We start from the raw sequence: 71,871 nt of genomic DNA on the forward strand, positions 1-71,871 counted from the left end.
TATGTATATACATGGTATCTCATGCTTTAATGTTCAAACTTTATCAGTATATGGCACTAAATAAGAAAAAATATGATGTATTATTTCTTTTATTTATTATGTTTAATATATTATATTATATATTACTATGAACACATTGATTCGAATAGATTAGCAATATTTACATTCCCTGTTCTAATATAAGATATGTTTACTACTTTTTCTGAGGCCACCTAAGATTGAAAAGAATTTCCGCCAGTAATAGCTATTAGTAAGTTGGAGTTCATATTACTTTATCAACATTTAAGTTGGTACTCCAGTATTATAATTTTTTAATAAAGCTCTATGTGATCTATGTTTACATAATATTTATTTTTTATTTAGTGCTATAGTTTGAATATTAAAACCTGAGATACCTTATATGTGCATATATCGCGTATTATTTTCTAAATTATAACAAATGAAATACTTTTCTAGTGATTGCCTTCATACTTACTGATGTTTGTTCGAAATGTTTTCGGATATTCTTAACAATATTAATAACGTAAATATTTTGAAGAACACATTACTTAAGATAAAAAGTATGTGATAAAATAATAGCGTGTTATTTGATAATACTCATAATGTGTATTATAATTATATTTCACTATCTATGTTAGAGCTTAATAATAAAATTTCTAAATTTGCTAGAGTACAACATGTAAAATATCGTCCGATCAACGGTCACCAATTTCTCTTTAAACACCGAAATTTAATATTAACTAATGTAGATAATTGTATTTGTTTAATCAATTTTTGAATGAAAGAATATTTCATTGAATTTTCAATTAAACATACAATTTTTATAACTAAGCATTTATAATTCTTATTTTTCATATTATGTCTATGTCCTTTGCTTTTTTTTTATTATTCTTGATAGAATTTCTTTGTACGTAAAGTACAAAAATAATAATTGATGTAAGCTTTTACATTGAGTTTAAATAATATAATAAAAAATAATATAAAAAAAAGTCTAACAAAAATTGAACAATATTTAATAATTATGAAGATAAACATTTTCGATCGTTTCGAAATTGTTAGGCTGACTGAGTTCTATTTTACATTTCCTATTTGGTATGCGTGTATTTATGAATACTTGTAAAACTTTTAGGAATAAATTTTATGAATGACACACGTATTAGTTTCGTTTGAACATTTTATTCTCACAAAAAAATATACTTTTTTACATATATATTACTTTGTTATTTCTATGTGTTCTACATCAATTGCATAGACAAATATTTGCAGATATATTCTATTATATAATAATTAATAATTGTGTAGGTATATTACAACAACGACGAGCAGGTTCATAGAAGTAGCATTGTTACTAATCGACGTATCAATGTGGAATTATTCACCGTAATACTAATTTAGTAATACGTTCCATCAGATTACTGCAAAATAAAGAAAAAAAAACAATTAGAAATATTTAAATATATATTTTAATATGATCATACAATTTATATCTCGCATATATTTATCTTAACTTACCCCGTAAAAAGTTTGTTATTTTTGGTCATCGATGATCCATATAAGATACAAATGATGATCAAGAAAAGTTGTCGTATTATTCCGAAAGACACATTATAGTCCAAGAGAACGTTTGTTTTCAGCAAGTTCGATATCATCCCTATTTTTCCTCCATATTCTTCACTCCTGAATTCATTGAAGATTTTCGAATTGGAATTTTCTCGTCGAGTAAGTGAATCAATATACCGAATTGGTAAATCATTATGTCCTTTTTTCAAATTCAATCGAATATCTCTATGATGATCTCGGGATCGTAATACCATTAAACGTTCTCCTTTACCGATTAAGCGTGAATCACTGGATCTAAGTTTCTTATTCATCATTCTTTCGACTCTTCCATTATTTCTTTCTTGAATTCTTGTATTTAAACGTCGTTGTTCTTTAGAGTTATTAGTAAGAACCGAAATGGAAGTTCGTGGAAGGTTTTCTCGTTGTTGTTGAATATCTCGTCGTTCGGTCGACAAACTATGATCGTTGTTAGTTCTAAAGCGTCTATTTTCGGTCGAGTCGCGTCTTTCGTTGGAATTCAATCGATTAATATTATCGAGTGAACGACTCAATCTTTCTGCTCGTTTGGAAACATGGAATTTTCGGATAATAAATGATTTACGATTTGAAATTTCAGGTGTAAATATTCTTGCAATGCGATGTTGTCTGTTTCGAGTCAACCTTTTTTGCGGAAGTGAAATTTCGTCATCAATTTGTCCTCGCGTAGATCTTTCATTCAATCGTTCGTTAGACAAATTATTGCGTTCGATTCTAGTATGATCTAATTGTAGAGATGAATCAAAAGAGTTACGTGCAGTATGAAGAGTATTTCGAAGATTTTTAGCATTGAGGGACTGAATTATACGCTTTAACGCGGTAAACTCATGACGATTTTGTTTCGGTGTTCGTATAAATTCGCGGTTTGAAAAGATTTTCCGTTGTTTGTATCGATCTAGAGATTCTGACGATCTATCAGCTTTAAAATGTACAGTTTCTCCTCGTGAATCCTTTTCAGTGAATAGAGATCGCGATAAACGGTTAATAAGATCACGTTTAATATCATCACGGTGATTTCTATGTTCGGAATTTCTAACAACTGAAAATCTACGTTTTAAGCCAAGGTATGTGCTATCACGATTTAATGCATTTATATTTCGTTGTTCGACAGAACGAGAACGTCGATCGAAGGATTTGCGATCTTCGAGATCAAGCATTCTTCGTCCGAATCGTTGATCTTCTAGCCTATTTCCAGATTGCTTTTGTTCAATTAAGTTAAATTTCATGTTTCTAATTTGAGATCGAATATTTTCTCGTCGAATATCTTGTTGAGAGGTAGATTTGGTTCTTAAAGAGTTTAAATTAAATGATTCAGAGTCACGTCGATTTTCACGGGTTATTCGAGTGCTCGTTCGATCGGCCATGCTTGACAATCGACGTTCATGATTAGTAGTATCAAGTCGCGAATTTCTACGTACTATATTTACACTCAATCGACGTTCGCGATTTGAAATATCAAGTCGAGAATTTCTACGTTCTGCATCTTCGTTTAATCTACGTTGGCGATTTAAAGTATCTAGTCGGGTATTTCTATGTTCTACGTCTTCATTAGATTGGCGTTCACGGTTAACAGTATAAAGTCGAGAATTTCTAGGTTCTGTTTTTGAGCTTGATCTAAGTTGGCGATTATGGTTCTCTAATCGAGAATTTCTACGTTCTGTGTCTACGCTCAATTGACGGTCGCGATTTGAAGTATCAAGTCGAGAATTTCTACGTTCTGCATCTACGCTCAATCGACGTTCGCGATTTAAAACATTTAGTCGGGAATTTCTACGTTCTGCATCTTCGTTTAATCTACGTTGGCGATTTAAAGTATCTAGTCGGGTATTTCTATGTTCTACGTCTTCATTAGTTTTGCGTTCACGGTTAACAGTATCGAGTCGAGAATTTCTACGCTCTGTGCTTAAGTTTGATCTACGTTGGCGATTAAGATTATCTAGTCGAGAACTTCTACGTTCTACATCTACGCTCAATCGTCGTTCGCGATTTAAAGTATCGAGTCGAGAATCTCTACGCTCTGTGCTTAGGCTTGATCTACGTTGGCGATTAAAAGTATCAAGTCGAGAATTTCTACGTTCTCCATTTTCGTTCAATCGTCGTTCGCGATTTAAAATATCAAGTCGAACATTTCTACGTTCTGCATTTTCATTCGCTTGACGTTCGCGATTTAAAGCATTTAGTCGGGAATTTCTACGTTCTACGTCTTCATTTGATTGGCGTTCACGGTTAACAGTATAAAGTTGAGAATTTCTACGATCTGTGCTTAGGCTTGATCTACGTTGACGATTAAAATTATCTAGTCGAGAATTTCTACGTTCTGTGCTTAAGTTTGATCTACGTTGGCGATTAAGATTATCTAGTCGAGAACTTCTACGTTCTACATCTACGCTCAATCGACGTTCGCGTTTTGAAGTATCGAGTCGAGAATCTCTACGCTCTGTGCTTAAGTTTGATCTACGTTGGCGATTAAGATTATCTAGTCGAGAACTTCTACGTTCTACATCTACGCTCAATCGTCGTTCGCGATTTAAAGTATCGAGTCGAGAATCTCTACGCTCTGTGCTTAGGCTTGATCTACGTTGGCGATTTAAAGTATCAAGTCGAGAATTTGTACGTTCAGCATCTTCACTCAATCGTCGTTCGCGATTTAAAGTATCAAGTCGGGTATATTTACGTTCTTCTATGTCTGCACTTCTCACTGGACGTTTATGATTAAAAATATTCGAACGGAAATTTCTACGCTCTGCGACTGAATTTAAGTGCTGTTCGCGATTAACAGGATTGCGTTGAGAATTTCTAAGTTCGGAATTTACGTTTAATCGGCGTTCGCGATTGAAAGTATCAAATCGAGAATTTCTACGTTCTGCATTTTCGTTTAACTGATGTTCGTGAGTTAAAGCATTTAGTCGGGAATTTCTACGTTCTATGTCTTCATTAGTTTTGCGTTCACGGTTAACAGTATAAAGTCGAGAATTTCTACGTTCTGTACTTAAGCTTGATCTAAGTTCGCGATTATGGTTCTCTAGTCGAGAACTTCTACGTTCTGCGTCTACGCTCAATCGACGTTCGCGTTTTGAAGTGTCAAGTCGAGAATTTCTACGTTCTGCATCTTCGCTTAATTGACGTTCGCGATTTAATGCATTTAGTCGGGAATTTCTACGTTCTATGTCTTCATTAGTTTTGCGTTCACGGTTAACAGTATAAAGTCGAGAATTTCTACGTTCTGTACTTAAGCTTGATCTAAGTTCGCGATTATGGTTCTCTAGTCGAGAACTTCTACGTTCTGCGTCTACGCTCAATCGACGTTCGCGTTTTGAAGTGTCAAGTCGAGAACTTCTACGTTCTGCATCTACGCTCAATCGACGTTCGCGTTTTGAAGTGTCAAGTCGAGAATTTCTACGTTCTGCATCTTCGCTTGATCGACGTTCGCGATTTAAAACATTTAGTCGGGAATTTCTACGTTCTATGTCTTCATTAGTTTTGCGTTCACGGTTAACAGTATCGAGTCGAGAATCTCTACGCTCTATGCTTAAGTTTGATCTACGTTGGCGATTAAGATTATCTAGTCGAGAACTTCTACGTTCTACATCTACGCTCAATCGTCGTTCGCGATTTAAAGTATCGAGTCGAGAATCTCTACGCTCTGTGCTTAGGCTTGATCTACGTTGGCGATTTAAAGTATCAAGTTGAGAATTTCTACGTTCTGTATTTTCGCTCATTCGTCGTTCACGATTTAAAGTATCTAGTCGGAAATTTCTGCGTTCTACATCTACATTTAATTGACGTCCACGCTTAAGAGTTTCAAGTTCTTTTCCAAGTTTCGATTGTCGATTCGAAATATTGATTCGAGAATTTCTATGTTCGTTAGTGCGTCGTACTTTCATTAATTGTCTTTCTGAATCTTCAATTTTGAATTCTCGTCGTTCTACAGATTTCGATCTTCGATCTTGAATTTCTTCTCGAATATTATTTCGATTTTCTCTCATTGTCCTTACTTCCCTTTTTTCTCGAATTTGTCCTCTAGTTTCTTTTCTTTTGATACTTTGAGAATCAACCATTCTACGTGTGTCTTTTCCAAATCGATGTCTTCGTTCTTTTAATTCACGATTTTCAAAATTTCTTTGTTCAGTCTTTGGTTCGCTTCCATGTTCCTCGTGACGTTCTGTGGATCGAGATCTATCGTTGGAGTATCTTCTCGATGAATACCTTCTACGATTGATAAGATTTCCAATTATTTCTGAATTAGGTGAATTTCGATAAAATAATCTAACGTTGTCGATTTTTGAGTTCATTCGATCCAAAGAACGCGAGAATTTTTTCATTGGATTGGAAGAACGTTCCGAAATTCGTCGTTCGTTTATCGTTCTGTGTCTTTTTTCAGAAAGTTCATTTTTGTTGATATCCAATTCTGTCGATCTTTTATCGATTCGAACGACATCCGATTTGTCATACTTCTCTTCATTAGTTTCCAAGTCAAAATTTTGTTTTTCTGGAAGATCAAGAGAGACCGAGGATTTCGCGAAGGGATTCAAATTTGGGCAAACGTCCACGCTGAAAATTACATAGAATTTAAAAATTACGTTAATGGAAATGATAAAGTACTTCTTATTTGTATTGTGTTGTAAAACTGTTTTGTTATAAGGAAAAAGAAAAAATTAGCAAATAGATTTAGTAGAATAATTAAATGAAAATATAGATGAATTATCAAATTAAATATAATTTCATAGTAACGAATTGATTATATACCCATGAGGAGCACGATGAAGGAGTTCAGGACCGGTCAAGCTTCCGGCTTGCCCTTCTCTATCCCTTGCTACTAAACCAAAAGTGACACATGCCAGTGATACCAGCAGTAAACCAATGTACTGCCAGGACCGCACGGGTAAGACCACGTGCCTTGTACGCCTCATTCTAAGATAACAAATATTAATTTTTTGAAAATATATGAATACCAGAAGCGAAGATGAATATTATATTTATTATGCTAATAATAAAATGTGTTCAACCAAAAAGAAAGTATAACATTTATTCTATTTTTTTCAATAAATATTTTATCAAATTCTATTAGATATTACAAAGTAGAATAGTAGAATAAAAAATAGATGGTATTATATGAAAAACTGTTATTTATTTGTACGATTAGAACTTTTATTTTTAATTGTAAGTGAAACAGTAAAATAAAAAATAGACAGCAGTCAAAAAATTTATATTTACCTGGGTAAGATTAGAAATTTTACGATGACCAAGATTCTTGTTCTTGTTTCTTTGGAGAAGAAAATGTGGTAACTTGGAAGATGTTCTTCCTCTGAGTTCCGAAGAACTGCTGATGCTGGTACTCTCGGGGGTTCTCCTTTTATACAGACAGGATACGCACTGTAAATTCAATGAAAATACAATTTCGTGCTTATCAGCTCTAGCCACATGGGACCCTGTGCAACAGGGTGCAAATAATTGTGAGGGTGGCTAATGTTACGAATGGAGAGATTGAGAAACTCGTCCAGTATTGGTTAACCAGGTAGAAAATTACTAACCGTTATCTACACTCTTTCGATATTGCAAACTTGCTGAGATTTTTCTCTGCGTGGGTGTTTTTACGTCAATCTACGTGTAAGATATTTTTTTTCAAAAGATTTCGATTATCGAATGCAAGTGAGGATTATTATTTTCTTTTGCTTTTCTAATTTTCTTTTCTTTTTCTCGATGTTTCACTTTGTGATTTTGATGGTTATCAGAGGAATAATTTAAACTCAGCTTTCATTTTGTTTTATGTTTAGAAATCTAAGAACTATGATACCTGTGTACCGATTATTCGAATTAATTGGGAGACAAATTCTTATTTCGATAATCAGTTTTTCATTATCGGTTTGAAATAATAGAATTTCTAATTATATCATAAAAAAATTCAATTGAAAATTAATCATATTTTAATCTGAATGACTTATAAGTAAATGAATATATATTTAATAATAACGAAAATATAATATCAAAAGTTAGACGTTTCTATATATTGCTAAATTGTGAATTTCCTATGACATAAACCTTTTTAAAGTATCTATTTATTTTAATGTTTTGCCTTTAATGTTTCATCTTTGGTATCAAAATTTTTTGATTTAAAATTCTCAAACCAGCTTTACGCAACATGTATTGGTACTGCATTTATTTCCATAAGTATAACAAATTTGTTCATTTGTTCATCATAAGTCGCATTCTTTTCTTTTTTGTAATAACATTTCAGAATGTATTGAATTTTTCCTAAATTTTTCAAGACACAATAACTTTTAACTGAATAAACAAATATCATAACTTTTTTTTAATTTAGAGTTAAGCAATCCTAAAGCCCTAATTAGGAAAAAAACGAAAAGACTTTTTATTCAAGCCAATAATTAATTACTAAATGAATATACGAGTGCAGATGAATTAGGAAAATAAATTCAAACGGTTTTTTTGTTCGTATTTATTATCTTTTTATACAAAACACGCACTAAAGTATAAAATAGGATTGTACTGCGTACAACTTATCATAAATACATTATAAATCGTGTATTTACATTATTTTATATTATTTTATATTATATTATATTATAATATATTATATTATATTATATTATATTATATTATATTATATTATATTATATTATATTTTATATTCGCGTATATATATATATATATATATATATATATATATATATATATATATATATATATATATATATACCTAAACATATTTAGTTCAATGGACGAAGATTTATCTCATAAAAACTTCATCGACTCAATTAAGAAATATGCTAACAAACATGGAACTCAATGTTCCTCGCGTAACATCGTGTACAAGATACTAATTTACAAGCTTGTACTCATTTTCATGTAATATAGTAATAAATTTGTGGACAGTAGTCAGTGCATAATCTAAGAAATTACCTTTGGCCTCTACAATTACAAGAGATACTGAAAGTTGTGGCCATTAACTTCTAGATATGAAAATGTTTATATATAATATTAGAATATTTATAAAAATTTGTGTTTCTTCTGTACATTGTCGTATCATTTATTATGTAGCGACCATAATAATTGTTATCATTTAGTAATGTTAAACCTGATTATTTTAGGCTTTAATTATTTAAATATAATATATCAGGTAAATGAGATAATTTAACAATAATTATTCGTCCTACTTATTCCTTGTTCTTTCATTATTTGGGTATCGGTTTACTTCCTTTCAATATTCCAGCTTTAACAAAATACTATTATACGTTGTCAAATAAACCATAAGTAACATATTTTCAATAATTTGTAACATAATGACTATGAAGCAACGGCAAAAATATGAATAAATTCTCAGCTGGATTAAATGTATCCCAAATATTAGGTTTAATTGTTCTTTTACTACATGTAGGAACATGCGTTAACAATTACGAAACGATATATAATCGTTAGTACTTTTCGCCAGTGTAACAAACGTTGTTCGACATTAAATGAGTTGAATATAAAAAGTTTAGTATTGATCAAATACTTTGATAGTAAAATTTTAAAAAACTCCTTAAAATAAAGTTAATCGCTTTGACCAATGAACAGCTCATGTATTAAAAAGGGTAGGCAACTTATTTGCACGTCCGTCATCTACGCTGCTAATAAATTGGACAAAATATTGCTGTTTTTATCTTTATCCCTCTCTTTCTCTTTCTTTCTTTCTCTATTTTCCTCTGTCATGTTAAGGAGGAAATATTCGTTATCGTTGTCAACATAATATTCGATAATCTTCGACCTGTTTCGGATAGTCTAGACTAACGGAGACCGAATATTACGTATATAGATTTATTCGCAATAAATAATAAATTTCCACTGATGTACAAATTTATACGGTTATATAAATCTTTGTCAATGTTTTCAGTAAACGAAAATCCTAATACTTATAACTGTAAGTAACATGATGACGAAACTGGAATTAGTTTTGGATGATTTATTATTAGATGAAGACATTTTGAGCTCGCTACAAACAGTTTCGTTTTGTTCCAATAATGCCGTAAAATTTGGGAACGTTTGAATATTTGCTGGCTGAAAAATACAATTAATTTTTGTTAAAAATAAACCTTAACGTATTATCTAAAATATTCTTATATTAAATATACTTCGAGTTCTTACCAATGCTAATTTATCGTCCCTTTTTCTACAAAATGTCATATGTCTACCATAATAAAGACTTCTCTCCATCGATCTGGCAATCAATTCGTCAGTCAAGGGTAAAGCAAGTAAATGTTCTGCTAAAGTTCGACCTAAAAAGTAAAATATAAAATAAAAATACATATAATATTAACAAATTAGTTTTCGAGAAAAAAGAAATTATGTTTATTCTTGCAGTATTTGTTTTTTCTAAATAGATCATGCATTAAAACTGGAGTTTAAAACACATTTTAAAACAATGTATTATAATTCTATTAAAACAAGCCAACATAAATTTTTGTTTTTTTATGTATGGGTGTTTCCAAAGATAGTAAAAAATAATTTGTTTATGTATAACATATAATATTCTACTACTATATAATATACTATACTTAGCATGTAGATAATTTATATAAAATTTAGAAAGACATTTTTCAATAGAACCTAATATTGCTTAAGGAGTCTCAATTTGCTTACTTTTACTATATTAATTTACCTCTAAATTCTTCAGGTTCTTCGATAATAAGATGGGAAAAGACGTTATAATTTTCTTGTCCCTCTGAATACTCTCTCATTGCTTTCAATGCTGACTGTGCTACTCTGATAATTTCCTCGTCGATCTGTTCGCTAGGTTTCGTTGCAGGATAAACTGGAAGCTGTTGTCTAACCGTAGGAGGTAAACTCACTGGATCGGCACTATAAATAAAATATAATAAGAAATATAATAAGATAAAAATTATTATAAAATATAATAAAATTAATGATATTAATTTACCCAGCAGTGAGAAAAAGTTTTTCTACATGATCCATGGTGATACCTCTGAAGCTACTTACAGCAAGCGCTTTGAAAAAATCTTTCACGGGTGTCATACTATAACAAGCTGCTAATGGTGTTCTCGGATAATGTATCACGAATGCTAAACACATTTCTTGCGAAGCAGCATAACCTCCTATTGTTGGTTTTGTTCTGTCCAATGTTCTATAAACACATTCAGCTACCAATTCGTCACCCGGTAAAATTTTCACTTCTTTCTCTAAGGTGTGCGATTGTTGGTAATCGAAATCAAAGTGATTGTCCTGCACAATTCTAGGAAGTTCTTTTCCATTACGAATATGTTTTAAACTCAAACGACGACCAGCTAAATGCGAATGTAGTACTACCGAAACAACGTTTACACCGTCTTCGGGAAACATCTGTGTGAAAAGAATTTAATAAAATTAGTACATGTACCAACATTTCAATGATTTTGTTCAATGATAATTCGACCATGTTATTAATGTTTTACCGTGTTTGTGCAATGTGGTGTACAATATCCAGCTGTAGCAAATTCTTTTTGTTTCGGAGGTACCAAATGAAGTGGACTAACTGCTACACCAGCTACGAGAATGCCTGCTTCTTGAGCACGGAGGTTTGGTGTTAAATGAATTCGTACTCCACTGCTATCTATCACTTTTTTTAACTTAGGATTATTATAATGTACTTCTAACATATAATAGGAACCCTCTTGATGTTCAGCTATGGGAATTCCCACGTGTTCTGGAAGCCATTCTCCTAAAACGATATACAATTTTGATTTTATCATTCTATCTTACCATTATTTAGTATTACATTTAAATGTAACTTGAAATTAATGAGTTTTCTACCTTTGCTACCACGAGCCCAAGCCAAGACAGGCTGCAAACAGGATTCCCATTCACGTGGCATCGTGGGACTATAACAAGGTGCACCTACGATTCTAGCATACTGACCGAGAATTGGTAAAGTTGAAGCACACTCGTACACTATTATGTGATGTACCAAGTCTTCGTTTGCTTTTTCCACCAGAGGCGTATACTATATACAGTACAGATAATATCAATTAATATTATATATATGATATATGTGCCGATAATTATGACACTAGATTAATCGTAAGGCAAATAATTAGAATAAATGATTTTTTTTTATTTATTTTATATTATATAAATATATAAATATTTCTATTATAAGATAAATCAGAAAATTAATTTTTCCAATTATTCGACACAATCCATTGTCATAATAACTTATATATTTATGAAGAAGAAAAAATATATAAAATACCGAAAAACACTTGAAAATTATTCTACTATCGATCTTAATAATCAAGACACGTTTTATAGAAAAAAATTAATTGAATTCTTCTATTTTCGAAAAAGTATCGATGCAAGTCAATGAGCATTTTGGACAACGCAGTGACATCATCTATTCTTTTTTTTATTCTGAGCAACGACTATAGACATGCGACGTCCGACACGAATGACCGTGATTCGTGAAAGACATACGTAATGAAGCCCAACCTTTTGCATTCCTTCGCAGGTTTTCATCATTGACATTCGAATTTACTCAGAAAAAATACGGTATCCATTTCTTTGGATAAAAAGTTCGATAGCAGTGAAACGTTATTGTATAAACTTTGTATATAAAATCTTACGAAGTGTACTATGTATGTGTGTAATATTTATAATTAGAATATAGTAAAAATAAATATTTTTATCTAAAAAAGGGATTTTTAGGTATTCATCATGTACTTACCCCAATCATATGATGCTTTTTAGTCAGAGATGGTGCTTTAAAGATTTTACACCAATATACGGTGTCCATTGAGTCGGTTACCATAAACTATAATAAGCAAAAACACAAATAAGTATTCATTTAAAAACTTAGAAAAGATCAATCAAACATTAATATTGTTATATTATTACCTGATTTAATTTTACATCCCAATGTCTGGTATCTTGCATTTCTTGAGGTGGACCATGTGGAGATGGAGTTCTGAGTCTTAACGCTCTTCCACCACGTTTGTCGCCGTGCCAACTTGCCGTGTTCAATTCCGGGTCGTTCTCGTGTAAAGCCCATAAGACTCTTACAGTATCGCCCTGTAATATTTTAGTGTTGATATTAAGTTTCTTGATTCGTTATTGTAAACAAATATAATATTAATGTAATATGTTCCTGATAAATTTTATTAATCAAATGCTTATTGGTAAAGTTCTAAATTATACTTATATAATTACAGTATAATAATTGATATTTGTATATGTTTATAATATAATTATCAATTATAGCAATATAATTATATTATAATGATTTAAAATTTATATTTGTAAAATATTAATAAATATCGGAAATAAAATAATAATTAATATATATATTAAACACGTATTTCATTGATTCATGAAATAATTATACTGCTCAATTAAAGTGTATGAAATAAAGCAGAATTATATACTTTAAAAAGGTAATATTTGAATTCATGAAAGACGAGTAATTAAAGTATAAAATTGAAATTGAATCCATAGATTAGATCCTACTAAAGTATTTAATACACACCGTAAGCTGATGATCTTGAGGATCGCAAGTTTGCCAATTCCTGACGAAAGTGACGCTTGTGTGAGTGTCATTTTGGTAACCCTCGAGAACACGAACGTCTTGAGAAGTGTCCGTAATAGGTGCTCCATTAGATTCTTCCATACCATGCGAATCCTAAATGAAAATGAGTAAAGATCAATTTATTTCCAAATATCTTAATTCGTGATACATGTTGAACTAATTAAAAAATGTTTAAATCGAATTGGTCAAACGCCAGATGTTCTTACGTTTCTGCAGCGTATTATTTTTGTTTACTTTACCCAGCATACACTTTCTCTTTTGATACTACCAGAACTAGATAGCAATGTACCTACTTTTAATTTCAATTTTTATTTTTAAACTGTTATTAATTTTATTAAAATTGTTATTAAACAAATAATGTATATAGTAATGTAATAGTTAAGAATATAACAATAAATTTATGTGTATAATATACTTATTTTTAACTGAATATTATTAAAGATATGTATTAAAGATATACAAGAACAGTAAGAGAAAAAAGGGGGCCTCAAGGCGTTTGGGTCCGTTGGATTCTTAAATAGTATAGATGCTTGTCGAGTTAGGATAAGAGAAGGGAGACGCTATAGTACGCAGAACCGTAGCGAAGGGTCCGAAGGGAAATCCTCTTCCTGTTCGTAATGAATCCAAATAATTGCTTTACCGTCGTCATGCCCAACGAGTACAGTAGTAGTTTTTAACAAGCACGTGCAAGAAGGAAACAGTCTTGAAAGTCATCGGAGGAAAACGATGGAATATGCGAACATCGTCAATTTGTATACGACAACACATTTAAAGTTATTTATGCTGAAAAATATCCTGCTCACGTTTAAATAGGAAAATTTCTGAATTATTAGATTCAATTTTTTCCCTTTTGTATCTAAAAATATATTACACTTCTAATTAACTTACTTCCTTACTACTGTATATTTTTTTATTAAGACGTCATAATTATGGTGAAATTACTAACACAGAAAGATCTTGAATCTTATATATATATATATATATATATATATATTAATTATATAAAAGTCTTAATCTGTGTATTTATAATTTCTTATTATTTTTATTTAATGTAGATAAAATGTTGTCTCTCACTTTTACTTATTTAATATTTTGAAGAATGTTTTACAGTAAATATTTCCATAAAAAAATGAAAACTTTTGTTGGATCATAAAGAGCAATTATACAAAATGTAATTATATATTAAAATGTACCTATTTAACAAAAATATGAGTTTTTGAAAAATTATAAACACACTGGTTAATAATGTGAAATAATCAATAACCTTTTTATATAATTAATATGATATTATATTACTATAATATTTATTGCAATATAATTATAATATAATAATTGCTCTTTATATATGTATCTGTAATATAATAGACTTATAATCTGCAAATAATAAAAAAAAAATTGTGAACGTCAGCTTGTCTATATCACAGTGAAAACAAAATAAATAGAATTTATGTTTTGACGATCTTTCTAATGTCTTTGGATTTTTTCCAATTTTAAATAAAAAAATAAGATACAAATTATTATTAACACGTGTTAAAGCATTGTGTGAAAAAATTTCTAGGTGTACGTAAAATAAAGAAAATAAAACAAGCAAAAAAAAGGGTGTGTATAAATATTTAATTATTATCGTTGGGAAAATAAATATTTATTTGTTCGTTATTTAACGTAGGATGAGTGACGAAAAAAATATAAATAAAAATATCATGTGGGCAGATCACACGTGTTAGAAGTGAAACCTTCGAAAAACTAAGTTTCGAGAGAAAGAGACGACTGCAGAATATCAGGAGTAGGATAATTGTTGGGTTTATTTATTATAATATTATTATTATATTATTGTTATCACATTCAAAAATTATTATACGTTTTATTGAAAACATATATAAATAGATAACATATTACACAGCAAGCAAGTTCTTAATTCAAAGAAATAAGACGAGTTGCTTCTGGTAACTAAAAAATGCATGGTAACTAAACACCTCTGCTAGTGTAGTAAACACCTGTATAGTAAGGTTTTTTCCGAAAAGTAGTGAGTTTTTTTCCGAAAAGTAGTGAGGTTTTTTCCGAAAAGTAGTGAGTTTTTTTCCGAAAAGTAGTGAGGTTTTTTCCGAAAAGTAGTGAGGTTTTTTCCGATAAATCCGTAGGGTCTCGTCCGATAAGTCCGTAGGGTCTTGTCCGATAAGTCCGTAGGGTCTCGTCTGATAAGTCCGTAGGGTCTCGTCCAATAAGTCCGTAGGGTCTCGTCCGATAAGTCTGTAGGGCGTGTTTAATTAGGCCTCGTAGAAGAGTCTCGTAATCGAGTTTCTTGTATTTACAAACTTTTCTATTTTATTGAAAAATTAGTATAAATTTCCTAAATACGCAAACATTATAATTAAAAAACATGTCTTTGGATATTTATAAAAAAATTATTCTACAATGTTGTCTAATTCTTTTTCTCTCATGTATCTTATAAACAATTTTTTTTTTCTTTTTTCTTACTCCTATTCTAAAGAAGTTTTCACTTCAAAAACATAAAACTCTCACGATAAATGAAAAAGAATCTTTCATTGCAATCGATCTCATTATTTCACGTAGTTCAAGTTCGTTCTCACGAGTAGTTATCTCAAGAATATTCTCATAGAGAGAGAACGCGGATATTCTCATAGTCTTGAAGGATAATTAGCAAAATACCGAGAATAAAAAAGAGACGTTTGACGATTAAGTCTGGGATATTTCCGGTGATAAGATAATACAAAAATCGTTATCTCCATCTCATCAAATAATTCTTTCATTTTGACGAATCTTTCATTTGGTTCACGTAATTTTTAATGTCTATTATGTTTTTTTTTTTAAGGATCGATTATTATCTTGAAATTTTACATAATTCTGACAACCTTTACTTTAAGGCACTTGGTAGTTATGCTTCGTATAATAATAAGGAGAAATAAAAAAGAATTTCTTTCTTGCTCATTAAAGCGTGACATGTTTTAAGTGACGATAATAATCACGAAGTTACCAAGAAAATGAAACGTGCCATAATCGTTTTCATAATAATTATTATTATTAGTTTAATATGTGTAGTATACATACATACTTAGAGACACTTTCATAAACCCAGTCAGGACAGATTTTTAAAATTTATACTCGAGCAATTAGGTTAAAGCATGTAACTGAGTGGTTTGTTGAACGTGAGAAATATTCTGTCGTTGATCATATCAATGAAATTTTCTATTCTTCACATATATACTTATGATAATACAGCTATTTCAACATATTTATAAGTTGCTCTAATTTTATCAATTTACTGAGCAAAAAAATGCTTAACATACAGTAATATTTATAAACCATTTCTTTGATATCGCAAGTTATATTAATTTTAAATCGAATAAAATATATAAAAATTGATTAGTACATATGTACAATATTAATTATCACGTTATCAAATTTGTATCAAAAAATATATATTTATATTTATACATTTAAATATACTTATAAATAAATTGTTCCAATTTTACAAATCTATGTATATTTAAAAATAAAAATCAATAATTACGAGAATATGTTTTCTTCCTAATTGTAAGTGAAGAATTATAAGATATACATTACTATATATACTTATAATTTATTTTTTCTTTTTGTATCACTAGCTTTACCAATTTTAAATCAATCAAAGTATATAAGAATATATAAGTATGAACGTATATTATTAATTATTTTATGTTATCAAATCTGTATCAAAATAAATCGTATTCGGATTATAGTTTGTCAATGTTCACGAAGGAAGCTTCCGTGGAGTTCCCGCAGGACAACAGGGAGGGCTTTTATTTCTCTCTAAGGACCTCCCTCCGTTACCAGCTGCTGTTCTGCCAGGTGGTAAAAAGAAGCGGCATTGCCAGGAAAAAGAGATTCCGAGATAGACGGAGATAGACGGAGATAAACGACGATGACGACGACGAGAGTAGAAAAAGAAAGAAAGAGAAAGATACAGAAACCGAGGCAGAGAGAGAGAGAGAGAGAGAGAAGGATAGAAGAAGATTGGTATATATATTTTCGTTGTGTGCAGTCTGCGATGGAAAGAGAGAGATTGAGGCAAGCGAGAAAAAGTAAACCGAAGAAGGAGGACGAAAAGACGAAGAAAAGAAAAAGAAAAAGAAGAAGAAGGTGCTTTGACGTGAGAGAAAGAGAGAGAGAGAGAGAGAGGAGAGAGAGAGAGAGAGAGAGAGAGAGAGTGAACTACGTTCAAAACACCTGGCAAGCATCGTCCTCTCAGTGGCGCCTCATGAGAGAAATTTCTTCTTTTTCTTCAGTATCTGGACCCATGGGAACCGCCTTGAATCTCACTGAACAAGGTTCAGTGTTTTTTTTGTTTTTTTACACGACTTATATCTATAGATCGAAAAGTTTATCATGACGTTACTATATCTAGTCATGATTTATATGTTTATATATAATATATTTATATATGTTTTATATACAATGGAGTTATGTTCTCTTATATTTACAGGTATGAAGAATACATACGTAATTTCTATCAGTCTACAAATACACGGGAGTAACGTTAGGTATTTGACTTTTAATGATACCGTGCGAATCATGGAGACATTCTGATATAACATTCTGAAAAGTAGGATTATAAAAATGGTATGAGTAACTGCTAAGAAGAGGAAGAAGAAGAAGAAGAAATTGAGAAGAAAAAGATCGGATCGGTAGTTTCCACGAACCAGTTTTGCAGTAAACAATATAGCGACTGGTGTTGGTGTTAATTTGCCTCCGTTTTCGAGCTCCAAATTAGAAGGTAGGCCAACGAAAGAGACCAATTCACACGTGTTCTTGCGTTGGTTAATGACGTTAGTCGTAAAGTTGAAAAAGAAAATATAGTAGATTACTGTAAATATGTTAGTAAATTTTGAGAGATAGCAATGGTAAGACATTTTTTAAGCTCATATATTCGGTCGAACAATTTCGAATCTTTCTTTAAAGTCTCTTCATGTTTTTCTTTTGTTGATCAATAACCCCCTAAAATGGGATACAATAGCTCGGGTTCGTGTGAACCACGGTTTATACCCTTTTTCTTTTCTTATAGTCCCTTTCTTTTTACTTTTATTTTCTTTTTCAGGCGACCCTGAATCCTTTTTAATTCTCAGAAGGCTACTGATATTTTCATCTCTTTCTAAGAAAGTGTTTTTTCTAACAATTATATAATCAACACTGTTTCAATCTATAATTTCTTTAACAGCAACTCCATGTTTACTGTGAAATTAAACTTGAAATGTGTTATTCTTACGTGAAAGTAAATACGAAATTCCTTTTAACGAGCTCGAATTCCACAATGCAGTATTTTTATTCTCATTTGAGAATAAATGTTTGTTTTGATTTCTTCATTTTTATTATTTTAAAATTAATGGATTTTTAAAGTCTTCAGGTGAAGGAAAAATTTAGGAAACGTTATCGTATAATGTATTATTATATAATATAGTATATAAAGTCATTTATAACGTATCTTGAAATTTGTTTTTGGTAAGAGTACAAGAAAATCTTGTAAAATTGTCGATTATGTTTGAATATGTCGAGGGGAATAATCGGGTTACTGATGAGAAAAAATTACGAAGAATTTGGGATAGGGAGTAAGAAGAAAGAAGATTTAAAGAATAGAATGGGAATTTATTGGTAAGGAACGATCTCGTGAATATAATACTTCCAAGTAAGTGTGTGCAAAGTTCTTCCGGACAAATGGCGTGTACCAATGTGAGGATATTTTATTTAGGCCCGGGTGGACCGGTTTCTTCGTGTGGAAATCGTAAATCATATACCCTGGATTATAGCGGACTGGATGTGTCTTCCCTCGAGGTATATACTTATAAATGTGCATTTAACTTCTCCACCAACTTTGTAGATCGATAATATGAGAACTCGTACCGATCTATTATGATCCCAATGTTAGCTACTACGTGTTATCTTTATGCTTCGTTAATCAAATCACGCTGAGATGATCTGCGTTAAAGGAAGTAAGTACTTATTATAGATGTGAAAAATCTCATACAATTTTTTTTTATGTATAAACTCATCGAACTTTTGCATAACAGGATAATTTCTTTTACGTATAACCAATAATAATACCAGTTATTCTAACTGATAGAAGCTGATTTGTTGTTTTTTTTATGATAGTCTTCAAAAGGAAGATATCCGTTTATGTCGATGATTTTAAAAGTGATTTAATAATAAATTAAGAATCTACCAAAAATGAGTTGATCACTTATTTCACTATTTTTACATTGTTTTATATTACCGTAATTTGAATAGATCTTTGTAAATTTGTAAGAATTTGAATCACAGGTAGTTTATTTTTATTTTTATTTTTATAGTAACAAATTTTATTATTGCTTTGTTAATATCAAATATTATTATAGTTATCATCGCGATAATTATCATCTCAATTAATATTATCAAAAAAAAAAAGCAGTTATTTATTAGAGATGAATACTTTAAAATTCTTTTGTTTAATATTTAAAATAAATGATTAATATTCATAATAATAACAATTAGCATTTTTCATTTAAATATATGATTAGTGTATGTCCTGTATTAATATATAACACTAATGTAATTATTTATACAAAAACAAGTATTCATATATACTTACTATACTTATTTTATAATTATTGATCGAAAAAATAGAAAAAATGAAAACAATCTTGTATAAACTGTAAATTATTTTCTTAATAATAGTATAAGATAAAATATTTATCCAATCATAAATGAGAATTTTTACTAAATCTTTCACAAAATAATTATATTCAATTTTCATTAAACTACACGTAATGAAATATTTGACCAATGAAACAAAAAACGCAATAATGCAATAGAAACGAAAATTTGAATAAGAATGGAACGGAAGAAAGATAATGAGAAAACGTAATAAAAGAAAAAGAAAACAAACAACAACGGAATCAGCAATGAGGGAGGCTAGTGGAAAGGGTTTCTTTGAACCTCTGCGTATCCAATGATGCGTTCGTCCGTCTGTCCGCTGTCCGTTCCCCGTCCGTCTCTTTGGATTAGTCGTATTTCAGATTCACTTTGCGAAACGTCCTTTCCCGCTTGCCATAAATTACGATCGTAATCGCCTCTAAGGATCATGTATGCGCAAGCTACGCCGGTTGCTTGCCGTTTCCCTCGATAGCAGAAGGCTATCAGAAACAGAAGGTGCCTGATAAAATCCCTATCCTATCTTTCTAGTTCACCTTTCTAGTTCAACTCTTCTGTATAGTTCTTTATGATTTCAAAAGTGTATTTTTTGTATTTTTTATTCTAATTTTTTTTAATTTTAATTATTCATCTTTTTTCTATTGATCAAAAATTATTTTTGTTATAATTCTCAAGGATTTAAAAAATATTCCCTGTATTTCGTTTTCTACTTATTTAATTTTATATCTATTTATGATTTTATAAATTTTAATGAAATATATTATTTTTATAGTTTTCTCTGTGATCATATTTCCTCTATTTATGTATTTATTTCTTTGTTTATACACCATCTTTGTGGATTCTCTCAACATATTTTTATCAATACTCTAAAATTAGAAATTTTGTTCGTATTTCTACCTTTTCGATTAATCGATATTGTGATTAATATTAAATAAAAGAAATTTTCCTATCTTTTTAATAATCTATCCATTTAATTTATCTATCATAAGAATATACTTGTGAAATTTAACAAAAATCTTTTGGAATAAGCCCAAAAAATGTTTCTACGTTTTACAATGAATTTTTTTGAATGAATTTCATTTTAAGAAATAACATTCTCCTGATTCTTTAATTTCTAATTTTTTGTATTTCTTTAATACAAAAGATTCTCGATTAAAAAAGCACAAACAAGAACAATAAAAAATATACTTAACATAAAGTATTTGATACAAAATAACCTTCGTGATAGGCGTTACCAAAGGGTTATACAGTTCATGGGCTAGAGGATCAGCTTTCCTCTTTCTGGCGTACGGCAAGGCCCGAAGATTCGCATAGTCGGGCCCCCCGTCGATGTCTGGAGGCCTTGATTGGATCCCTTCGGACCCAACTCGAGGCTCGGTATGCCCGACGGTCCTTCTCTCCCCCTTCCCTTCCCGATCCCCTCTTTCTTTCTCTTTTCATTTCGCACAAGCTCACGGCACTCGTCTCCCATGGTGGGCATGTGCCCCTCGTACGCGAGGATTGAACGCGCGAGCGCAACTCTTTCGTGCCTGCCGGCACGAGTTTTTTGCCTTTGAACTTCGAGCCTCTGTGTTGAATGCATGTATGTCTATATACAATTTATACATATATATATATTGTACATTCACCATGTTCTACGAATATATGTATACGTAATACATATGTACATGTTATCTTGGGATAATATGTGTAGCTATACCTTCCTTAGCGACCAGAGAACAGGTACGCGAGTAGAACGGTATTTGTCAAGTAACGAAGAAGAAGACGAAGACACCGTACTCTCTAACCGTTCAAAGAATCTTATCTCATTCATTCATTTTCTCTTTCTATTAGTCCGATATCTTTAAAGTCATTACAACTTGTTGTAAAAGAATGTTTTTCATCTGCATATATTATAGATTTTATAATAAATATCGTTCATATGTATTGGATTTACCAATAATAATGTTGGAATTTGTAATATGTTATTTATAAATAAGCAATATTATGTATTTGAAAATTTCGAAAATAATATATTCATAAGTCAACCCAAAATAAGTTTGAGAAATGTATGTATAAATTATATAGTATTTTTTATTTTATTTTTACGAGACTTGTTATTTTTAAAAATATTAATTTAACGATTTTTCGGAAATTTTTTAATTCTTATTTCATTTTTTTTTTTGCAGGAAGATTTATAATTCGTCAGGAGAACGAAAAACAGAATACGTGAATCAATCGTATACCAAAGAAATGTGAAAAAAGAGAGTTGGAAGGATGATGGGATGAGAAAAAATCTTTTTTTCTTTCTCTCTCTCTTTTTTATACGTATATATATATATTTCTTTCTTTCTTTCTTTCTTTCTTTCTCTTACCTTGCACCCCCCGTTCCACGAACGGAACGTAAATTTATCACGACGTTATCTCGCTCGTTGGAACGACGTTCGTTAATTTTATCCCAGCCTTTCAGGCCGGTGTATGTTCCCCTCCTCGACCCTACCACCATCTTCTTTCTCTCTTTACCTCTGAATACTCCGCCTATTGCGCATTCTGTACCTTTCCTTTCTATTTTTTATTCTTTTTATTTCTTACGTCGGGAAGAGACAAGGACCAGGTAAATCGAGGATGGAAATTCCAAGAGACTCGAAAATGGCGTCCATTCGTTGATAAAAATCGTCTATCCTTTGAATGAGTATGTAATGGTTGTAACAGTAACATTGCACAGTATTCATCAATTTGAACTCTCGATTACGGGTATAATTAAAGTCCTGAGAGAGGAAGTTATCATGAAATAATGTTTACCTTAGTAATAAGTCTCGCGATAGTTCCTCCGTAATAGCTATAAATTTAATTAAGATTAGGAATTCGGAGAAGTCGATCCTAAAACAGGTTCTGCTCCTTCGAGTTTGTCGTTTGCCTATCGCCTCTTGTCTTCTATTTCTTTCTCTTTTTCCATAGTAGGTACTATCAACCCTTCGTTATGGAGTATCAATTAAAAATCTTTCTCTATCTCGTCAATTTAATTCTTCCAAGATATACTATATAAGTATCGACCCTATTTCTTTCTTCAAAATTTTCTAATTATTCGTATTTTATTACAGAATAAATAATATATGTTCTACGAAACATTTCAAATTGAATGAATAATCCAACACGTATAAACCTAACTTATAAACTGAAATGAGAAACACTATGAGAAAATTTCTTTAGATTCGTGTATTACAATTTTGAAAAAGCAGCGGCAATAAAAAAGCTATATGATGAGTCATCAGACTCTATAGCTTGATCATTAGGTTTGCGTTAATTAACGATCCTCTCATTAATACAAATCGATCGTGTTAGTAAAGATGGCAGGTATGAGTCCTAATTACATCCCTTTAGAGAAGTATTTCCGTTGTCGTTGAAAATATTATATATACAAGAATGAATTGAGTAAAGAACGATGCTTTAAAACTTTCGATGGATCTTTTGTTTTCTCTTCATGCTTGACGATTCTTCCTAGCGTACCTACTTATGTATAGTCGTATACATACATACGTAGAGGGTATATAAATATATATATATATATGTACATATACACACATTCTGAAGTTCTCGACTTTGAATCCTCCACAGTTCTCTCTCTTTTCGACCTCCCTTTCTGCTTTGGCCGTCCTCTTAATCTTCCTTTAATTCTCTGGCTTCCTGTTTTTTTTATTTCCTTTTTCCACTGTTTCTTTCGTTCGTCCTCTTATGTTAGTCCTCATTCCACCTTTTCTACCTCCTTCTTTCTTCTCTCTCCTTCTATTCTTTTTTCCTTCTCTTAATCTTCACTGCTACCCTCTTTGTACTCCCTGCTCCTATCTTTCCTTCTGACTCCCTTTCTCTTTCTCTTTTTCTTTCTTTTTTTCTTTCGTTCGTTCGCCAGCTCGTTCGCCGACTCTTCCCTCGGTTAGACAGATCCACGCCGACAGGTTTCAAACTGTCTTCAACCGAAGGTGGACTCGCGAAGCAACGCTCACCAATCCTTTTTATTTCTTTTATCTTTGAAATGCGTGGCATTACGTTCAGAATTTCAAATTACTTACGGACGTATTCTCATAATAAACGATTTATACAAAGTCCGCCAAAAAAATGTATACGCACTTTATTCATGGCATATATATATTAGCATCAACAAGTGACGTCTACAACAGTGACAAAATGGCGACAGTAAGTTTGTCAATTGAGGAACGTAAGATCATTTTAAATTCGTATTTCAATTTAAGAATGTAGTTGAAATCCAACGACAATGGAGGTTGAGTTTGGAACAGGATCTTAAATACGTTGACAATTCACGGATTCTTAATAAGTTCAAGACACATGATACTTATGAGGAGATCCTAAAGAATGTCGTATATCGTAGAAAACCGACTACACGGGTGGCTTTTAGAGTGGAAATTGAAAATGCGTGTGCAGCAACCTTACTGAACACTTTAGCCAACGTTTCCTAAGCAGTAGTTTGTATAGTATACATAAATGTCTGGAAGCTAATGGCAACCACTTGGAGTATCTCTTGTAAGTGTAGAGTCCAATAGTAACTTCTATTGATCCTCTAATGTCTAAATAAATTTTAATATTAAAATATTTATATACTCATTCTTATTTTTCAGATATGTATATACATTTTTTAAATAAATACTATATAAGTTCATTTTCCCCTTTTTTTGCCTCAAATAACCTTTATTGATCTTCAAAGACCTTAATATTGCACATCATTGGATTCGTCTCGATAGCCGCTATTAGAAAATAAATATAAAACATAGCATTCTATCTAAAAAAACAAAGTTGACCTTCAAATCTTTGAAACAACTCCACCTAGCAAGCATAAACTAACGTTATGTAATAACCCTCGTTGTCCCATACAACTTTTATTTCGAAAACTTGTCTACTACTATCATACTTTCGGAGTTATTTTAGGAGACAATAGTTAATGTCTCATCCTGTATATAGGATACGTCGAATAAGTTTTTGATAAAGATATGAGAGTTTATTCTTAATTCTAATTTTCGATCACTCGATAAGATCTATCGGGCTGGCTAATAAATCAATACAATTTTTGTAATGTTATTTATTTATTATTAGAAGAAACCGTACAGACTTATATGCCAACCAAATGTATCATGAACTTTAAAATGATATTTCAACGATCTCAACTTTTAATTTCTTTTAATTTGAGAGGAAGCAATCGTGTTTACATGGTGATGTATCGGAGAAGAATGAAAGGATTTGACTATACCTATTCTTGCACATTGCAGAAGCGATAGGGAAAATTCGATATCGATTAGAGGCGAGAAAGCAACAGGTTTAACCTACGCGAATTGATAGATCCTCGCTTTGGACGATGTTATACCATTAGAAAGTTTCATTTATACGCTTAACTAATCTCTACCGACCTTAGTCTATTTGTCTTCGTTAGAAGCAGACTAAGAAAAATGCATCTTTGTTTATCTACATAAGAACGTGAACTAGGCAAAGTGGTTTTGATTCTCGGACCAGTGTGTAAACATCACAACGATATACTCTGTGTGTGTGTGTGTGTATGTGTGTGTGTAGGTATGCTAGATAAAACAAAACGATGACTGCTTGGATGTGTAAGCATGTTTATTCAAGAAATCGTCTGCTTTCGATCGGCTGCAGGTCGATACACGTTTCGTTGAAGAGCCTTATACCTTTGTTACCAATTGTAGACGGCTCGTTCTTTTATGTTTAATTAAATATCGTGGATAAGAATATGTATGTGTGCTATCTCGGGTGTGCATGCAGGAGTGAAAGAAGAGAATGTATCGACAAGTGAATTTGAGGGGAGTTTATTGTAAGACGTGAAGAAATAAAGACGTATTTTACCTACTCAAGCTTTCAATTCTTTCAAAAGCTTTCGTTTACAAATTTCAGAAGTGGGATCGGAATTTGCGATTCGTGGTTCGCATCCTCTCTTTCTGACAATGTTTTGAAAAGTGAACTTGTAATTTTACGTTATTGTGAACCATAAATTTCGATATTTAGAACCTTACAATCTTAGAAACTTAGAGTTTGAGTGAACGAATACTTAGAATCTTAGATTTTCAGAACTTTGAAACCTTAGAATTTTGAACATTTAGTATTAGAACTATTAGATTTTGAGCACTTAAATCCTTGGGATAATCTAGAATTTTAGAAGTTGTTTATGTGAGTTTTGATAAATTATCAAAACTGCTATTGGATTTTGTGAGATTCTTGTTTTTATACAAAGTATTCGACATGTTGCGAAAAGATGATTGTTCAGTATTAGAACTAAAGGAAAAGCTAAGGGCGAAAGGTTTGTCAATGAGAGGAACGAAAACTGAACTTTCAACGCCATTAAATCTTGATGACCCTCATTGGAGGGGGAGAATAGTCTCTGATACACGATATGAGGACGGAGCCATAGCTTTTTTTAAATATTTTTAGTATATTATCTTATCTACAATTATTTATTTTATTATATTTAAATATAAAAAAGCAATTAAGTCTTAATAACACAAATTAATATTAACTTGCAAATAAAATCAAGTAGCACATATGTTTATTTTTGTAACCTTTTAATTTATCAAAGCATGTATTACATAAAACAATGTTCGATTAAGAAAAGAAACAAATGATATAAAATGTAAATTTACATGCATCGTTTTCCAAATACCATGACGAGATAATTCGAATTCCTCGGTAAAAAGGTTAATATATTACAGCCATCATTAATATATTTTTTAGTTATTTTGGAACACCTTGTACATTGAGCATAATGTTACATTCACCATTATATAAATTGTGCGTTAAAATGGCTTGTTCCACTCTGTTGATATTTTCACTCTCCAGGGCAATTCCGAGTTTACAACATGCTCCATGCTCATTAACTGCTTTTCATCTCTCAGAACCTAATTTCAGTTACATATCACGTATTCGTCTAATTACTAGTATATATCGGTTAACTTTGCATTGAATGTAAGTAACAATGGAAGTAAGTAAGTAAGTAAGTAAGTAAGTAAGTAAGTAAGTAAGTGAGTAAGTAAGTAAGTAAGTAAGTAAGTGAGTAAGTAAGTAAGTAAGAAAGTAAGTAAGTGAGTGAGTTAGTAAGGAAGGAGCAGCATAATGATCGAACATGAAATCTTACAAAAAATTATATGTAGTATCCTGAACCATATTCCATATAGTCTAGAATAATCTGAACAGATCGATCAAATATCGAATGCCCGAGGAGTTTTTTTTCGGTATCTAGTCGGAGAATGTAAAAGGTCTATCGATCACTGTAAATCAAAATGAGAAAAAAACTTACCAGAAGATTGACAGCCCCAGTATGATCGTCGACCCAAGCGAGAAGAATGTCAGCTCCTTTCATGTGACTCTTCTCATTGAATCCAATACCAACGTAACCCAACGTTTTCGCAGTAATTCTGAACGTGATCTTTTCCTCGTCCGAAGGATCCCACTCGAGGATAACATTACCATCCTCGTCGAGTCTCTCATACCTAGGAAATATTCTCTCCTTTGTATTTCTCTTTGATCTAACCACATCAGCATCTTCGTTGGATATGTAATAACCCTTGCCGCTGTATAATTCTTTAGGTATCTTGTCGAAACCTGGAAAATATTTCTTTGGCACGCGACTCCATGGTTTCGGAGCTTTCTTGTAAGTGGTCTCACTAAAAACTGTAGAAGCCGAAGAAACTTTATCAGTTTCTTCTTCATTGATAATTTTGATTTGTTCGGACGTCGAGTCCTTGTTTGTTATTTTTTTCTCGAAAAATTTGGTATCCTCAATTACTTCGACGTTCCCGTTTCCTTTGAGTTCATCCAAGTTTGGTTGCATTTCTTCCAAACTATCGTTTAACTCTTCGATTTCTATATCCTCTTTAGTACTGTTCATATCAATTTTTGGTTCATTATCCGATAATTCTATTTCGAAAGAAGCGTCTGAATTATTTTCATCGGTTATAATCGTTGTCGTTGCTGTTGTTGTTGTTGTTGTTTCATCTTCGGTATTCAATGAAATATTATTTTCTGTTGAATTTCTTATTAATTCATACTGACTGGAATCTAAAGTTTCTTCTCTATCGTTCGGAAAATCGAGTCCGTCTTCTCCGTACGGTACAAGCTCCTTGTTCCTTTGCTTCCAGTATTCCTCGTCGACGTCAAGACGTTGTTTTTTGAACATACTCTGAATTCTCAACAGTGGCTCGTCTTGTACACTACGCTTTGACCTGTTTAAAAGATTCTTCGGATGATGCATTTTACTATACGCCTGCGTCCTCATTGTCTCATCCATGTGTTGAACATATAAGTCCAATAAATCACAATGAATCGTCCAGCATAGGCTAAATATAACAATTAATTGGAGTATCAACATTTTCTCCATTTTCTACTTCTTCTTCTTCTTCTTCTTTAAAATTTATTGAATTTTATAGAATCATTTGATCGGTTTCTGTTTTCACTCGTTTCACTCCTTATGATACTTTTCTTATTTTTTGTTTCTTTTTTATTAATTTTGAAACATACTTTCAGATCAAAATATTAATTTGTTAGGGTCATTTTAAAAGTTTTAAACTAAAATAACATCGCGAATGTTGTGAGAACCCTTAGTTTATTTAAAAATTATCATCAAAAGTATAAATTTTTAAACATTTTATGAGCACAAAATTTAAACAAAAATTCATATCATTCGAAGTTAGAATCTTTATCACTTATCCTTTCTTCGAAATTTAAGCAACGTTCTTTGATACATGTTGCACGAACAACAGTTGTGTCGGGACTAATTCAAACATGAGGCTGCCCACGGTTGCCGCTCTCCCTGCAGATGCTCGCAGCTGCTTACCTGCCGTTCGTCCCCTTCTTCAGGCCCACTTCCAGGAACGTATTTTGCTTTCTGAATACCCACGAACACAACCCCTCTTATGATATTTCTCAAAATTACAATTAAACATCCAAAAATATTAAATATTTTTATTAATTAAATATATGCCTTAAATTAAATCGTTATTTATAATATTTTTCATTGTTTCTATTGTAATTTATGTTTTTAATTTAACATTACAATTATATATATACACACAGACGCATATACCTGAATTCACGTAAATAAATATCCAATATGTTTATAAATTTGTTAGAAAGTTTATGTTAAATTAAAATTGATATAATATTACAATTGATTAAATATTTATAAAAGAAAGACAATTAAACATACTCGTAAGTATTTAAAATATTAAAATATTGTATTGATGATATAGATTTTAGAACGAGTATAGAATAAACGCATGATTTAGAAAGCTTTTTCATCAGGAATCTTGAAGTTTTACTATAATATTTTGAAAGATATTTATTTTATTTTAGCGGCAAAAGGAAGAATCCTTTGAAATGAAAAAAGGAAACGCGTTATAAAGATCTAGCATCGCTTCCTGCGGAAGCGTTTCTTTTTTGTAACGTGAGACTCACACATCGATGAGTAGTACTGTTCTAGTAAGAAACTGAGGGGCTGCAAAACTAACTGCGGCAGATGCGAGCCCTTGGCACGCGCCCTTCTGTTCCTCAGTGGTTCTCATTCGGCACTGTGATATATAAAAACAGCTTGATGTAAGCAAATTATTTTATCTTATATAGATATATTTCAGATTATTTAAATACTATTGAACTTTTGTTCTTAATATTTCCATATATTTTTTAGTTAATAAATAATCTGAGATTACTGTAAATACGCTAGTCTTTCGAACTTTTTACAAATGTTTTATTAAAAGTTTTCTTATTTATATACTGTTACGTCGTTATGTAGCTATTTATCTGTATCCAGTCTCACAAGAGTCAGATTATTCAATTCATGGAACCGACCATGTAAGAAAATGATCCAACGTACGTGCTTTAAGCTCAAACACTCGACAAATTATAAAGAGTACTTTTCCTGATAAATCGGTAATAGGGGGTAGAATGACTCTAAACTATCAGGACAGTTATCAATAAACTGTCAGCGCATATTATCTCAAGACTAAGGGTTACATGGGATAAAATCTGGTAGAAAAGCAAGGGAAAATACAATTCTGATCGAATAAAGGGACAGGGATAATTGTCGATCGTTTCAAAGATCGATAAAAATTGAAAGTTCTCTACTTTTTCCTTGATCGACAATAGTACGTAATAATACGTATCAATATTCGTAACGTTTAATCGTGTTGTCTTCGTCCGGTCAGTAACCGTTTAAAAAATTTTATTATGCTTAAGCATTTGCACGTGTTCGGAAGCCAACTGTATCGCGTTACTTCCTGTAACTGACATGGAAACATTATAGTTTATGTAGGAAGATTTAACGATCTTTATTCTTCTGTGAGTGCACTTGTTTCACTATCGATTCAGATATCGAAAAAAAAAACGATGTTGACACAGTAAGATATTTAATTATTATTAATTTAAAACTTTACGATCAAAATTGTTGTCATTTACAATTGCAATCTTTAATTATTAAGTATACGTAATATTTATTTGTTTTCAAAAATTAATGCAAAATATTAATCATCGATACAAAGTATAACCATTAAATGGAAGTAAGATAATCCTTTATACTATTTTATTTATAATTTATTCGTAAGTGATAACAGTGTTACGACAAAGGTATAAATTACGTTAAAGCCAATAATCGGTTAATTACGACGTGCAAGAAATACTTATTTAGAGGATACCGATCGTTAAGCGATTTTAATAAATAGCATTTAATAAGTCATAAATCGGATCGTCGCTAGCAAGAACGACTTATCCCGATCGAATTAATTGTCAGCCCGAAACCAGTTTTGCTCAAGGAATCGTCCACTAGCGATGCGAATTTAGTCTTCGTTCTAAAGCTTCGTCCTTTCTTTGTCGAAATATTTTTTCATTCAAATTCAGAGCTCATGGAGGATCTCGCGAGTTGATCCTCGTCGTCTTAGAAGATAATTCTAATTTACGGACAGAGTCAAAAACGATAAAACGATTATCGTCTTTGTAAATATTGCTTTAAATAAAAAAAATAAATAAAAAGTAGAAAGAATTATTTTCGTCGTTTTATATATATATAGGTTTATACATCGTATGTGTACAGTGAATTTTGTTATGGCAATGTGACAAGAGCAGGAAGTTCGAAAATACAGAGTTTTCGTTGAATCTCCCTTTGTCTGATTCCACTATTGTCACGAAAGGTTCTTCTATATTATAGATATACCATTGTACCGAAAGGTAAGCATATACACTCACCATCGCCATTTTCTTTTTCCCCAAAGAGATATATCAGGAAATACATATTTCGATCTGTTTGGAAATCAATAAAAATTGAATTTCAAACTTGAAAATCTTATAGAATTGATCAAATCTAAAATAGGAGGATAATCTTTGATTGATTATAACTTGGAAACAAAACGTTTCCTGTTTTGTATTTGTATACAATTTTTTCTTTATTTCAATTATAAAAAGTCCTATAAAGCTTAGCAGAAACTTACTGCAACATTTTGTGCATTGTGTATTTTATGTAGGAAAAATTGAGATTGGGAATTTAAATGCATGCACAAGCATAAGCACTTATGGTATATATATACCATATATATACGTATAATATTAAAGTAATTTCATTGACAGAATTTATTGTCAAAAAATAAAAAATCGTTATAGATAAAAATAGTATATTGTATCCCTCAATGATTAACCATATCACGTAATCATATCCTCCATTATAGCTTTGGAAAACTTGGAGGGAGAAAACATTGAACAAAATTCAAGAAGATACTCCGTATTCCTATATATATAACGTAAAGAATATTTCGAGAAGCTCAATCACGCACTGTTCTCAGGGGCCTTTTAGTATTCAGTGAGATCGTTCATTGTCTTCTACGCAGCTTATATATCAGAAGTCATGATATCAGCTCGGAAATCGCTTTGTCCTGGGAAATCCCAAAGTGTATAAAGATATTAACGTATAAAGCATAATAATAGAAGAGTTGAGTCCCATTCATTTTATTTTTTTAATCTATTACTTTTTATAGTTTGACTTGATAGAATAACACGATAAGTTTTTATCCAATCGAACAGACGCTACTTTAACAAAAGAGGACGTAAACTTGTAAGACTTCTTCTTTTCTCGGGTTTCTGTCACAAGATATTACCAACCCTCAGGATTGTATCTGTAATGTAATTTGTAAAATCTTTACATGTAATTTGAAACAGATTTCAATATCTTCTTCTCAAATATTAATTAAAAATTGAAGTACATTATATTTATTATTTATATAAATATATATATTATATCTTATTTTCTTTACTGGATTTCTCGAAAAGTTCGTGTCGATTTTCATAAAAAAATTAAAACGCAATAGTTTTCTATTTTTATATACATATATTTAAGAATATATATCAAATACATATTTATAAATTGGCAATAACTTTCCAAATAATTCAATATAATATTATAAATTTTCAAAATATATCGAAAAGTTACCATGACTTTCCGTAGCTAAATTTAACGCCTTCTTTTTACGTCTCTCAAAATAATCAAGAATCGCGCCACGTTCACCTGTCGTTCGACTTACACCTGCTACAAAATCTTGTTTTCTTTTCGACGACATCTGCTTTTTTGAATTTTTAACTTACTCATCGCGTTTATCGGATAATTAAATTTCAAGCCTTTTCAACCTAGATGATTCTTTGTATGACCGTAAAAAGCAGAACAAATTTAAGACAAAAAGATTGTTTTTGATTCGTGTCGAGTCAAATACTGTTACGTCCTAACTGACAAATATTGTTAAGTAGTAAAGCCTGTTGTGACCACTCTGCAATGTCTTGCCCTCACGGATTTTGTTCAAATTTTGTAGGATAATAGATTTTGCTTCCCTGTTTACAAATATATATGGTTATAGGGGCCACTACTTAATAATTTTTTAGATATTTGTAATTAAAGATGCTACAGAAAAATGCTGTTTAATCCTAAAATTAATTTCTGTAGTCGTATAATATTAAAAAATAATATTATATGAATATTCAAAAATAAATCGTAGAAAAGCCTCGTAGAGAGCCTAATATATTGATCTATTATATAGTATCAATTGCTATCTAATATATTGATCTATTATATAGTATCAATTCCTATCCTCCATTCCTATCCTCCGATCCTCCATCACAATGATTATTTTTGATTAGCAACCAATATTTTCTAATAAGCACCCAATTATTCACACCAATATTTTCTGATTTAAAGAAATATAATAAGAATTCTCAAAGTCAAATAAGAATAGATTTTTGAGAATGAGTCTCATTCATTTCTTGTAAATAAAATTAATGAATAGGATTAGTTAATCTTTTATTTATCTTTCGTTTTGCTTAAATCTTGCAATCGTCTCCCTTGATTTATATATTTACCACTAAAGACGGTTCTTATTAATTTTCATATAAATCACTGAAATGATATTGTTCTTAACTAAATTTATATTACTGTGGAAAAAAAATATGACGGAAGAACGTGGCTGGACGTTACAATACTAAAAAATAAATGTAATATACGTTGCTCATAATAAACGAAAATATAAAAAATTTCTATTATAACTGATATGAAAAGGGAATAACTTTCACACAGCAGACGACTTATAGAATTCGATTTGTCAACTTTTCGAACGGCTGACGTTGTAATTTTACTCGGAAACGTGATCCGGATTTCAATGTAAGAAAGTCATTCTATTGTTCTTGGGTCGAGAAAGGTAGATCACACTTAAATAAAACATCTCTGTAAGTGAAACGAGATTTGGCAAAGAAAGACACTACGGCAGGAAGAAAAACGAATAATAATTTTACTCTTGGTAGATTTTATTCGAGTCTTGTGCGTAGCGATACGTCTTTTATGTTTAACGTACACACCTGAAGAACGTGCAGGCACGCATGAACATTCTTAAATTGGTCTCATGATTTCCGTGAATAAAAGATACTTCTATCCTTTTTAACTATTCCATTTTAAATTCTTCGAGTGTATACAAATCGAATAAAGATAAGTCGAATTTGGATTCTACACTTTGAGATGATATCAAAAATTTCAACATTATTTTTTAATATTTCATTCCAGTTATTTTTATTTCATTTTTGTTTATATATTGTCATTCATTAAAAGTTTGTTATCCCAACCTTTATTCGATATAATAGAATAAATTATTTTATTATTTCTAATAAAATGATAATATAGATATCACTTATATTGCTATTGTAAAAATAATAATAATTAACAAATATAATTAGTGTTATATTCAAATTGGGTAATTTTCTTACTGCTCTTTTTACGAAGCACATGTTATTAACACTCGATAATTACCATCTAAATGTCGATAAATTAGGAAGTAACTAATATCGATGTATAATACGATTGCTTGATATTTGAATTTCTTATAGTCTTGATTCTTTACGATTTACGTTATTGCGGTTATTCTATACGTTTTTCAAAAATAATTATTGTTCATAAAAATGGGTAATGCTCCAGTAAAAGCAGAAACAAAACAAGAAGGAGAGAAAAAATTGAAGCCTTGCTGTGCTTGTCCAGAAACAAAAAAGGCGAGAGATGCGTGGTATGTAAGGTTATATTATCAATAGGTTATGTTTGATTAAATAAAAGGAAAAATTTTTTTCAAAGAATAATTTTTCTCTAAATTGTAATAATTGGAAATTTATTTTGTATGTTAGATTAGTACTGCCTTTGATGTATAGAATTTTATTGATATAATTGTTTAATATTTTATATTTTAAATATATATTTAGATATATAAAAATATATTTAAAAAATAAATATATATATATTTATTTAAACTTTACATTTTATATATATCAAATAAAAATATACATTTATATTGCAGTATTATAGAAAGAGGAGAAGAAAGTTGCCAAGATCTTATAGAGGCTCATAAAAGTTGTATGCGTTCAATGGGATTTAATATATAATACATCAAATAGTTAATAACATCTTGTAATTGCCATTGTTATACTTAAATTCTATAAAATATTACAAAAATGCTATGATTACAGAAGTTTCTCTCCATATATTTATTTGTAAATAATTTAGTACTTCGTAGAATCATCTTTAAATAAAATCTTGTTGTAAACTTATAAAATTTGCTTATGTTATTTTAATGTTGTATATCTGTCATATCATATAAGATAAAATGTCATTTCATATGTTGATAAAATTGAAATATTGGAACAATAAAATGTGTACAATGAATAACTATACCATTTATTCCTTATATAACCAATTTTTATTTACATATACCAAAAGTGATTGATAAATTATTCTTAATACAATGATTTGTTATATTCAACTAAAAGAGCTCTTTCTAAGCTAATATTCGATCAAACTACATTGTGATTTGTATCTTGCCATGGTTAACATTTTGTAATAGTTTATAATTCATAATTTAATCTAACATAAATTGTTAACTGTAAACAACTAGATAAATAAATAAAAATTAGAAACTTAACAATGAGGTCACTTGTGTTGGAAATAAAATGATATAAAATTATATTACAATTGTAACAATATAATATAGAATTTATAACTAATAAATTTATCTTTTATAATTTAGAATATATTATTATAAGTTCTTGGAAATAAAATGCAAAATCGGGCTTGGGAATTCTAATAAAGCATATATTTTAATTTGACATGTGGCTAATGCGAAAGTTTTTTTTACTCTTGCATAACAATTCCACAGCTTGGTTTCCCTGAACACTCCATAATAATGAACAGATTCTTAATTGATTCATGGCAAAATCTGTTACATATCTATAATTATTATTTTTGGTAGTTTTGCGGTCAGTCATAGTTACTGCGTGTGGTCCTATTGAGCCAAAAGACAAATATGACTGGTGCATCATAAATATTGAAACCATAAAACAATCAGTGACCCTTTAATCATGATAAATTGTCATTTTCTTTTTTTTTATAATGGTCACCGTAAAAATTGTAACTATAATAAATAGATCTTAATGGTATCTCAGTATAATTTCTGAAATATGATAAGAGTAATAATAATAAGAATTTACTAATTTACGTAACGATTAAGTATATAATATAAATAACAAGTAAATGGACTGTAGTTTCGTTTTTCCCTCATTCATAGCATTTCATTGGACTTATGAGTTAGGGCACGGTTAGTCTTAAGTTAATTGAATAATTAAATAGAATATTTGTAATTAGTATGAAAGTAGTTGTACTTTATATGTGACTGAGTGAAATGTGATGTCAAATGTGCAAGTGTCTTTTGTGTGTAAATATATAGGGTATAGGTATATGGACAGAAACATTTCTTTAGATGCTCCCAGTTATACAGAAGCTATTAATCAATACACGTCCAAGAATAATTTTGTTTGTCATATAAAATTTTATTATACTGTGTATATGTGTGTATTGTAGGTAAGTACATATATATGTACGTATATACCTACTGGCATTCGATATCGAATGAAAATTGACAGCATTTCCATAGAATGATATATCATACACAAAGAAAGACAGATAACAAGAGAATACTGCATTGACATCGATATTGGAGCATCTCTAAAAATGTTTATGACAGACGAACGATCAACATTAAATAACCGCATCACAGCTACGAAAAAGATTTTTTCCAAGCTCTGCCAGGACGCTTTTTCAATTGGTATTATCGATCGCCATAGGAGGATTGGCCTGATCGAAGTTAACACAGCCTGTTTAAGACGACAAAAATTGAGTAGACATATTGAATAAGGAATGGCAATGGAATTTATAACTATCTTTTGATAGTTTCATTAGTGAATTGTCTTATATATCTTTGTTTACTTGTACACGACAATAAATGGGTGCTTCCAGAAATAGTAATAATTTTTTATCAGAATATAATTTACAAGGAACACCGTAATTCCGTAAAGAATTAGAATTTTGTTCGTGCTTGAAAAATTTAATAAGCGAATCGTACCAAAATTTTGATATTTTTTATTCTGAAATTGTTGACCGCGACGCACGCATAAAACACACAACGTGTCAAGGAGCCAGTTCGTTATTCATGCTAGAAATGCAAGAATATAACATATAATTACATAATCATTTTGCTGCTACTATAATGGAGGCAAGTATGCTAGTGATAAACCTAAAGCATTACGGTCACGTAATTTCAAGGATGCTGGACAAGAACGGTTTGAGGCAGTCTATTATCTTTGAGCACTGCTGTGCTTTCATTTGGAGCAGCAATTCTCAGCTGTCTTGTGGAATGCGCATCCAATGTAATACTTTACTTTGCTGCAAATTATAGTTTAAGAATATTCGTATTTATATAATTTTTTGTAATTAATGGTAAATTTGTTATAACTAATGTTATTAATTAAAAAAAATTAAATTAACTTACTTGATAAGATTCTTCTGTATCCATAATACTAGTGACAGTAGCAATTTGATACTGTCTAGCTTTCATCGCAGCAGTTGATTTACGCACAAGTCGCATTGCTCCAGGTGCACTACTCGTACTATTAAATTGTGCCATTTGAGATGGGCTGTGACTTGGATCTAATACTAACATTGTTATGGAACCATCTCTTAATCGTTCTACACCAATTATTGTTCTGCTATGACCTTCAAATATATTTAATTTAGCAAATAATTATGTATATAATATGTACGTATAATATAACTACTTTCAATAATTACCTTGATGTTGTAAATAAAGTGGAGGTTTAAAGTCGTCACATCTCTGGAAATATTGTAATACCCAATTAAACATTTCAGGATGTCCTCCATCGGCACTAGTGGGTCTGTAGAAGTCTACTAGCTGACATCTGTAAATAATAAATTCATGTTATACGGACTAACAGAATAGAGAAATATCATGGAACGTACTTTATTCTTAAACTGGATAACAAAGTTGAGACTTCCGTAAGACCAATCCATTTCCTAGTGTTCGTAAGTTTACCACCAAGCTGCTCAGCACCTTGAATATCAAAGCCTTGAGCCCAAGCCCATTCTATCATTTTTTGGAGCCTAGATATGGAAGGCATAGAACTACGCAAAGGATTGTCGTTGGAACTCCCACTATCAAGGCCAGAACTCCAAGCTTTGTACACTAACTCATTGTATCCAGTATGCTGCAAAAGAGATGAAATCAACATTTGCATATTCCTATAGCCGCAGCCCCAGCCTTTATCTCCATAAGTACAAGCATAATGATCCACTGTAGAACACATCCATGTATTTACTACGTTACTGCATGTTTGACTAACAGCTCGTATTTTGGGAACCAGCCCTATAAATAACATTGTTCTATGTGTCACTCGATATAATAATTTTTTTTATTTTAAGGTAGAGATAAAATGTTACCACGTGTACAAGAACTGCCATCATCGATACCACTGCTTTCAGCAACTGTTAACCCTGTTTGTCTTTCATAAAAATCTGCTACCGTCATTTCGCCTGCAAGGACGGCTCGTTGCATATTAGTCACACTTTGTTCTCTAAAATTACCCTGATTGTCCATTCCATATTGTGCCCGTAACATTTCAAATTCTCGTTGCTCACGTAATTTTCGAACTTCTTTTTCTCGCCTCTCCATATCTTTTGCTAACATTCTATCTGTCGAATGGTCTGGTGTTATGGGTGATGGAGTACTTTTTTTGTTAAAATGTTCCTCGACGTGTAACGTTAGGTCATCATTATTTTTAAACGATGTACTGGAACAAACTGGACAGGAAGGTGTATCGCTACCAACAGTAGCCAAATCAGACTGCAAGGCTGATCCATTTGCAGGGCTGGCAAATATAAATTCATTAACATTATTCGTTTATTATGATTAAATTAGACGCTAAAATATTTCTCATATATTAATCATTAATTTAAATTTACCTGAGTATATCTTTGTGTTCGATATTAACATGTAACACGAGATCAGAGGAATCAGGAAATGAAATTACGCAAAAGGGGCAGTTGAAGACTCCGTCTTTAGTTGGAGGTGATGAAGGTGGAAAAGATGGAGAAGTGAGATCGAAATGTTGTCGATTGATATGCTCTTCCAATCTTAACGGACTGTCTGAAGTATATTGACACATTGGACATTCTTGAACAGCTAATTTTGGAGAAGCATGTGAGCGTAATTGAAGATTTAGGCCTGAGCGTAATGGAGATCCATGACCAGCTGAACCTTCCAATACTGAAAAAATTATATTATAATTTAAACTCTTAAACGATATATTCGTATATCGTTTAATTCAAGCATACCGCTATTAGCATTGCTGTTATCGTTGTTATTATTGTTATTGTTTACATTGGGACTAGCAGTTAGTACATCCACTTTACGGGTTTTAGAATTCTGTTGTTGCTGTAATTGTTGTTGGTGCATACGAGAACTGTGAGAAGCAGACCATCCATTTTGTAGATGTGGTGGTCTAAGAGACATTGATGGAGAAGGGCCACGGCATTCGTCATGTCTATGATCCTCTATGGTGGAGTCATCATCGATAAATGCCAGCATTTCGTTTTCTGGAGTACTTTAATGATTAGAATAATCAATAACTGTCATAAATTAGTTTTAGGAAAATAAAGTATTCAGTAATCCAATTGTAAATATTTTATACAATTTATACCGTTTTCTTTTTGTTGCTATGTTTGCCATGTTTATTTTGTTAGTTTTTATGCAATTAGTGAAATACAAAAAATAACACAACGTTCTTACACGTTTAAATAATTCATAATGCCTCTAATTTCTATTTATTATCGTTTAATTATTCAGTGAACATTTTTAACAGAATAAAAATGAATATTATTCTATTATAATTAATTCACGGCACATTATGTTTATTTTTCCTCCTAAAACTGTTAAAAGCTTACACGTATTTGTTAGATTTCATTTAAATTTAACACACACACGTATTCAACGAATTTACTCATACAATTGAATGTACATTGTTATATTAGCGACATCTACTGTTTTCTTTAGAAATTATTTCCCGCGCCTTATATAAAATGTTAACTACACATATATGCGTATACATACGCACGTCATATAAATGCATTAGATTGGCTTTTGTACGTTTGTCATCATTTAATTAAGCATACCTTGGTGTTAAATAATCCAAGTGTGCGCTGTTTACGTGAACTAGCATTTCTGCAGGCGAGATTTCGTCGAGATCGCAAAAAGGACAATTGGCAGCTCCTTGAACATGATATAAAACCATGTGCGATCTCATTTCTTCGTCATTGAGACCCTCCAACCCACAAATCTCGCACGTGTAATTCATCTCTGGTGGTTTATTCGTAGCCATTTTTGACGAATTAACGAAACTCTATTACTTCCTGTTGAAAGAAACAATGAAATAAATCCAAGGAAATTTCCATGTAAATATATCATCTATTTCTTGATTTTGATAAGTATCGATATCTCAATAAGAAATACTTAAAAAAAGAAAGGGAAAGGACAAATGTAACGATCGTGTGAATGTATACATAAGCGAGAGAGAAAGTTCTCACGAAGATGCCGCGATGGTAAGATCGATACTGCAAGTGTTATTTCATTGCAAGTAAAAGCGTCAAGGACAATGTTGCATCCTTTTTTTAGATACACATTTAACGCGAGACCTCGCGCAGATTTTTTACACTAACACTATGTTACATAGATCTTCCATATTATTTTAAAATATCGATGTTACATCTCGATAAATTCGAAAAAGAGAGAAGAGAGAAGCACGTAAATGATTCGACAAAGTGAGAGATAATCTTTCCAATCGTTTCTCGGGAAAATCGATATTTCAACGGAGGGTTGCGCGTCGATACGAAATCGCTTCGATGCGACGATGAATTCTCCAGAGACGACTATAACTTTTCTACAAATAAACAAAAAAAGCAGTTTTCCCTTCAAAATATTTACCATTCTTGGAGTTACATGTAAATACATCAGTCATAGTCCTTTGGGATATGTTAATTTAATTTAATATCCATTTCATTTAAAAAATAGCTATTGGGATGCAACGGTGTTCTTAACCCGTATTGTTGTAAATAACGAAGGTATGCGTGCACGTCATGTGGGCGCTTACAGACACACAGATAGATAGATATATTTGTTGTATATAAGTGTACATATATATATACAACGTTCGAAATTTTAGAAAAAAGGAAAATATTGGTTGTTATTACGTATAGAAATAAGAAGAGAACGCGAATGAAGATTAAGAAGATCATTCGTTCGAGAAATAGTTGTAAGGTGAGTCTCTCTCACCTAGGTAATGATAACCTCGGCTCGATTTGTTACTCGGCCTTATTTGTTAACGAATACTAGTAGTAGTAGTGATCGATGCACTCCCGTTAGCCGAAAGACACGAATCGCGGAGAACAGTCTTCCATGGCTGCACGATAACGACGACGAAGACGACGATGACAACGACGAGAATAGTAAAGAGACGAAACTTTGTAAATGGAGTCACTGGCAATGTTCACTAGTCGCGTGAAATACCACCGTTATTCCTCTCACCCTTTATTCGTTTGCCCTCGAGAACGAGGTGAAGGAGGTGGTAGAGTTGAGGTTGAAAGTGGTGGTAGTAGTGGTCGGTAGTGGTAGTAGTTGTGTCGATGGTACTGGAGGAGGAAGAAAAAACTAGGCCAGGCAGTGATTCGTGGTGGCAATGTTTCTTGCATATCGTGTCGCCGGCACGACTTGACCCATTTAGAAATTGATGCTGCTTTTTTAATAACAACGACAACGATCAAACGAGTACACTCGCGAGTTCTTTTTCGACTCTCGACTATCGCCCGTAATTATCGACGGGAGCATTTATCCGTTCACATCGTATCGTCCGTGTTGCAGTTAGTGCAGTCGCGGATCGATGCGCTTCTCCCAAAGGCCACCCCAAAGTCCTCGTGGGTTTCCACTTCCTATCGTAAAACTTTTTCGTAATCGTGCGCTGAGACAGAAGGCAGAGGATGAAAGAGAAGACAGAGAAAGAGAGAATATTATAGAAACGGATAGGAGGAAGAATCGTGTTGTTCGTTTCCGTGGCACTTCGTACGAGACTGCTGAACGGGTTGCCTACTATGAGGCGTCTCCTGCGACAACGACAACGCGCGACGATACGATGACGTCGAGCGACTTCGATGACGTTTTCCTTTGCCGACGCGAGTCTTTTTCTCCATCTCTTTCTCTCCCCCTTCCTCCCTCTTCTTCTTTCTTTCTTTCTCACAGACTCAACAGCTTTCTTTTATTCCCTTTCTCCCGCGCCATCTATGGCCCACTCGTTAGTCACCCTTAGTACTATCTTCCTGCTTTTTTTCGTTTTTATTTTTTTCTCTCTCTTACTCCCTCACTATTTCTCTGTCTTTTCATTTTCTATCGAGGGGGATTTCTGTATATGTCATTGGTGAAACGTATTTACGTGGGGGCGCTGCTAGTTTCTTTTCCCGACACATTCGTCTTTGATTGGATAACGACCTAACCGTGGTCTTCTCTTATTACAAATTATTAACGAAAAGGAACGAATTGGGAGAAAGCTTGGTATATCTTTTGAATTTTTAAAAGCAAGTTAAAAAGAACGTATTGAAAACAGAAAAATATATTACACATTGAAACGTTATTTATCTCAACGTAATATTCAATAAACTCGACACTTGACACAATATCGTCATTTATTTCACTTTCGGTATTCGGATCATGAAAACTTCTTTAGAATGGGGGTGATTTGAAAAAAGCGAACGGAAATCCATGTAACGCGGCAATGAAACGGCCACGATACTAAGCATTATATATGTGTGTGTTTGTGTGCGACTGCATACTACGAAGCGTAGACTCATATTATCTTAATACCATACTTAAAAACATAAGTTACTTCTTCGACTGGTCACTAGACTATTCATGTTTCTCACAAGTAAAACTGTTTCATAGCATTATCAAAGACTCCAGTATTAGAAAAATTTAAGATCTCTATTTACAGGATGATATTTGTAATATATCACCAAAACGCTTTAACGTAAGGCTGAACCGATGCAACTGCCATAAGCTTTCTTTTGTTGGAATTTTTTGTGGGAGTAATGACGATTCAGAATGTTATTTGTAAACTGATAGGTCGTTCGCACTTTTTACTTAATATGGGGGAGCTAGAAGAAGCGGAGCCTTCACAGTAAATATTAAACGAACATTTAAAATTAAATACATTTTTTTAATAATTAATAGTATTGAATTCAAATGGAGAAAACTTCATAACGTAAAAGTACATCGACTGTACAACAAACCGGACATCATTGACGTCGTAAATTCACGCCGATTAAGATGGGCAGGTCACGGGCGCGCATGGGGGAGGATCGAACAGAAAAAGACCACTGGGTAGATGAGACATAGATGGAAGGACAATATTAGGAGAGATATTAAGAAAATAGGCTTGGAAAGTGGTAGTTTTTGTCATCTACCCCTATCTCAATATCATACCGATGCCCTTTGATACATAGTAACAATATTATAATAAATAAAGCCTACAATTATCTTACTCACGATACTCTGCATTCGACTCATTCTCTCAAAGCTTGGTTTTAAGAAGGTTTCACTTTTAACACGTGTGATCTGCACACATGATATTTTTTTTTAATAAAATTTAAAACGCAAATAGATCATTATTTTTTCTCATATATTAATTAATGTAAGCAAAAGTAATGAATTAGACATAAATTCATAAGCAATTATAAGTATTACTTTATTTTTATTTGTTGATAATATCATCTCGACCTCTTAATCGTCGGTTCATTATCATATCTTCCCACATAAGTGTAACACGCTTTGCATGACTAGTTAGCAAGAATGAATCTTCGAAAAATTGTACCATATACATTTCTAACGCCTCTTGCAATGCTTGTAATGCAATTAATTGAATTCTTTGAAAATGTTAAGGAAAAATATCGTTATCTATTTTTTCTTTTTCTCATATCTGTATTATTATATCAGTTCCGTAAATTTAAATTAAAATATTTAAAATATGTGAAATATGAATGAAATTAAATACCTATATATCCGAGAATATAATTCTATAAAGACTTGTCTAACTAAACGAATAAACGATGCTTTTGGTATAAGAAGATGTGTGGTCTTTTTAAGATATATAATATCACTTAATACTCGTCTCTTGCGTGGTGGTCTATTCTTGAGTCTTCTTGACCGCTATTAAAATAATAATTTTAATTTGAGATTTTTTTTACTTTTAGATCATTTGAATATAACCATGGTAAAAGAGATGAGTATTATTACTGCTGACTTTTCACTGGGCCTAGAAGAACCGACTTGACCATTATTTGATCTAAAATGATAAATTAAAATCAAATTTATTATTTCAATTTTATATTACATAGATATTATCCCATCTTCTTATCTGTTCATTATATTATTTGTTTCTTGTTTTTTAATACGTGAAGAAAAAAGATCAAATTAAGACTGTAAAGTAGTTAAACGAAAGAAATAGAAAGAAAGAGATAAAATAAAACAATTTTGGAGACTAGTTCGTTAGAAAATTATCATTTAAAAATGTTCCTTTTTTTATTTAACTGTTAAAATACCTTTAGAAATGTTATTACTTATGTTCGCTAGAAAAATTGACCAACCTTGGCTGAGATTTTCGTCGTACCATGATTAAAAGTTCTTATGATTTAATATTTTGAAGTATTTTATTATACTTGCGCCTTTTGCTGATATATAAATTTTCCAATATGTTATTATTTAAAATTGAAATAATACAGAGTACGAATCTGCTTTTTTCTTATATGACATATGAAAGGATATTCTGACAAGCAGCTCATATTTAAAATACGAGATGATTAAACCAATAAGCATACTGTTGCTATTAGAAACTTAAAAATCAACTCAGCAAATTGTTTTTCTAATTTACCATAATTCATGAAATTACCATATTCAGATATGTATACCACATATATATTTACCATAATTCACATGAAAAATATCAAATGTAATATAATAAATAATGTTTTTATCGAATAGCTCTAAGTTTTAAAAACCTTGATTTATTATAATACTGAAGGAGTGCATTATGATCTTTTAAGCCATATGAAATGGACCTGTCGAACTCTTTCTTTTTTGTATATTTAAAATTTTCCTCCTTTCTTTGTATGTTTATCGACGATAGGTATATAACTCTCTTAATTTCACTCGTTCGTATCGTGAGCGAGTTTTCCATAATGATAAGTCGGCGTCAGGTAGGAAGGAACGCGCGACATGCATTATCCAAATTGCACTAGACAGCGTGAGTTGCATTCGACGACATCTTTTATGAGATTCTACATACGTCGATGTACTATACACCTTTCCACGAACGACTAACACAATAAACGAGACAGAGAGAGAAAGGGAGAAAAAGCATCGACAATACGAATGTAGATAAGACGTGTCCTGACGTTCGTTCGTAGATGGGTGTCCTTAGAACGTGCAACAAATTCTCTTAAGAAATTCCTTTTCTCACGGTTTGTTTCTCTTCCTGCCAAAGAACGAAGAGAAACAAATGCATGTATATTCTTCTTTCTTCTCCTACTCTTCTTCATTTCTCTTCTCGCTTTCTTTCTTTCTTTCTTTCTCTTCCCTTTCGTCGGTCGCGACTCATTGACATGCAGCCGACGATTGGCAGAGGATACGACGCGGTTCACGGAACTATTTTTTCCTTTTACTTCGTTACTTCGTCTACCATCTCTCTCGCTCTCCTTTCGACGTTCGAAGAGGGTGTATCATGTAAATATATAGATACCTCGGAACGTTCGGTATCCTACGCATGGAAAACAAATTGCGGATGAGCTCGCGCGACGGGTGGCACTGGGAATCCGTTTTTTCTTTTTTTCGGTCTTTTTATCTCTCTCTCTTTCTCTCTCTCTCTCTCTCTCTTTCTCTCCATTTTCTCTCTATCATTTTTATCCTTACGAGGAATCCGGTTACACGGTCTACATCATAATAGATGAGATCGAGAAAAGTCTGAGAAGTCTTTCATTAATGCTTCATTAATGAATAGATCAAGTATCACAATTGGTCAAGTAGCCAGTACGAATAAATTACTTTCCTCCCACTATTATAATATAAGAACTATTAGTATTTCCGATTGACAATGAGAAGTTTCTGATGAATGAGAATATGAGGCTCCATACAAATTTTCTTTATATATATATTACAAATTATTAAAGTAAAAGTATTTGACATATATTTGTTTGGTTTTTATGTTAAAATTGAGTATTCAATGTTTAAAATAATTTTATGTAAATGTTATTAATAATTAATTTTTGTACGCCCACGTGTATGTAATAAATGCGACGAACAGGGAGGAAAAATAATGTTTATTTTATGTATCTTTATGTTTTTATTTCTTTTTGGAAATACAGTACCTTCAAACTTACATTGGAATAAGAATCCTGAACTCGTTCAAGAATTTATGTAGGTCAGCACGTTCATACGTATGCATATTCATACGTATGCATAGACAGATATATATAAGAAAATTATGCTTTGAGTTAGATATACATAAGGTTTTTTTGAAAGCATATTATCGTAAAGCTCAAATAATAAATTAATAATAAATGTAACTTTGCATATGCCAGTGATGTAACAATTATGTCAATCCATTATGTTGAGATAATTTCGGAATAAAATATTTCATAAATTAGAATCGATGCTTTTTCTCACGGATATGTCATGATTGATGCATCTACCATCTTCTTTGACCGGGTCGAAGAAATGTTCATTAGATACGACTAATTAGTATGTTATCTTAATTTGTAAATCTCCACATGTTGCAACCTTTACGTGGTAAGATCCGAGGGCAATCGGTATTTCTTGTAATCTATCTAAATCTAAATCATTGCAAGTTATATCGAGCTAATTAGCTGCATACTACATTACGTCTTTAAAATGTATTTTCTTTTTTGTTTAATTATATATAATTATAATATTTATATTAATATCTCTAGACAGATAGATATAATAAATAACATTCTAAAATAATTTTTTAAAAATTAAACGCATTGAATATTTTAAAACGAAAATTCGAATTATGTCGACATTTTTTTTCACGATACTTTGAATATTTAATAACTACCTACAATCAGGTTGAAAAATTAATATCTACGTAATTTTTTTTGTTTTAGTGCTCGTAAAACATCAAACCATAATCTTATCAATATTCTCGTTTTGTAAATGATCTCGTTTGATATATCATTTTATGGAAATAATGATCTTTATGAATGATCGCATGTTGACGTTAGATATTAAAAACCGGTAAGAGTAATACAAGAAGTACTTACCGATCGACGACAACGACGACGACAACGACGATGACGATGACGGAGAGAGTACAGGGTTTAACATTAAAATGTTTTTTTTTAAAACACGATTACATTTTTTCTTTTATTTATAGATATAATTATTTATATGCATATGTTTATTATACATACTGTTCAATCTCGACTTTTTGTCTAATTTTCGGATATTAAAATGGACAAAAAAGAGATAACAAAAAGTTAGGAAAAAAACGATCGATAACGTCGATGATCCTTTCGTAAAGATTTATTCTTACGTCGTTATTGTTTGTTAATGACCCATAGGAGCTAGTATACAGGTGATATCAGATGTCGCCGGATAAGGAGACGGTGCCAAGCTCACTTTGCTGATCGAGAGAAGGGTTTGAATATTTATGTGAGCTCGTATCATTAACATAGCGGACGTGTCGACGGTATTCTAGGCAAGAAGCCGATCAGTGCATCGATTCCTTCTGTTCACGAGATAGTTTTACATTAAGTGATTCTCTTTCTCTATCTCTTTCTCTCATTTTTATTATGAGAACATAAGATTGTTGATAGTTAATCCTCGAATCTGATATTGATTTTCAGATATAATGTTCTAGTGACAATTAATCTGTTTCTCTTATGTTAATATAATATCTTGTAAATACATTTTTAAATACTAATCTTGTAAACATGTAATACATATCACAATTATCTTAGAAAGGGAATCTTATTTTGGTATTTATTATTGTTATTATTATTTGTGCAGCATGATACAAAAGGAAGAAGTAATTTACATATGAAGACTCTGTTCAACTGGTGTGTCGTGAAAGTTAAGAAGATATTCTCGAACGTATTCGTCGATATTATTATTCTTTGAGATCGCGTAGGTGGTCGAGGGATAATAAGAATGTTACGCTGAAAGATAGGGTACGATGTGCGTTTAGCAACAACCATGGTAAACGGATCTTTGCGTTACAGGATATGTTTCTCAAGAATATTCTTTTATTATATATATAAGTATATATGTATATGTAGGTGTGTATGATTTTTTATTATTATTAACATAGAGAATGATCGTGGATTACGGGTAAAGCAGTAACGATGTTGTCTCTGTTAAAAGAAACGCAAAAAAAAGAAGAGTAAGAGAGAAAGAGATAGAGTAATGAAAGAGAAAATCGAAGGACCGGTTGTCCGTTGGTATATACTGCCCACGTGCAGATTGAGGGCGATTTATAGAGGGAATAAATTAATAAATTATGAACGCTCGAAGAATCGATCATGATGGACCGATCGATCCTTGTTCTAAGAGTTTCTGTTGCTAGATCATTTCGAATGATTTGACGTAAACCGTAATAAGCATTTCTTTTACGATAATAAATAAATTCATCTTTCGTGTCATTTATATCTAATCGTTATCAACGGAACTACGGTCACGAACTATCCACTTTTCTTTTCTATCTTTTGACTGTCATTTTTCTCTTTTGAAGGTTGAAATATTTGAAAAAGAAACGAAGCGAGAGGAATGCAGAGCTTTACAAAGTAATATGCTGGATCTTCGTCGTTTCCAGTTGAGATTTTTTAGGCTTGTTTTTTTAAAAGATCGTAAAACTCAAAAAGTATTTCCATATTGTTTCTTCAGTTTTTATAATTAGTTGAAAATTATTTATTTTAAATAATTATTGTCGAACATTTTTCTGATCTAGTTGACACCAACTACTAAAAGATAAGAGGATAAATTTTCAAGTTTTAATAGAGTTAGAAAAAAGTTTCGAATATTTTATCAGTATCGTTTTTAATTTTGAGATTTTCTACGATTTAATACGTTAAAAAATGAGGAATTTACTTTGAAAGTGGTGTAAATTAATAATACAAATGCGGATGACTGACCAAGAAACTTATTTAACATGTTGACTGCCGCGTCACCCATATTTCGGTGACTCTTATTTGATTACTTGCAAAAAATATTCGGATGTGTTTGAAAAGATATTTCGCAGAGAAAGTAACAAACAAAAATATTAATAAACAAACATAATAACACAATATGGTAATACAATATTTTGAATAAATTCAAATTTGAAATTAAAATTACCAATTGGACATAAGAAATTGAAATGTTGTCGATATAATATCAAACATATCAAACATATTAAATATTATTTAAATAACAGATCGATTGTTTAAAAAAATGTTTATTAAATAAATTTATAAAAAATATTACTATTATCAAAAATAATATTAATATTTATTAAGATAATAATATCTTTTTTTTTCGAATTTGAAATTGAAAGTATTAATTTGGCGTAAAGAAACTGAATTATAAGTAAGTCTATGTAATATTTAATATAATAAAATAGAACGAATATGGTGGTGAACGTATTATAAAAAGGGAGAAATAGAAAAAAGTAAGGGTCGGACTATCTTATGAATATATCGAAAGACGTCACACAATAGCGGTTGCACTGCGTGACATCGAGCCACGCGCTCGTCTTCTCCCTCTCCTCCTACGCATTTATTCTTTCCCTCGTGTTAGTAGTAGTCGTCGTGGTCTCTTCGGTCCGTTCGGTAAAAAGCTTGTGCTCCTCTCTTGTGAACTCAAGTGGCAGGAAAAGCTTAGTCGTTCACGGGCCGTGCTCGAGTACAGTTCGAGATTGATTTTACGCGAGTCCCTTTCTCTTTTTTCTCTCTCTCTCTCTCTCTCTCTGTCTGTCTTTCTTTCTCCCTTCTTTTCACTTTTTTCTTATTTATTTGTCTTTTTTTGAAAATGCCATTTTTTATTCCTTCCCCCACCCCCTATTAGTACTGCCTTGACATGTGAAATTCATATTTCGATCCTTTTTTTTTAAATTTCTTTCGTTATTTTTGTTAGTCTTGCTTTTTATGTTAATTTATTTTTTATTTATTTTTCCTTCTCCCGTCTTTTCTTTTTTTCTTATATTTTTTTTTTTTTACCTACTTTGAATCCTTGTTTCCTTTTCGATCGGATGATTTCGCACGCGATGAGGTGAAGAAAAGAGAAAGAAAAGGTGGTTGGTTAGGAGCACGAAAGACTTTCCTCGAGCAAGGATTCGCATTCAACGATGCTGGCAATAAAAGCACTTGTGATCATTCTCCCTGTCATCGTTGTTGCCAATCCCCTCTTCGATGTTGCTCAAGGTAATTTTCATCCTTCATTTTTTTTTCTTATTCAATTTTTCTCAGTGCCGGGAAAGATATTAAAATTGATTGACTCGTAACGTTAGGTTATCGTTTCGTTTAAGTTCGTCGACAGATTTCTTATTACGAAACTTGTTGTTGATATTTTGATAATAAGATAAGTAAAAGTATTATAATTAAGCAGTAACATTATTAATGAATTTAATATACAACGATATTAAATGGGAAGGTTCCAAATTTTTTTTTCTTAATGAAGTAATATATATATATATGTATATATAGAGAGAGAGGATTATTTTCACAAATTTTTATTCATTATTATGTAAAAATAAGAGTTCTTCTCGATAAATTTACTAAACTCATCTCTCTTCGTTCCTTTTCTTCGTCATCATGGCAAGAAGATATCAACTACGACTTCCCGCCACATGTGTCGCGTCACCCATTCTCTCTTTCTCCTTCTTTTTCTTTCTCTCTCTCTGTCTCAATCTTTCTCTCTTTCTCATATCATACACGGTCATTCTTTCTCACGCGTTCCGACTTGACAAAGATTTTCATAGTGATTTTAATGTCTTCTCGTTTCTCGTACGATGTTCGAATTCTAAATGACCAGATTACTTTTTACTTCTTCTTCTTTCCATGTAAATATTCATATTCCCGCATTATCTAAATTTCAAACATTTTGATAAATAATTAGTTGTTTTTAATTATTGTAAAATATAGATTGAAAATTTCATTTATTTTCGATTCAGATCGAAGGTGATTCCATTTTAAAAGTAAAAAATAAACAAGGAGATCTTCTTGTATTTTTTCTCTTTGTTTTATCGTTGGAAATTGTTCTTGACATTTTTCTCGAATTATAAAGGATTAGTTTGTTTTTTTATTTTTCCATTTAGACATTCTTTCAATCTAGATATTTGATACTTTGACAGATAGGTTGTATTTTTAATTTTCATAAAATTTAGATAAAAATTTTATGTATTTTTTTATCTTAATCAAAGATGATTCAATCAAAAAATTCAAAAGTAGGAAGCGATGTATGCTTGCGAGTGTTATACGGAAATAAATTAAATATTCAACTGATATTAATATAAGATATATATTGAGAAAGAAATATTTTTTGTTCGTTCGATGAGAAATCGTAGATTGAATCGAAACATTTTGGGATTTAGCAGCATTTTCTGTTTTGTCGATTCTTTTCTTAATCCTTTGGATTTTTTTTTTTATAAAAGATATTTCTATTAATTTTTTCTGATAGTACAACTTTTTACATTTTATTTGAATAATCCTGTAAGTCTATAAAAATAAATATTATACCTGACCTAAGATTTGATTCGCTTAAATAATAAATACCTTTTTTATTTTTTTTTATTTGTTTTTTTTTCAAATTTTAAATGATCAGATTGTTTATCTAGTTTCTCATTGTAGTATTTAATTTTTACATATTTAACCAGAGAAAAAGTTTCTTCGCATTTTAATATAAAAATAAAATTAATGTTTTACCGATATCGTGACTGCTAATATATGGATCTTGCTTAATTTTTTTCATGATTTCATTGACTTTCCAAGTAGTAGATCGATCAGCAAGATGCATCTTTGATATTACAATTTTTAAATTTAAATACACAGCTTGTATAGAAATACACACTAATTCTGTGGTATACATACTGATACTGCATCATGTTCACAAACATCACAAATATTTTTACCAGTCTGAGTCGTGTTTTTCTTTTCTTGTAATAAAATTTCAAAGTTTATCGAATATACTTCTTCTCATTTTCAAGACGCATCACAGAATTAACAAATATTGCAATTTATTGTTTAATTACTCACTATGACATGTAACTTTTTAAACTCACGCAAGTATTGTCAAAACAAATTAATATTACCAGAGTTAATGTATCAGGAAAATACGAATAAACTTCTTCCCCCAATATAATATTTGTACATGTACTTAACTGTTTTAAATTACTCTAAAAATTGAAATCCATATTTCAATAATCCTATATTTTAATCGAAAGATGGTTCCATTTAAAAATTAAAGAGTAACCAACGATAATACTCTTTTATTTTCGTTTTTTTTTGCTTCGCTTAGTCTTTTCGCCTTTAAATCTTTCCTGAAATTTACATGGTGCACGTGCGTGTGAACGAGGTGTCGCTAACGGTCCTTCGCCTCTGCCTTTTGCTTGGACTATAAGACTCCTTCGCGGACAGTCGTGCAATAAGAGGAAAGAGAAATATAAGCAGAACCATTGGCAGCCGCATATATTCTCGTATAAGTATAACCGCACGCGAGAAAGAGTCTCTCTCTTTATTTTACTTTTTCTCTCCTTTTTTCTCTTCTTTCCTTCCTTCCTTCCTTCCTTCCTTTTTTCCTTCCTTTTTTCCTTCCTTCTGAAGAAGAAGAACAAGAAGAACAAGAAGAACAAGAATGAGAATAAGAATAAGAAGGAGGACAAGAAAAAGAAGAGGAAGGTGATAACGCGTCACGTTTCTCTCACACGCACTCTCTTCCTTTTACCAATTCCTTTCTCTCTTCCCCCTCTCCTAACTCTTGTCTTCATTGATTACAAATATTTCTGTTCTCAGAACGATAAAAGCGAAAACTTTACAGTTATTCCGTTGCATCTTCAACAATGTTGCTAACTTCCCTAGCTTGAACTAATTTTTTTAATTTTTATTTCTAAGATATGTATAAGCGTGTGCGGGCGTGAGTTCATCAAGAATTATTTTCATATTCATTCCTGAAGACAATACAACTCTTGTTTCGAAGCTATCGGTCTTTCGTCGAATAATTAATCTTATTGATTTCGTAAAATAATTAGAGGAATTCTTCACTGTTTTTCTCTTATCTATAAATATTATCTTATATCTTAGACACCCCGCTTTTTTACATAGTAGTTTATACATATTCACACAAGCGTAAATACGCGTAAATACACATTTATTTGATTTATTACGAATAATAATTCAAGAGTAGAAGTTTAGAAGTAAATAGAAAGTAAACTTGTTTAATTGATCTTATTAGATATACTTCCGTCTTTAAACATTTTCATGTATATATAAAGGGGCAACATACTATGGAACTGAAACACTTCAAATTTGTCACGATATAAAAATGTATTTATTAATTTATATGTATTTGCTTATTATTATTTAATTTTATCATTGACGCGATCCTGTACGATTTTCTTGTTCTGTATGAAAATAAAATAACAAATCTTTTTGTAATACATATAAGGGTGAAGGAAGCTAGCAGCACTACGTATATAAAAATATATACGTCAATAGTTTAAGAAGTTTTGAGTCTAATTTTTAAAGTTATTTCTTTTATTTTACTTTTTATTAGGGGGTTCAAATATATATGCGTACTTGTTTCATTTAAGTTTACTTTCGTTAAATTCCTTATATCAAAACGATCAGTTTTGAACTAACTTATTTCGAAAAATATATAAAGTTTCGATCTCACGATTGAAACTAACTCATAAATCTTTTAAAAAGGGTACTACCTGAAATATTCTACGAAGTTGATACTTTAATCGTTATTCTATCTTCAACGTTTGAGGTAAAAGAGCACATAAAAGTAGCGGAGGAGTAATCATGGGTTGTCAGGTGATACTTGAACAGGAACGATCATAGTGATTTTCACGCGCCGTTATCGCGATACTTGAAAGTAGTCTTGTTTAATTGCACTTTCGATTTGTATGCTTAATGTTAAAAAAAAAGAGGTATATTGCACGTTTCCTATATTTTTAATAAACTAACTTGTGAACATAATATTAACTCTTTCCTTTTACTTGCTAATTTAGATCAACGTTATCGATTTTGAGCTTTTCTTATATGAAATTAGAACAAGTTGGGTAATAACGATAGTGGTGTTTTGGAATCACGGATGTTGATCGATACACTCTAATTATGTTCGATATATTGATGATGACTCGTACAACTGCTCGAACGCTCTTTCAAAGTGTTTCGTTTATTTTTCTATCGATTAATTTCTTCGATAAATACTTATTACATATATATTCATATACCACATACATATGTATTTCTAAGATGAATGTACAGATATCTTTTTTTCCGATTCGTTTAATGTAAATGATCGGTAATAGGATCATGTTTATGAGGATGTAAAGTATGATGTGCCGATGAAAACTCACATTGTATATACGATCTTTATATTAAATGACCGTGAAAGTACTTTTAATCGCAAGGTCGCGTGCACCCAAGAAAATGATTTTACGGTTCGTTTCTTACTAATCTGCTTTTTTCTTTACTCATTTTGTTTCTTTCGAGTTGTAGTTAATTGAGTTTTATGATGTATAAATTCTTCTGATATCGACTTAATAACGAACTTCCCGGGTTATCGAATTAAGACTTTCTCAATAGTCACGTTTCTACAAATTGGCACATAATTTGAAAGTTTAGGATAATTTCATTCTTATTAGAACGAAAAATTGTTTTGTTAAGACAAGATATTTGTGGTTCTCGTTGTGGTAAATCGCAGAGAATAAAATAAATAGTAAAAAGAAATATCAGTTCGTTGATCAGTATGACGTGGTTTTTCGTATAAGGGGACAGACTCCAAAGGGGAATCATAATTAGGAAGATACTTCGAACAACACGAAGGGTTTACGACGATGCAACGAAAGAAGTGGGAGGTGTTATTCCAATGGACCGGTTGTCCCGTGTCTTTTGCACGAAAAAAAGAATTGTAAAAGAGTGTGGAAAGTCCTTTCGAAAAAAAAAGATAGTAAAAGAAGCAGGAGAAGTTTAAAGAAAGGAACAACTGCCAATCAAATGAAACCTAATTTCCAAGTTTATATGATATTATATATATAGAGTGAGGCACTTAACTTGATTACTTTGAATAACTTCTAAATTGTACAATTAACAGCACATTTTTTCTATAGATGTTACACGCTATTAAAAAAGAAATAATATAGTGTACTTGATCTTTTCATAGGTAGAAGTTTTTAGAAGATTTAAAGGTCAACTTGATTTAAAAACAAATTACCCTATTTTTGTAATGAAACTTCGAAGGATTATTAATCTCCGAATAGAAAATAAATATTAAAATTTTTTAGTCCTAAAGCTAATTATTAACGAGATATTAAGGAAATCTTGATCTGCATAGGATTACTTCAAAAGATTAATGCCATTGACAATGAGTAACAACGGTGTTCATCTTATAATGTTTAATTAACATTTCTTGTATACTTTGATGTTATCGTCAATGATTTATGTAATAAAGTTGTTCATGTATATGGTGATCAAAGTGAAATTATAACTAAAATTGTTAATATTAAACATTTTAATCTTTATTCAGTTTCTTACGGTAAATGCTCAAAATGGTATTCCGTTAATGAATTAATGTTACAAATCATTGGCAAAACTGCTTATGATTATCAAAATCTTTCGTGTATATATATATGTATGTAAACATGTATGAATTATATGTATATTTTGTATGCATATAAGTATATGCCTATGATACGTAAATACATCAAAATGAAATCGGAAAGAAAGACGAAGAGAAAGTTAAGGAGAGAGAGAGAAAGAGAAAGATGAAAGCCCGTGACAGCTTTAGTCAGACAAAAACACGTTGATATATTCACTCTTTCTTTCTTGTTTTCATCTTTTTGCTTCTTTACTCTTTCTTCTATAAAAATCTACCAAAATAATTCTGTAGGCAACACTCGTTCTCAAGCTTTTGATGACTGTATTAATAATAAATAATAATGTCGCGACCACCTGTCTTTCTCTGTCATTTGACGAATATTTTTTGCATTACAGTCACTGCATAATCAAATATGACCTATGCTCGTCTTATTCTTTTGGATCTGTTGCTTTAAAATTACGGATGAGACATTTATGAGATTTTTTTTACCGTTCAATTCTGGAAATATAATGCATAATCAAATGTCACTTTAATATTATTTAGTATAATACGTGTATGTAGATAAAATTTAATTGATTATTTTCTTTTAGAAATGAGTCTTCTTTGGTGGGATTAAGAACGATTCTTTCAAATTGTCATGACACCGTGAACAATTTAACCAAGAATTTTTAATGTAATGCAGCCAGTGTCATGAACGATTTATGACACTCGCTGTATTGTATAAAGTATGCTTTTCAATTTGAATTTAAAAGTAAAAAGTCGCTATTTATTTTGTTTGTCGTTAGAATTATCGACATATATTACAAACTTAATTGATGTAGTTTTGAACGTAAGTTCAATTTTTGTATGATCCCACAATAAATAAAGAATAGTCATCGCAAAGTTGTAAACTTCTCGTATAACTTTGATATATACATGCTTATTTACTTACTTACTTACTTACATCTGCTACGAGACTCTCGTAATCTCATGGCGTGGGAGAATCGCATGGGTTTTACGATTTGGATGACGTCGACATTAACGTGCACATCTCTCGACGCGTAAATGGAAAGATAGCATAGCGAAAGTAAGTAACATCTGCGTATGCGTTCATGTTTCCTGTCAACGTAATACTTAATTGTTTACATAGTCATACGTGTACATGTACATATGTGTCGATAATTATAACAGTGAATTATGTCAACAAATTGACAACAAATTATTTTATGATTTATTTTATAACATAAATAATTATAATATTTACAAAATTTAGTCTAGATGCATCCTCTTTGGTGGTAATGGATAAGGATATGGTGTTCATCGAGAAATGTCTCGAACCCCTGTGTAAGGAAAAGTAAAAAGACGAATATAAAATTTTGTTTAATTCTTTTCCTTATTCCATTTGATATTTTAAACATTTTTAAAATAAAGTCGATTGAATATATTTCCGTAAGTGTATCGTCATTACCGGCACATATGCATTTATATGCGTACGAAAAATTAAAAAATGTCAACTTGCGATATGTGTATTTTTTCCCTTTCTCTATTTTTCTTTTTCTAACAAAGGAAAATAATTCAAGTGATGACTATAGATTGTTAAGAGAAACATTGTCGTCCTCATTCGTCGCATGGAACTTCTATGGCGCGTTTAAAAGAAGTGGTAAGACTTTCACGATAGACAAGGGACGCTAATGGCATTTTAAAATTGTCCTCACCGCTTTCGTTCGTGGAATTTTGAAGGAGAGAAAATAGCATGTCAATCAATTGCATTGCTACTTATTCCAATTGACAATTGTCTCTTGTTTTTATTTTTATTTCAAATTTTGCTCATCGTTTTTTTTACGTTGACATCATCGTTTTTCCCTGCTGGGTATTTTAATTTGTAAAAAAAAAAGATAAAAAAACATCTATCGAATATATCATTGCAAGTGTATCAGAGTTATGCCGAACAGCGACAAAATTAAGGAGTCCTCACAGTAGTTTAAATCGAGGGGGCAAAAGGCCGGATGGTCGCGAACGACGTCGGCTATTTTTGTGTCGTCCGCAAACGGAGCCACGAAACGTCGTGTTTAGCGTAGCCCACTCTTCTCTAATGAAGAATTTCACGATGGGATGTTTTGTTGAGACATAGCGGATAATCTGGATCAAATGGATTTAAATCAAACTTTATTTATATTTATCTTATAATAGTAGCCTTCCTAGAGTTATTTTTATATTTTTTTTTATATTAATTTAATTTTAACAAACAATATATCACATAACTTTCAAATAGTTCGATTAATAGTGAAAACATTTATTTTCTTTTTTGTGTCGGGTGACTTTTTTCGGTACGGGCCATAAATAGAAACAAAAATAAAATAAAATAAAATATAAAAAAAGAACAACTCTAATTTTTGTCACGGCCTCGTTTATTTAAATATGTCCAAGAACGTTATTGTCGCATATAACGTTAAAAATAGAGCAGAAATAAGAAAGGCAAATAATTTATATTAGTGAAACAGGTTCTCAAGAGAAAAAGAGAGGGAGAGAAACAAAAAGAGAGTAATATTTATCGTCGAGCGAATGAAACTTAAAGCGTCGAGAGTGTGCTGTCCAAAGCTAAAAAGCAGTCTCTTTTTTCTTATTCTTTTCTTCGAACGAAGATGGCCGCTCTTCTTTCATAGTTTGCGTCTAATTGGTATCTATTGGCTTAATTGCAACACGTCGTGGGTATTGTTTGCTACGTCCGTCATGAACGCGTGCATCTCTTATAATGCTTATATGTATATATACATATATGTACATACATATATAAATGTCTACCAACATAAGTTATACTGCGGGCTTGACTCTCTTTCGCATTTGCCTTTAAGAAATACAATTTTTTAAAATTCCCGTTACGCCTACCCGCATCATATCCGTCTAATCTAATACGCTCTTCTAAACTTTTTGATCGATTGATAGGAAGAGTAGATGGAAAGTAATGTTATGTAATAGCTATCACCGATTGATATTACACGATCTAACGATATTATTATGGTGTTTTTTTGACGCTTACCATTAAGATCTTGGATAACTGATTGTGCAATGGCGATATTTGTGATTGATTTTATTCTTGCATAATCGGTTTCTTTTATACTATGAAGTAATATACCGTGGGAATCATCTTTTAGGGAAGAAAGAAAGAGAGTGGGATGGATGAAAAGATATGATAAGAATATAGAAGAAAAGTGTAAAAAAAAGGAAGAAAAAGAGAGAGAAAAAATAAATGAAAAACGATACGGTCGACGTGGCTTCAAATTTTCAAAGGGATCGAACAATTTTGTCATAAGAACCTCCTGTTCGAGACGATTGATGTACATAAAGCGTCCGAAGTACTTTTAAGGCAGATCGCGTCACGAAGTTTCGAATTCGAGTCCTCGATCGTTACTACGTGAGAAACGGCTCCCCTAGGTTATTAAATAATATAAGATTTAGGGAAAAGGTGTAGGATTGAGGAGAGAGTTAGAAAATCGATTTTTAATTTATTGATTGACTCAAATGAAATAATATATATATATATATATATATATATATATATATAATTATATGTATATGTTACCGTTAAAACGTGTAATCCGTTAATCTATAGAATAATTAAAATTACTTGTTAAAATATAACATAAGTCAGAATTATATACTTTAATTATTTATTCTATGAATTCACGAGATGCGATTAATTAAGGAATGAAATTGAAATTTGATATTAATATAAGAAAAATATTTATCGATTTTGTTTCAATATCTGCCTATATTGCACTAGTGTAAATCTGGAGACAATAAATGAGTGTTTATTCGTTTAATAGTCTTCTAAACAAATGTTATTTAATTTAAAGGCATAGAGCTTCTCATAAGTTCCTATCAAAAATTATAAATATATAAATTAAATATATACCTAGTTATTGTATGTAATAACTAAATTTCACGATTTAACAATAAAATATATAAATACACAGCAATTTTAATAGTATAAATAATTTATAAATTAATAATATAAAAAGAAACAATTATAAACCGTTTTTTGGAAATTTAAAATCACGAAGAAAAAGATTTGTGAAAAGTTTCTAAATGTAGTATATAATTATATGTATATAAGTTTATAATAATTTTCATAATAAATGATTGGAAAATTAATAATATAAAAAAAAATCACTTAAAAATTATTGTTAAAGAGATATTTATAATTACGAGGGAAAATATTTCGAAAGTTTTCGAATTCTCCGATGTATTTGTTTTTCTATTTTTAATGAAAATGACGCATCCTGTGGGGCCCTTTGAAAAGATCCTTACGTTTTGACAAGAAAAGTGTTCCTTATTTCTTGCCTATCATGAAAGACGGTGTCTTCTTTCCACTTTTCTCTTTCTTTCATTTTTTTTGTTTTTCTTTCTTCTTTATCCTGACATAACGCAGGACACGCGTCTGCTTCGTGTCAGTTGAAAAGTAGGAAAAAGAATCCTTACTACGACGCTTGTCTTTTCGTCGAGTGGACTTTTTACCTTCCATGTGTCCTCTCTTTGAGAATTTTCTATCGATAAAGAGAGAGAAAAAAGAAAGAAATACTAAAAGGAAAAGAAAGGAAAGGAAAGGAATACTGCAGGAAAGAATCTGATTGCATATTATTTTTTTTTCTTTTTTACAGAGATGTCCTGCTGTTCGTCGGCTGCCGGATCCTGTCGAAGCGTTTGCTCGAAGGTATGTCGTATATACGTACATATATGTATGTGAGAGATATTAAAAGAGAGACAATTGTAAGAAATAAAATAAATGAACAAATCTATTAAATTCGTAAATAAGATAAGATATTACAAATATTTTTAATAATTAATGTAATATAATGTAGCGTTATTATTTAATTGGGTTTGTATCTTTTTACTTTACTTTTTACAGGTTAAAGTTATTTCTTTATGAACACCTTACACCTATTCGATATAACTAAAGAGGTTGCGTTTTTTTACTGTCTTTTTGGATTCAACTTTTGAAATCCATAGTTTTCATTTTTCCGAACGTGAAAACCATCCAGTTTATTAACTATATACATGTTACTTAACTTTAATGATCTGATGAGAATTAGTAATTCAACATGGTTAGGTCGTTGACTTATAATTAGTTAATTAGTTAACTTATTTAGTATATATATATATATATATATATATATATATTTAAAAATAATTAATAATTAATTATACAAATATAATTATATAATAATACTGCAAGACTTGAGAACCAATAGCTTTTTATAAGATAGTATGCTTTCATAGTATATGTAGTAGTTATGTGTAAGTGTATATATGTATGAGCGATAATAAACGGTCCGGAATATTTTTTTCAACATCAAGCGAATTTAGACTAAATGTGAATAGAGATCAAACGTTCTTGGATATGTGTGAGTATGTGGAGAGTGATATCGTGAAGAAAGAAAGAATAATGGAGAAAGAACTAAAAGAAGGATAGTCTTTGGGAGAATATCATGAAATAAGTATCTTTAGAAAAATTTTAAATCAAACCTTAGAATTTAAATAAGTTATGCTTAAAAAACCTTTCTCTTACAATCATCAGCAGTAGGATAAAGACCTTTATAATGTCAATTAAAAGATTGTCAAAGATTAAAAACAGATTCTATCAGAAAAAAAAACAGTAAAAAAAATAAAAATGAAAAAGAAATATAAACGAGAAAAACTAGTATCGAAATTCGAGTCCTCTTTTGTACGATGAAATATAGTAGTATTAATAATAATAATAATCGAAATGATAGAAAATTATGCGGTTGGTTGTTCGAGATACGACCTATCTATATATACGATCTATTAATTATGGCAGATCTTTCGTGGGAATTTAAAAAAAAAGATATTCTAGAAGAAAAAATTGGCACGTCATGTGAACGCGAAATAGTATTAGTAACTTTTTTGACAATGACAATAAAAGACACGATATATGTCAAGTTCGCGGATATATTAGGATCCTGTAAATAAAATTGACGGGGGAGGTGAAAGGAGAAGTAGAAAGAAGAAGAGAGGAAGCTTTCTTGAGAAGAGATCCTCCAACGAACGACGTGGGGTGCACGCGATGCTGAGGTTTTTTTAAAAGGTGGCTGCTGCGTTCTCTCTCGAAGATAATATCGGAGACATTGGGTGCCCGCTGAGAGATTTACGTGGTGCCTTTTCCTCCTGGGGCTCCCCGTAGACTCATTCATACGCAAATATTATGAATTGACAAGACGAACTTGGAGAACGGATGTGTTATCAACGATATATTTTAAACGACATTTTACCATTATTTCGATTTCATCCTTTTCACGATTTTACTTTCTCCATCTATTTGACGAAATTTTTTAGACTATTTGCATTTATATATTGGATTTGCTCAGAAAGTTCGTGTCTATTTATAAATATATATTTGTAAATTTATATTATTTCATTGAGTATAAATATAATTGTATATTACGCTAAGTCCGATGAAGATATTCTACATAACATTCTATATTCATATTCTACATACATCTCGTTAAAGGGAAAAAAATCAATTATAAACTAAACATATTTTCTTAGCTGTGAGATTAAATAGTCACAAGAGTATTCGTACTTCAACTTTAAATCCTAAATTAAAATTATTAATATTTTCTTATAATATAATCTATAAATACAATAAATGAAATTGACTTGCAGTAAGTCATATATATATGTATATATAGATAAATATTTAAAAATAATATTAAATAGGCAATAGTAGACAAAATTCTAACAAAAGTAAAAAAAAAAAAAAAGGAATAAAATAAAAATAAACTTAATTCTTTTTACTGACAATAATTTTCCAGAAAATTTAATACATTGTTAATGGATATAACTGTTCGCCGAGGAAGAAACATTAACAAGTTTACATTTATTTCTTCGTATCATTTACCATTAACATCTATCTTATCATCGTTACTCTAATATTGTTTTTTATTATTCTGTCTGATTGATTATTTTTATTCTGAAGATATCGCGATGCAATGCTAAGAGACGTTCGTTCAACGATAGTCTTTGGTCATCAAGAAAAAATAATCGGATGTGTAAATCATGTTCTGTTAGTTATTTATTGCATATTAACTAGGCTGGAGATTTTTATGATGCTTGAAACGTGAGTCACAAACAGAAGATAGTAAAAGAACAACGTAAAGACAGAAATTTTAGAATAGGATGTCTTCGGATCGGTTTACTCCTGCACTTCTCTTTCGTTTATCTGAAAACGAGATAACCGGAAATCACGACGGAAGCTCGAATTACGCGACATATTTGAGATAGAAGGAGGAAGATACCAGGAGGAGTCGATACTTTTTTTCCTTTCTTCCCATACGTAAGATACTTTAAAGTTTTTTAGTGCCATGCAATAGGGCGAGACGTTGTGGTTGTCTTTTCTTTATTTTCTTGTCTGGAACAATATTTTCGTTCCCTGTGCTACGTTGTAAAACTGGTCGTTAAGTTTTACGCGTTCGAACTGTCTGAAAGCACATTTAAAACATACATCTACCTACGTGCATAGGTATATTATAGGTATAATATAATATAGAAAAAAAACTATTCATGTAAATCATCTAGAATTAAAGTTTCATTTTTCAGAATTTTACAGAGATATATACGTTTATAAATAAATATTACTATTTTGTTTGAATATTAAAATATCATTTAGATATGAAATTAATATTTTTTTTTTGTATTTCATGGTTCTTTTTTTAATTCTTAAAGTAAATACATAGAGAATAAATTACTCGACAAGAGAGGCGCAGAAAATTTGCGAATAAAAAAAAAACGCTCGTCGGAAAATGGCGTCGCGACCCATCTTTACATTCCTCCCAGAATATACCGAGACATAAATACGTATCTACATTGCCTTTGCAGTTCTTCGTCCTTAAGTTTCAAGATCGTAGCGAGAGATAGTATACGAAGACGTTTGGTAGATATTTAAATTTCTATATATTCAATTTTACGTCATCAATTTTTTATCAAAGAAAAAAAGAATTACAGAAATTCTTTATCTTTTATAATAAAAAAAAGAAAGAAAAATTGTATAGTAAAAACATAATCATCGTTTAGGTATATACATACATACATCACAAATTTACACTATCTACAACCTCTGACCTGTCTAACTCGACGAGTCTCAGGACCCACCACGCGTTGATAGGCGGTCGTAACTTGAATGCGTGATGAAAATACAAACTGACCCCGTAAGTCCTCGCTTAGGACACCGATTGAATCAGGAATGAGTGTCAAACGGGCAAACGGTCGATATCCACCAGATCTATTGGCATTCAGTGTTGACTAACAGGAAATTGTGGTGAGCTCAGAACGTTTACGTCCTTGATTCTTAATGCCACCTAATGTGCTACTCTGCATTTTGAGATTTTGAAAAATTCCAATAGATATGCTCGTAAAAGATGCAGACTTAACTGCATACTATATCGATATATAAAAATGGGATTTATGCATTCTATATTATATTTCATAATTATATAAATATATATACTGATTTATAGTTAATATTTATATAAAATACATTTATTAAATTCATATTTTATGAATTATTTAATTCTATATTTGATTTTCTATTTACAGATTCCACTAGTAACTTTGGGAGCAGACCCTGAAGCAAGAAAAAATGCAACTTCACGTTTTTTAGAATTCTGTTCCTTTGAGTTGGTAAGAAATTGTTATTTGATTTTATAATAAATTGTATATAAAAAGTTATATAAATATAGACATATAAATTTGTTTTTAATTTAATAATTTTAGATAGATTTTTGGACCTGCGTTAACTTCACTTTGGAGGGTAAGTATCGCATTAAAACTTGATAATTGAATTTAAAAACTAATTAATTGATCGACGAAATTTGTAGAAGTGAAGAAAAATGAAAATTGGACAGGTAGAAAGTGTTGTCATTTGGCACAAAATCCAATATGTCAGACGACTTGTGCTGTGTCAGGGTCCAGAAGTAACTTGAGTGAATCATGTAGACCTAGCGACGAGCCGGAACTAGTTTCTTGTTTGGAAAGACGCGAAGAAGCAGAACGTTGTTGCAGTACTGTTTCAAATGACACATGTAGATCGGTTTGTAAGGATTTATTCCACAAACCTGGAAAACGATCGAGTTTAAAGTTATATAATAGCAAGGGTTGTTTTCATCAAATACCAAAGTGTCTCAAAAACGTAGCCGAGGTTAGGCGTGTCGACGATCCCAAACAATGTAAGTCAGATTTATATATATATATATATATATATATACGTTTAAAAACCGATGATATTTATTTGAATTTATTATTTTATGAAAAATTAACAATCAATAATAAAACGTGAAATTTCCCTACCTATTTTTTGTTACCACGTAGATTTGCATTGTTGCGATGAAGCGACGAATGCAGCATGTTCAGATACATGTCGGAAAATTCTCCAAACAGCAACGACCGATCAGGAAATTTTGGACGCTCTTGCAGAAAAATGCAGTCCCATATTGCCTCATTCGCCATTGTGGAGTTGCGTATTGAAATCAACTCCAACGAAACCAATACGTTTACCATTGGACACCGGTAAACTTTCCTGTTGTTCAAGAGCAACTAAACAACGTTGTCAGAATCTTTGCTGGAGGGCATTTCAAGCCGATTGGGAAACAGCTTGGTCTCAACTGGATTCCGAGTGTCTTTCTTCAAACTTGGATAACGAATTACGAAGATGTCTCGATGAAGCTGATAATTCTTGTGAAATGGGATGCTCTGGTCTTTCTTATTGTGCACGATTTAACGACAGGCCGACTATGCTGTTCAGGTTGCGTACCATATAATTTAACATACAAGTATGTGAAGTTGCTTTATTTACATACTTCAATCTATACCTGTTCTTTTAACAGGACGTGCACAGCTGCAGCAGATGATGCTGCCAAGTGGGAGGCAGATCATTGGTCTCGCGGTGGTATCATTCGAGGACTTGGCGTTGCTGTTCAAATAGCATCATCCTGTCCACCAGAAACTTTACGCGCTGCAGCCTGCCTTTTGCAATTACGACCTTGCGAGGCAAGAATACACGAGACACGACTATGTCGAGAGGATTGTTTAGAATTGATGGCTAATTGTGTAGATTGGTCTACTATCACAGGATCTCATACGGCTGCAACTTTATGTTCAAAGCTTTCACCAAGTAGACCAGATGCTCCATGTGTTTCTTTAAAGCCTTTTCTTGAGAATCCACGGGATGACAATTCTGTGATTAATCCGCAGGACGATATTACGACACCATGTAAAAATAATCCTTGTCCTCAAGGTCAAATATGTCTTTTAACTGTAAACGAACGTGAAACTTATCGTTGCGTACCTGGCTGTACTCTGGGAGAAATATCGAAGCAAGTAGTACCACTTTCTTCGTGGGTTCAAATTCCAAGATATGATAAACACGGTTGTCTCAGGATATGTCAATGCACGTTACAAGGATTGGAGAAATGTAAAAAATTGAATTCCATCAATTTCGAATTTTGTTGGGTACAAGATCGTTTTATTCCATCGAGATCGAACTTTTATCTCGAGTGTAATCTTTGTCGTTGTTTCGAGGGAGAAGTTACTTGCTCGAGAAAATCATGCACTGAAATTAAGATACCCTCTTTACCATGCGATTGTCCGGCTCATTATGTACCAGTTTGTGGAAAGTCAGGCTACACTTTTGCATCGGCATGTTTAGCTAAGTGTGCTGGTTTTACCGCGAATGAAGTTGACTTTGGTAGATGTTCCAGTCGGGATCCATGTTTTCCAAATCCTTGTAACGGTACAGATAAATGCGTAAGAAGGCGTAGAGTTTGTTTAACATCGATTCACAAATTTTGTCAACAATACGAGTGCGTACCAATAGATTGCAATCCTCGAGAAGAAACTAGTGGTCCGGTCTGCGATAAAGACAATCGTCAGCATCATTCGATTTGTGCTATGATACGAGCTGGGGCTAGTCTTGGCTATAGATCTCCTTGTTTGAAGGGTTGCAGTCTTCGGGGACCGGTTTGTGGTATCGACGGTGAAGTATACATCAATGAATGTGCTGCCTGGGCAGAGAAAACTGTTGTAGATTATTATGGTCCATGTGTTACCGTTGGCTTGATAAGTGATGAAGCAAAGCCTCGATGCGGTGATATTGTTCAATGTCCATCTTTGAAGGAGCCCAATTGTATCGGCGTTACTCCACCTGGTGCTTGTTGTCCTGTATGTGGCGGAGCTGCCAGATTATATTATTCGAAAAAACAGGTGGGTATCCAAATTGAATATACCGAAAATTTTTCATTGAGAGATTCTAAAATAATCATTTCATGTTCGATGATTACAGTTGGATAAAATATATCACATGATGGATGAAGAAATTGATAAAGACTTCGTCACATTGGATGCTCTTTTATCTGCATTAAGACGACAAGTACAAGTAGCACAGTGTGCACTTCGCGGTATGGTAACTCTCGAGGGTGATATTTTCGTTGTAGTACAATCTGTGCTTGAAAAACCTTCGTCTTTACAATTACGAGCTTGCGTAGCGGAAATGGAAAAACTCGTTGTTAGAATTACGGAGAGAAGTTCTAAAATTGCAGCAGAAGTTCCTTTGGGATCGCTTACTCGAGCAGAATTGGCACATAATCATATTGCTAGTGCTAACGTTAATCGTGTTTGGTTTCCTATAATCGCGTGCATGATCATATTCAGTATTTTTACATGAGCGATTAGAAACTAACAAAGCATACACAGAAAAAAAGAAAAATTGTATTAATTGCTGTTACGATTTACGTACCTTCGAACGAACAGAATACGATATTAATTATAAATTTATAGCTGAAGACGATCTTAGAAAGGTTTATTAGATGAGGGATTCTAATCATTTCCTTTTGCATATACATTAGAAATATAGTAGAATATTTATTTTATATTTTTGGAACATTTCTGATTCGATTACATTAGTAAATTTACAAAAGTGAATGACAGATTCTGATCCCTTTCTTGAATCGTTCAAGGTGCTAAGCATTTACATTACCTAGTGACGATGTCATATATGACAACGTCAATCTTGTGTCTGTGATTCTTCTAGTGCCTATATATATATATATTTATAATACGTTATGGTTTATAGAATGTATGTTTTTTTAATTCTAGTATTACCAAAGAAAAAATAGAATTACGATAAGGAGAATGTACAAAAACGCGGTTTACTATAACGCAGAGAGTTTTTTGACCTATATCGCGTTGTACTATATTAAGTGTACATAAACAACAGTTTCTAACTTAAGTTACCAGACAATAAGTAACCTAAAATTCAGTCGTCCTTAAAAATGTTCGATACTCATTTCGTGTGTTCAATGTTTATATAATATATAATATACCCAACATGATTTTTATATTTTCATAAAATCAAAATGTACAAAATCTTTGCATTGTCTTGTTTGTTTTTGTCTTTACCACTTTCTGGCAGTTTAGATCAATAAAATTATTATAAATGTTGCTTATTAAGTTATTAAGTATAATTTGTTATTATATTGATAAATACACACAAACTTTGTATTGATATTTGATTTTATCTGTATGTATAATAAAATTTATAATCTTTTTGTTCTCCAATCATAGTCAATCCATCAGATTATATTTATAAACAGTTAATGTATTGAAGTAATTTATAAAACTTTATATCGTCCTCGTGAAGCAGTATGAGCTCCAGATGCTTGCAACTTAATTAATTCTTCTTTTATAAGCCGAGATACTTCTGCCTTAGCTTTGCTAACAGCTAATTCACTGGTTGACTCAATTGCAAGATACAATTTTCTTTCGCCTTCCGGGGGTGCTTTACCAGGAGCAATGTAGGTTCCTCTAACTGTAAGGCCTGCTTCAGAGTATTCAGAGATTTGTGCTAAAGCTTCCTTGCTCGTAACACGCCATCTTGCTTGCTGAGGGAAATCATTTATTTCTAATTCTTCTTCGTACTTTCGGAAGGTTTGTTCGCCAGTTTCAGAGTCGGTTTCTACGAGATCTTCTTCTCGTGGTTGATAATTGAGTTTGGTATTTAATTTAGCAGCCAATTGTTCAGCAACGGTCTTTGCCTAAAAAAGAAAAATAACGTTAGAATAAATTATAATAGTTATTAAAATTTTTTATTTCGTTTAAATCATTTTGCTAACTTACCGTAATCAAATTTGTAGGACCAGCACCCTTAAGTATAGCTTCTGCTGCTTGTTGGGTAGCTCCTTTTGCTTCCGCACCCAAATTTTTAGCAATGTTGATCTTGGATGCAAGTCTTCTAGCCAATTCTAATTTATCAGTAGCACTTGTCACTGGTTGACCAGGAACTGCAATATTTGCAGCAGATGGTCTTGCAATTTCGCGAACCGTTCTTTTGGGAGCAAGCATGCTTTCGATTTGTTGATCAATATCATTTTCAATATCTTCATCGTCGGAATCTTGCAGACCAAGAGCTGCTTTCTGGAATTTCTTTTTCTCGTTGGCTAAAGCTGCTTCCGATTCATCGAATTTAAATCCTTTACCACTGAAACCACCTCCTGTGTGTACTTTCTTTCCGTCTGCTGCCTGGCGAGCCTTATAGGCTTCCCATAATTGTCGCAAAGGTTCTGGAACAGGTACCCCAGCCAATTCATGCGCACGTAAAATATCACCTGCATAACGTTCTTGTTCAGATGTTATAAATGTGTATGCATATCTGAAAAAAGGTAAAAATAATTTTTTTTAAATATACGGTAAATAAATTTAAAACTTTTATAAAAGAAAAAAATACCTTACCCCTTATTTCCAGCTCTACCAGTTCTACCACAGCGATGTACATAATCTTCATAATGATTTGGACAATCATAATTGACAACAAGAACAAGATGTTTAACATCTAATCCTCTGGCAGCAACTGATGTAGCAACAAGTAATTTAGTTCGTCCAGCTTTAAAATCTAAAATCGTTGAATCTCTGTCACATTGATCAATACCTCCATGTAGAGACATGCACGAATAGGAAGCTTTCATAAGATCTTTTAAAAGCGTATCCGCATTTTCTTGTTTGTCAACAAATACAATAGCAGAACCTTTATCTTGATAATGCCCAAGAATTTCGAGAAGTTTGTAGAACTTTTGATCTTCCTCTAATACCACCACATGCTGTTCAACATCTTTGCAAACTACAGAACGACCACCAACTTGTACTTCTACAGGTCTAGTAAGTATTCTTCTGGCAAGTGCTTCCATTTGTCTTGGAAACGTAGCACTATACAGAACCGTTTGTCTATCTGGTCTAACATTTTCCATTATACGCATCACTTGTGGTTCAAAACCCATGTCGAACATTCTATCAGCTTCATCAAGGACAACGTAAGTCACTCTACGTAAATTAGTAACTCTTCCACTATTTGCTGCTAACATGTCAATCATTCTTCCAGGTGTACAAACGATTATTTCTGCACCTCCTTTAACTCTGCTATTTGTTCAGATATACCAGTACCACCGTATACACATACATGCGAAAGACCTAAAGATTTTGTGAATTTTTTTGAGTCTCGTCCAATCTGCATACAAAGTTCTCGAGTTGGAGACATTATTAATGCGATTGGTCCATCTCCGTCAGCTAATGGAGGTTGATCTAGGATGTGACGAAACATTGGTAATAAAAATGCTAATGTCTTTCCACTTCCAGTTTTGGCAATTCCTATAAGATCCCTTCCAGACATTATAGCTGGAATAGCTTGACATTGGATAGGGGTTGGTTTTTCATATCCGAGTTTTTTCAGAACATCTAATTCTTTTTTAGTTATACCACAATGTGCCCAAGATTTAATTGGTTTTGGACATCCTTTGCCTTTTACACGTATGCCTTCGAGTTCTTCCTTATAAGCTTCTACTTCTTCTGGTGTCATCCTAGCTACAATTAATATCCATAAATTATAGTAGTAATGGTTTATTGATTGCCTTTCAGCATTATAAGTAGTACAATGTATTACAGATTTGTACAAAAGCGAAATAAAAAGATGATAAAATAAATAATTATTATTAACAATAAATTAGATAAAGTCAATAACTGACCAAATAAATAAAATAGTAAATCATTCATATATATAAAATTTATAAAATAATTGTTAGTCTTTGAAAGTATTGTTAAGAACTTACCAATTTCAGGTACTTCTACATAAAATGATTTTCTAAATGGTTGATATTCTGTTGTCGCATGGTCTACTTTAGCTAGTTCTCTTTTTTGTTTATTAGCAATTCCAGCCGCTGTCTCATGAAGATTTTCTCCTTCCTCTTCACTGGAGTACTCAAGACCATCTTGATTTTGTTCTATTAATTCTCCTTTTTGTTTCTGCACTTTCTTTTTAGCTACACCCGTGACAATAACAACACCACCACTTTGTTGATTTCCAGGACCTGTACCATTATTAGTACTCTTTGGAGTTTTACTGTCAATTTTATTTACTTTCCTAACTTCTTCTTGGACCTATATAAAAAAACAAATTTTAATATAATTAATAATTTTTTTAAATTTTAAATACAAGCATTCTTATTTTGTATTTACTTCTGCCATGAAAGCATCAAGAGGGTCAACTTCTTCTTCTTCGTCTTTGGTCTCTTCTTTAGTTTCTTCTACTTCTTCTTTCAAAGCGCCTTCCTCTTTGACTTCCTTATTGCTATTCTGAACCACAGGCGTTTCTTCATCACTGTCATCCTCGAGGGACCATTTTTTCATAGGCAATTGAAGATTTGCCAAAATAGATGTCTTACCATCTTTCTTAGTTGCCTCTAACTCCTTTTTCTTCCTTTCAGCACGCCATCGTTCTATCCTCTCTCTTCTCTTTTGCATTTCTAGTTCCAGCCGTTTTTGTTCCTCTTCCTGAAAATGAATTATTTTATACAGAATGTTTCAGATTTTAACAAACAAAATTTGTTAGTATATTCGGTGGATTTAAATAAGAAATGTTATATAAACACACATACATCGGTCATTTAAAGTTTTATTAAAAAGTTATGATAAGAATAAAAATTATATAAAGAACAGTAACGGATAGCAATCTGACATAAAATTACTATGATACAATTTAGTAATAAATCAGCAATATTTAATGTTTATGTGAGCAGCATTTGAGGTCGTCAAAGATTTTGAAAGTAATTTCTGCTACTGCTAGTAATAAGTTGTTATATTTTTTTTATCAAAATGCCGTAATTATTTACGAATGAATCAAGTGTGCGCATATTTGAT

General features: G+C 31.5%; 7 protein-coding genes across 15 annotated transcripts in view; 2 read left to right on the forward strand and 5 right to left on the reverse strand.

Moving 5' to 3' along the window:
• Window positions 1-1,160: 1,160 nt before the first annotated feature.
• LOC107064263 (uncharacterized) lies at window positions 1,161-6,945 on the reverse strand. The gene is made up of 4 exons (XM_015316705.2): window positions 6,811-6,945; window positions 6,343-6,507; window positions 1,513-6,147; window positions 1,161-1,415 (listed from the first exon to the last, which is right to left on the reverse strand). Exons 2-4 carry the CDS (start codon window positions 6,504-6,506, stop codon window positions 1,376-1,378), a joined length of 4,839 nt encoding a protein of 1,612 aa, XP_015172191.2. The 5' UTR covers window position 6,507; window positions 6,811-6,945; the 3' UTR covers window positions 1,161-1,375.
• Window positions 6,946-8,280: 1,335 nt separating this feature from the next.
• On the reverse strand, window positions 8,281-28,737 carry LOC107064264 (MOXD1 homolog 1). The gene is made up of 10 exons (XM_015316706.2): window positions 27,132-28,737; window positions 13,106-13,258; window positions 12,478-12,651; window positions 12,308-12,394; window positions 11,398-11,587; window positions 11,040-11,305; window positions 10,529-10,947; window positions 10,250-10,449; window positions 9,736-9,866; window positions 8,281-9,648 (listed from the first exon to the last, which is right to left on the reverse strand). The coding sequence occupies exons 1-10, from the start codon at window positions 28,209-28,211 to the stop codon at window positions 9,481-9,483; spliced, it is 2,868 nt and encodes a 955-aa protein (XP_015172192.2). The 5' UTR covers window positions 28,212-28,737; the 3' UTR covers window positions 8,281-9,480.
• A 5,467-nt stretch (window positions 28,738-34,204) lies between these two features.
• On the forward strand, window positions 34,205-34,944 carry Cox17 (Cytochrome c oxidase copper chaperone COX17). The gene is made up of 2 exons (XM_089178138.1): window positions 34,205-34,404; window positions 34,690-34,944. Exons 1-2 carry the CDS (start codon window positions 34,304-34,306, stop codon window positions 34,772-34,774), a joined length of 186 nt encoding a protein of 61 aa, XP_089034264.1. The 5' UTR covers window positions 34,205-34,303; the 3' UTR covers window positions 34,775-34,944.
• A 101-nt stretch (window positions 34,945-35,045) lies between these two features.
• On the reverse strand, window positions 35,046-42,045 carry LOC107064261 (zinc finger-containing ubiquitin peptidase 1). 6 transcript variants are annotated; one of them, XR_001475464.2, is made up of 10 exons: window positions 41,065-42,038; window positions 39,909-40,145; window positions 39,072-39,340; window positions 38,700-39,003; window positions 38,178-38,605; window positions 37,701-38,103; window positions 37,512-37,639; window positions 37,213-37,436; window positions 36,908-37,106; window positions 36,300-36,538 (listed from the first exon to the last, which is right to left on the reverse strand). XR_001475464.2 is itself a non-coding variant. In XM_089178135.1 (9 exons), the coding sequence occupies exons 2-9, from the start codon at window positions 40,112-40,114 to the stop codon at window positions 36,218-36,220; spliced, it is 2,283 nt and encodes a 760-aa protein (XP_089034261.1). In that variant the 5' UTR covers window positions 40,115-40,145; window positions 41,317-42,045; the 3' UTR covers window positions 35,046-36,217. The 6 variants fall into 6 exon arrangements, 5 of the variants coding, with proteins under 5 accessions (XP_089034261.1, XP_089034260.1, XP_089034262.1 ...); XM_089178135.1 differs by lacking the exon at window positions 36,908-37,106 and having other exon boundaries at window positions 35,046-36,538; window positions 41,317-42,045; XM_089178134.1 differs by lacking the exon at window positions 36,908-37,106 and having other exon boundaries at window positions 35,046-36,538; window positions 41,065-42,043.
• Window positions 41,963-44,446, reverse strand: LOC149030675 (uncharacterized). The gene is made up of 4 exons (XM_089178215.1): window positions 44,421-44,446; window positions 44,071-44,119; window positions 43,829-43,983; window positions 41,963-43,700 (listed from the first exon to the last, which is right to left on the reverse strand). Exons 1-4 carry the CDS (start codon window positions 44,444-44,446, stop codon window positions 43,529-43,531), a joined length of 402 nt encoding a protein of 133 aa, XP_089034341.1. The 3' UTR covers window positions 41,963-43,528.
• A 1,525-nt stretch (window positions 44,447-45,971) lies between these two features.
• Window positions 45,972-67,375, forward strand: Reck (reversion-inducing-cysteine-rich protein with kazal motifs). Of its 4 annotated transcripts, none has more exons than XM_015316883.2 (8): window positions 45,972-50,246; window positions 60,282-60,334; window positions 64,234-64,317; window positions 64,411-64,447; window positions 64,515-64,862; window positions 65,005-65,437; window positions 65,520-66,894; window positions 66,974-67,375. In XM_015316883.2, exons 1-8 carry the CDS (start codon window positions 50,171-50,173, stop codon window positions 67,352-67,354), a joined length of 2,787 nt encoding a protein of 928 aa, XP_015172369.1. In that variant the 5' UTR covers window positions 45,972-50,170; the 3' UTR covers window positions 67,355-67,375. The 4 variants fall into 4 exon arrangements, with proteins under 4 accessions (XP_015172369.1, XP_015172370.1, XP_089034259.1 ...); XM_089178133.1 differs by lacking the exon at window positions 45,972-50,246 and adding an exon at window positions 51,686-52,718; XM_089178132.1 differs by lacking the exon at window positions 45,972-50,246 and adding an exon at window positions 55,596-56,710.
• Window positions 67,376-68,004: 629 nt separating this feature from the next.
• The window catches only part of Prp5 (pre-mRNA processing factor 5), a 5,055-nt gene continuing 1,188 nt past the window's right edge, over window positions 68,005-71,871 (reverse strand). The window contains 6 exon segments of the mRNA XM_015316882.2: window positions 68,005-68,723; window positions 68,806-69,337; window positions 69,418-70,087; window positions 70,090-70,539; window positions 70,785-71,112; window positions 71,191-71,505. Coding sequence (XP_015172368.2) covers window positions 68,301-68,723; window positions 68,806-69,337; window positions 69,418-70,087; window positions 70,090-70,539; window positions 70,785-71,112; window positions 71,191-71,505 — 2,718 coding nt within the window. The 3' untranslated portion in view covers window positions 68,005-68,300.

The sequence above is a fragment of the Polistes dominula genome, unplaced genomic scaffold (genome assembly GCF_049000335.1).
Source record: "Polistes dominula isolate Pdom_NZ unplaced genomic scaffold, Pdom_raw_medaka contig_77, whole genome shotgun sequence".
NCBI classification, from domain to species: Eukaryota; Metazoa; Arthropoda; class Insecta; order Hymenoptera; family Vespidae; genus Polistes; species Polistes dominula.

Excerpts from the sequence above, each read along its gene's own strand:
- LOC149030675 (XM_089178215.1), bottom strand. The coding sequence starts at position 44,446 with ATGGTACGACGAAAATCTCAGCCAAG. Across the intron at positions 44,120-44,420 it reads CGACGAAAATCTCAGCCAAG|ATCAAATAATGGTCAAGTCG; the intron begins GTTGGTCAATTT and ends TTATCATTTTAG. Across the intron at positions 43,984-44,070 it reads GGCCCAGTGAAAAGTCAGCA|CGGTCAAGAAGACTCAAGAA; the intron begins GTAATAATACTC and ends TTATTTTAATAG.
- LOC107064264 (XM_015316706.2), bottom strand. The coding sequence starts at position 28,211 with ATGGAGAAAATGTTGATACTCCAATTAATTGTTATATTTAGCCTATGC. Across the intron at positions 11,588-12,307 it reads AAAAGCATCATATGATTGGG|TATACGCCTCTGGTGGAAAA; the intron begins GTAAGTACATGA and ends TACTGTATATAG. Across the intron at positions 9,649-9,735 it reads GGGACGATAAATTAGCATTG|CCAGCAAATATTCAAACGTT; the intron begins GTAAGAACTCGA and ends TGTATTTTTCAG.
- Cox17 (XM_089178138.1), top strand. The coding sequence starts at position 34,304 with ATGGGTAATGCTCCAGTAAAAGCAGAAACAAAACAAGAAGGAGAGAAA. Across the intron at positions 34,405-34,689 it reads AAAAAGGCGAGAGATGCGTG|TATTATAGAAAGAGGAGAAG; the intron begins GTATGTAAGGTT and ends TTTATATTGCAG.
- LOC107064261 (XM_089178135.1), bottom strand. The coding sequence starts at position 40,114 with ATGGCTACGAATAAACCACCAGAGATGAATTACACGTGCGAGATTTGT. Across the intron at positions 38,606-38,699 it reads GAACACAAAGATATACTCAG|CCCTGCAAATGGATCAGCCT; the intron begins GTAAATTTAAAT and ends TATATTTGCCAG. Across the intron at positions 37,437-37,511 it reads ACTTTATTTACAACATCAAG|GTCATAGCAGAACAATAATT; the intron begins GTAATTATTGAA and ends ATATATTTGAAG.
- LOC107064263 (XM_015316705.2), bottom strand. The coding sequence starts at position 6,506 with ATGAGGCGTACAAGGCACGTGGTCTTACCCGTGCGGTCCTGGCAGTAC. Across the intron at positions 6,148-6,342 it reads CTTCATCGTGCTCCTCATGG|CGTGGACGTTTGCCCAAATT; the intron begins GTATATAATCAA and ends TGTAATTTTCAG. Across the intron at positions 1,416-1,512 it reads AATAACAAACTTTTTACGGG|TAATCTGATGGAACGTATTA; the intron begins GTAAGTTAAGAT and ends TTTATTTTGCAG.
- Reck (XM_015316883.2), top strand. The coding sequence starts at position 50,171 with ATGCTGGCAATAAAAGCACTTGTGATCATTCTCCCTGTCATCGTTGTT. Across the intron at positions 64,863-65,004 it reads TGTCGACGATCCCAAACAAT|ATTTGCATTGTTGCGATGAA; the intron begins GTAAGTCAGATT and ends GTTACCACGTAG. Across the intron at positions 66,895-66,973 it reads TATATTATTCGAAAAAACAG|TTGGATAAAATATATCACAT; the intron begins GTGGGTATCCAA and ends CGATGATTACAG.